Source organism: Labeo rohita, chromosome 19 (assembly GCF_022985175.1).
Source record: "Labeo rohita strain BAU-BD-2019 chromosome 19, IGBB_LRoh.1.0, whole genome shotgun sequence".
Classification (NCBI taxonomy): Eukaryota; Metazoa; Chordata; class Actinopteri; order Cypriniformes; family Cyprinidae; genus Labeo; species Labeo rohita.
In genome coordinates, this window is record NC_066887.1 from 24,749,426 (window position 1) to 24,820,130 (window position 70,705).

Sequence of the window (70,705 nt, forward strand, 5' to 3'; positions counted from 1 at the left end):
AAGAGGGTACAGAGCACGACAGAAAAATGTCTGGTACTGTGAACAGAATAGCATTGTCGGTACTGCATACCGGTGAGTACCGTCCCACTTCAAGCACTGTACATCTAATATGGTTTGATAAGTATTCTTAAACCCCTTGGTGAAAGTTGGTGAAGACCATCGGTGTATACTCATTTACCTTAGCAATTATTCCTCAGCTAACTGTTGAGGATCTGCGTGCATCATTGTCATTGGTCCTGCTTCTTGCAGATTAAGTCAGTGCTCATCAGTTTTGCCGTAATGCCATTAAAAAAAGGCCAGTGCTCATCACAAGATCCTAAGAAGGCATCCCGAGAAAATTCCTCCAAGACAAGGGAGCGGAAAGATTGCTTAGAATGCTTTTTTTGTTTGTTTGTTTTTTGTTTTTTGCTTCTTTCCTCACACGTTTCTATAGCCAGATACCATGGACATACATCAAAGCTGTCAGTGACCTCCAAGGAAGTTCTCCAGTCATTGCAGCCTCAGTTTTCGAGTTTGGAGGGAGATCTCAATTGAACACAGGAGCCTTGACTTTGTTCCAGGAATTTTGTCCAGTTTCATCTGGAGTTGAATACTTATCAAGCCATTTCAGTTTGTATTTAATGTTTTTCTTTGCTACCAGAATCAGAGGTCTTTTTATATGAATATATTGATTAATTAGTTATTTGCAATTCAATTAATTGTAAATTTTGCAATTCAATATATTGTAATTGTGATAAAGATTGATGGCTCTCTGAAGGTACTTTTTCCACTATGTATATCTGGCTGCCAAAATTTTAGTAAGTTTTTTAAAAACACTTGCTCACAAATATCAGGTTTCACATTTGACAGCCAGAAGTACATGATCTCCATTCAAACATACTTCTTTATAAAAAGAACCAAAACTCTCTAGAAATAGCCTGGTTTAATTTGTTAACCCATTGGCAATGCTGTGTTGTTTGGGGCTAATCAAATGTATCAATTATGGATGCCCTTACGAAAAAGAAGTTAATTCAAGTGTGCTATTAGTATACTTCTTTTAAACTAAAAACAGGAAAGTATACTTTCAGTCTACCTTTTATGTACTTCTCAGAAATGTGCTTTATATACTTATCAGAAATATACTTAAAATTACATTTAAGTATACTTGACTTATACTTAGAAAAAGTCTAAATATACAATACTTATACTAAATATACAAATATACTATCAGAGCTATACTTGTGCTCTGAGAATCAGTGTTGTCATTTTTATACACGAGAGATGCTATTACACATCTTCTGTACAGAATTTCCAAAACACAAGTGAAGAAGAAACCAAAACAGATGCTTCCACACTGTCAAAAATGCAAATACATATTTTCCATTTTACGTAACAGTCTCAAATACTAAAAAAATGCTATTTTCTTAAAACTATATAAAAACCCTTGTCAGACCAACAAAATTACCCCAAATGTTGTCCCAACTTGTTAAACACAGTTGTCTGTGCTGTTGAAATTTTAAGGCTTTGTAAGTTTCCAGCATGCATTGCAGCATAAATAAATTATCCAGTTACTGTTATAGGATTATTGTTTTGCTGTTTGCTGACTTCATGTAAACTTTTTTGTTGTCGTTTTGTCATTATTGTTAGTTATTTGTTGTACTGTGATGTAAAGATCTCATCTTTTTAATATTTGCTGATTGCCACCGTTCTTGAGGATTGTGTATCTAGTTTTGAGGCCTAGATTCTTTTCAACTACTTATATCCATTTTCTGTCTTAGTTTTGTAAAATGCTTTATAAACAAAGACAACATTCCCTGCATATTGGACTAAGTTATTTATAATGATTTGTATGTTAGGTATTCATAAAACAAAATATATACAAATGAATACCTAAATAGGGACATAGTAGTATGCTTAAAGTATGATTGAAAGTTCAGAAAAAAGTGAGTATGAGAAAACTTGCAGTATAAAACTACTGAAGTAGTAGTTTACTGAAACTATACTTCAAAGTGTACTAAAATGCATAAAAAGTATTTAATTAGTAAACTATCGGTATGCCTATAAGTTCACTTTTAGTATACTTGCAGTACAAACTGAAAAGTACTGTTTACTACTGTTATACTTAAAGTATACTTAGAGGTATACTTTTATATACTAGAAAGTGGGCCAATTTAGTCCCAAGGAGTATTAAAATAGTACACTTAAAAGTATACTACTAGTACACTGTTATTTGTTTACTTACTACATAAAGTATACTTAAAAATATACTTGAACTTTACTGAAGTATACTTAATAAAATAAACTTGAAGTATACTACTTTTTGGTAAGGGTGAATCTGTTTTTATGATTCTATCAACTTGATTACAGTGATTTACAGTGTATTTGTAAATTAATTTGTGGATATTACTTTCTAGAAAAATCCTAGAATTTTTGAATTCTAGTTTCTTATAATTTTTTGTCTTTAATATTATACCTATTTTTGGATCTACAGTGTAATGAATTGGAAATTCAACCCACCATTTCTAGAGAGCAAATGTGGAACCACCCTTGCACTTTTTTACACAGTATAAAACATATTACAAAAACAACAGTTAAACAATTGTCAAAATGAAACCAACCAGCTGATTCGCCATGTGTGCTTCCAGATGAAAAGCGATGGGATATCTCATCCAGCTGTGGTTTTTCTGATTTAAAACACACACATTTTACAAGTTGCACTTTTATCGCACTGTACCCAAAGAATGCTAATGTCGTGTTTAGATATTGTAGCTTTTGTTAAATTCCCTATCATTGTGTGAATCTTTTTTGTTACCTAATGGTGTTATTGTTTCAGCGGCTGTCTTGCACTCCCTGCTTCCCCCTTCATCTTTGATGGCCGCACTCCTTTTTCTTTGTCCCTGTAATTCCACCACAGGATTGAATCAAGATGGCATAATATTAAATGCCATATGCAAAAAGCCATATTCTACTTCCACAAAGCATATGTACAATTTCTTATTTAAAATTCATAAGCTACCATTTTAATATAAAATGTTTGAATAGATTTTAATTACTGTTACTGTTTTTATTGTTTAATTTTGATGGTTCTCTGGTGTGTGTTTAAATATTTACACCCAATTTGTTAAACTGCAAACCACAATGCACATATACTAAACAAACTGTAACTGAAACAAAAATGCATTATAACATCATTATACAAATAATTGCTAGTACACAAAACATGCAACAGGTAATTAGAATGCTGTTAAAAAATAATGAAAAAATATATAGTTTTTAAAGAATACCATTTCTTCAGCCATTCGTCCTTTTCGTCTTTTATTATATCTGTGAAAAGATGCTAGATTGTTTCAGAACATCACTTGGAATTATTAATGGCAGTGTGTACACATTTCTTCACACTTCACAAGTCCCCAAGCATGTTTTCTTTCACTTCATTTTGGAATAAATATAGGCCTACATATATATTGCTAAATTCTAAGCAATTTTGAGTATTAATGTGTGTGTGTGTGTGTGTATGTGTGTGTGTGTGTGTGCACCTGGTATTCATCACGTTATGGGGACCAAATGTCCCCACAAGGATAGTAATACCGGTAAATTTTGACCTTGTGGGGTTATTTGTGAGGTCCCCATGAGGAAACAGGCTTATAAATCATGCAGAATAAGTTTTTTTGAGAAAGTAAAAGTGTGCACAGTCTCCTGTGAGGGCTAGGTTTAGGTGTAGGGTAGGTGTAGGGCGATAGAAAATACGGTTTGTACAGTATAAAAACCATTACGCCTATGGAATGTCCCCATAAAACATGTAAACCCAACAAGTGTGTGTGTGTGTGTGTGTGTGTGTGTGTTCCCCGAAGGGAAGGAGGGTTGGGGGTACCAAATGTGACATGGATTTATACCAGTATGCGGATTTCTCACCTTCTGAACATGCTGAATAATGATGATAAAGATGTTAGGGAGTTGGCTCGATCCTCCCTGTTTCTGGATCTAAGGAACCCCAGCGGGAAACTTGACAGTCACTCTGTTGGTTTTGGTGTCTGGTCTGATTGGCTGGACCTGAAAGACCTCTGTGTTCGAACTGGAGTATCACTGGAGTGGGTACGGTCAGACACTGAGAATGTGAGAGTTTTAGAGGACATTATCAAAGACCCCCTGACTAAAGTTAGGGCAACGGCCACATATGGTGGTTATGGTTACCCGCTAACATCTGAAAGTGCTCGGCGAACTCTCTTAGAATTACATCAATATTGTGAAAAGCAACACTGGACTGGACTGAAACTTCAGGGAAAACTTGCATGTCTTTCTTCGGCTGATCATTCTGTGTCACATTCATTTCTTAAGAACACTGCACTCAGTGAGGACATTGTTATTTTCACAGTTAAAGCCAGATTACAAGTTCTAACCTACAAGACTCAACCTTTCTATCTGGTTTCCACAACTCAGGTTCCTCATTGTTTGCATCACACTAAAGAGCAGATTACTGAAACATTGCCACATATCTTGAATGGCTGCCATGCTTACAAGGGAATGTACATAGCCCGTCATGATAGAATAGTGAAACTTATAGTGAAGGATATATCAAAGTATCTACCACCTGTAGTAAGACTATACAAGCATTCATGTGTAAAGACATCTATGTTTCAGTGTCTTAACAGTAATTCTGACAGTAATTTTTTCGCATTTGTCTGCTAATACACCAGATGTTGTTGTGATTAATGAGGAGCGTAGAGAAGTGTTCATTCTGGAGGTAGCATGCACTTTTGACTCTAGTATGGAGGAAGCTTTTATGACTAAATTCATTAAATACCAACAACTCCTAAATATTATTACGGAGATAGGTTATCAGGGTCGTTTGTCTGTTTTTATATTTGGCAGCTTAGGACATATACATAGGTTGGTTGTGAGAGGGCTTCAACAACTTGGGATGCCAAAAAAGAGGGCTAAACAGTTGTGTACTTGTCTGCTATCATAGGCAGCTGCCATATATGGCGGAGACGTTGTTATGTATATCCATAACATGGTGATATGCTTAATATTGTGAAGATCTGTTGTATGCTACTGGTCCATGATTTTGTACATGCATCTTACTGCATCTGTAATATTTATGTCCCTGTAAATTATTTTCTTTTAAGTGGATTTAAATAAATTGTTAAAATGTGTGTGTGTGTGTGTGTGTATACACAGTATTACAGAATACAGTAGAGAGAGAGATAGACTGAGTGAGTGTGATAACCTACATCTGACACAGCATTCATTCTTCAGCTCAATCTCATATTAACAATAAAACATTAGCTTGAATGTCCGCTGAGGAAATATCTTTGTCGTACTATCCTTTCATCTGTTAACCCTTTAACTGTCACCCCCAATTTTGAGCATAGACGTGAAAGTGCACTATCCAAACTTAAATTATTATAATTCATGAACAAACATACAATCACTAATATGATTTTAAAGTACCTTTTCCGTGGTAATGCAACGTGTGATTTTAAAATGGCTTTCACAGGATGGATTTTGAAGTTTTAAGCTTTCAGATGACATATAATTTATTATGATCTCTAATCCAGGTCAAAACTCCTGTTATGATGTAGATTTTTGAGGTACACTCTTGTCATAAATTAATCTATTACTGTTCCTACCTAACTTGCAGCAAATAACAGTAAAATATATAATCAAGAGTCTCAGACCTTTCCAGCTATATATAGTTTGTCATGATTAGATTAGGAGTTATTTGTAATATAGTGAAGTAAACTCATCCCCTCAGCGTCCCACTGAGGGGACGGTTGAAAGTTAAAAGATTAAGGGTGATTTCCGATGACATTTGTCAGAGCATTTGCTGGCTGCATCCCACAAGGTGTTTGTTATGACTATGTTGCCTCTCATGTTATCTGGTCATGTGCAGTGTTGGGGAGTAACTAGTTACATGTAACGGAATTACGTAATTTAATTACAAAATAAATGTAATTGTAATTAGTTACAGTTACTGAGAAAAATGTGTAATTTAATTACAGTTACTTTTGAAAAATGCCAGTGATTACAACGTAGATTACATCTGAATTTTTTTACACACCCATCCCCACTTACAGATTTAATTTACTTCTTTCATAAATTGCATTGACTGCTCTAAAATGGGACACCATTGTTTCAGGAGTTTAGAACACAGAACAGGATACATGCTTATCCGATAACTGTTTTATTTTCTATTTGGGTCTATGCATAAACTTTATTTTTTAAGATTTTTCTTTTTTTTTTTTTAAGTTTTTTTCCAGGCATTGTTAGATGCTAGTGTTTTCTGTCATAACTATGCAAACATTTGATTTCAAACCCTGATTGGTTCAAAATCTGATTGGTCAGTCATGACATTCCAAGGTATGTTATTCCCCAATAACAACTGGTAGGAGCTAATAACTCAGACTCATTCGGGGCAACTTAAGTCAGTGCTATATGCTTGATAATTTTTTCTTGCCGGAAGCTTTGTGTTTGCTTAGCTAATAAAATTATCAAACTTAATTGAATATTATGTGGACAATTTCTTAATTCTGTCATCCTGGTATCGTGGACTCGCTCTATTGTTTCATACAAACGCAGCTGCTGCCTTTTTTTTTGTACACTGTAATGGATTATAAGATAACTAACAAACTAGTACTATTTCCTTAATTATTTATGTGGTGAAATGTTGTGTAAGAAAAGTGGTATGACTGCACTGTATCCCTAAAATGTCTAGTTTGAACTTGCCATTTGCTAGCAACTGATTTCTTCATGGAAGCTTTGCGTTCAAATATTTCAACTCAGATCAGTGTTTTGTGTCTAATTATTTTGACACGAAACATCTAAATAATCTATTAAGCAGTTGTGTAATAAGTTGGATAAAGTTGTTGATAATGTAGCCAGTTGTTATCGCAAAATAAAGATGTATGTTATCCCTTACTTATAATTTTAATTCAAGTGATGAAGGATTTTGAAAGTCTGACAGTAATCAGTGTGGAGTGCTACTGTAAAGTTAACTCTGCCTGGTTTAAATGTTTCAAAATGATTAACAGTTGAAAATATTAGAAATTTAGAAAAGTAATCAAAAAGTAATTCAAAGTAATAAGTTACATTACTTTTATAAAGTAATTGAAAAGTTACACTACTTATTACATTTTAAATCAAGTAACTTGTAATCTGTAACCTATTACATTTCCAAAGTAACCTTCCCAACACTGGTCATGTGTCACCCTTGTCTGTGTGCTATATTCTGATTTATTCCTCAGTTGCATGTGTCATGTCCTGATTGGTTCTTTAGTTACTTGTGTCTGCTCTCATTGGTTTGTTTTTTTCATGTGGTTTCCCTGTTTAGTATATAAGTTGTTCTCTCTCTCTTCAAGTTTGCTGATTGTAGCGTGTAGCGTGTTCTGTGTTCCTAGTTTTCTTGTGTCTAGTTTTCTTGCCCTGCCTATTCGCTTCGACTCTGATTGTTTTCTGGTTTTTGTGATTCATCGCCACCTGCCCTGACCTCAGCTCATTTTTCGGATTTCCCTGTGGATTACCTTGGATGGTTCTGTTTGCTGTTGTTGAACCTGCCTGTTTTGACTACGTTTATTAATAAAGTTCTGCACTTGGATCCACATCGCAGTCAATTACTCCAAACGTCACAGTGTTGTTGGAAGTAAAAATAACTTTCTTGTTTACAACCCTGTTTCAGTCTCTTTCAATATAAAAATATTTATTGCGAAATCACTCATAAAAGCATTCTCTTGTCACCATCTAATGGCAGAATAATGTAACTAAAATCACTATCATGAACACACACACTATTATTAATACTACTCTTATTCATATAAAATAATATTTATCAAATAACAATATTTACTAAACAACAAAAGCCATCATAAAAGTTGCTAGGCATTTCAGCCAAAATTATAAAGGCATCGCTCTGATATACAGCATTAAATTTAAATAAAACATAATGTGATGAGATTTTGCCCTCACGCAAAACTTTTAGTTCTGGAACAAATAACAGAAAAATGAGACCAAAAACTGCCTGTTAGATTTACCACAAAACAAATTATATCTTATGTTTAACCATGAAATCAGAGCCAGCGGAAAATTCTAGAAGATCTGGCCAAGGCGAGGCTGCTCTCGGCAGGTTCATGAGCACTGAAAGGCCACTGACACCCTGGAGCTCACGTCTCCAAAAACACTGAAGCAAATAGATGTTATCTTCATTAACAAACCGCATATCTGAAGTTTAAACAAGCATATGCTCACTTTAAAAAAACTCAATTCCATGACACAAACAGTAAAATTTTAAAAATGATTGTGGATTTAGGCATCTGCTCACTTTTTCTTACTCATTGTGAGAAATAACACAAGTGGAGTAAGACAAACGGTGAAACCTTTCCGATATCACTAGACTATCACACTCCTCTCAGCCAGACCAGATGTGAGGACAAGAAAAAAAACTGTTGTGTGTATATATATACATTTATATATCTATTAAAATTCTTCCTAAGTCTTCTGCTGATTAAAAAAAACAAAACTGCTCAATCCAAAATCCACCAAACTGTAGGAATGACCCAGAAATCACTTTCAGAAGCACTTTCACCGTGTTTATTTTGTCAAAAAAAAAGTCTAATAGTAAAGTTCCCTGATTCCTGCAACAGGTAAGATAACAGGTACATATAACCTAATGTTAAACCATTAAATTCCTCTTAGCACATCTATTTTACAATGCTCTCCTACCTTAAAACACATGTCTTTTAAAAATAGCTTTTAAGTCCAAATAATATTTAGGTAATAAAGCCAGGAGTTTTGTGTGACCTACCTGTTCACCGAGTGCATTATTATGAGAGTGTGTGATTAGGAAACCCCGCCTACAGAAAAATAAGGTTTCGTCTTCATACATTTTAAAGAAAACATGCCCAGAATCAACATTACATTCATAAAAAAAAAAAAAAATTAATCATCCAACAGCATTCTGTACATGATATCTATGTTTTCTAGTGACTGGATCATAGAATCATTGAATCCAAGCAATAAATCATATTTTCCCAAAAAAGACTTGAGTACACACAAGAAAAGAAAAGATGATCAGTTGTCTGTATTTTAGTGTACAGTTTTATAATCTATCCAAAAGTGTATTGTTGCCAAGTTGAGTCTTGCAAGGGATACACTGTAAACGGGATTTCTAAGAAGTATGTTTTAGATTGTCATAATGCTTAAGTTTTCTTTTCCCGAGAAATAAAACTCACTCTTTGACTAAAGGAATGTGACACGCCCTGCTAATACACAGATCTTGTGATAAATCACAAGTTAATGTAGGCTATAACTCATGAAGAACTATACCATTTATGTATGATTACTGCATCAGCAACTAATGAACATTCTATATGACTCATAGATTAATCAATAAAGTGTTATTAGTTAAATGCATCATAATGTATTAATTCCCTAATAACAATGTATTAACTAATGATGTAAATTCATATATTAATTACCATAATGGTCAAAGCTATGTACTTCAACTTCCTGTTGTCTGTCAAAGTAAAGTCATAGCATAATGATACCTGTGCAAATCATTAGCTAATGATTAATTAAAGCAGGCAGCTGGAAGTTAAAATGCATGGCTTCGACCCACTGTGGTAATAAACAAATGAATATACACTATATGTATAGGGAATTAATACATTACACATTTAACTAAGAACAATCTATTGATTACTTAATCTATGAATTGCAAAGAATGTTTATTTGTTGCTGATGCAGTAATCATTAATAATCAGTTCTTTATGAGTTATACATTATAACTCATGATTATCTGTGCATTGCATGAAATAATGCATATTGGTAAAGTGTTACCACATTTTTTTCTAAAGACAATATTAGCTCATACAAACGACTTTTTTGACCAGGGACTGTAGGGTTAGGTGCGCGGGGTGTTTTTATGATTAGAGACATTCTGATAGAATAATGTTGATTATTCTATCAGAATTCTAAACAGAATTCTAATCTATTCTAAACAGATTACGTGGCTTGTGGATTTTTTATTTATTAATTTATTATTTTCATGAGAAAGCATATTGAAGATCACAAGTGATTAAATCGTGATATATAAATCAACAAGATGATAAACTTACACAAAAAAAAAACTTACCTTCCATATGATTTTCCATCCTGTTACATGACATTTTAACAATGCAATGTGTAACAGGGTGGATATTTTAAGCTACCAAAACCCAATACCAACTAGAAAAGAACAACAACCCAAAAGATGATGAACATTTACGAAGTTTAATAGATGTATAAACATATGAACAAACACTGTTATGTCCAGTATAAATTCACACAAACTGTTATTTTTGATTCTATTAGAACACATAAAAAATGTATTAGTTTTATCACAGTAAATTGTATAATGTATAGTGAAGTTGAGAAAGTATGAATCTGGACGTGGAATTTGTCTTTTGAGTGCCTTCAAAAATTATTCTTAGGTAGGGTCTACCTATTATAAATTATAAAGTTGAGTAAAATTGTATGTAAAATATGCAATATTGTCTCATGGGAGTATAAAATCAACTAAACAATCCACCTTTTTCTTCCTGTAAAAGTGAAATGCAGCCATCTAGTAAACGATACATTTGCATATAGATAGATAGATAGATAGATAGATAGATAGATAGATAGATAGATAGATACATATACTCTTAAATGTGAACAGAAATACTATAGGGTATATGCAATATTAATTAGTTTAAACCTGTTATCATTTTGCTCTTTATAAATGGTTACTCGTCCATTCTCTCAGACAGTTGTAACAGTCCCTCTGCTGCTTTGCATTTGCTCCGCATGAGTCTCTAAGCCAATTCTTAAACTTCCACTCATCCTTGTTCAGGACCAGAAAACGCCCCAGGACATCTCGTGCTCTTATTATACCCTTGTTCTGTAGTCGTCCGCCCAGCACAGGACCAATTCCAGGAAGCTCATATACAAGTTTATCCCCCATTGGCTCAGAACAGAAATGTCTGTGTTTTTGGGACGTTGTCATTGCAGTGGGTCGACAGTGACATTAGTTGTAAAGTCTGGGAGAAAACTGTAGCTTGTAGCACGTAGACCTTGAGCTTGTTAGACCTGTAAAGATTCATGAGTAAAAAAAGACAAATATATAGATTAATGTTGTAAAGATGAAAGATGAAAAGATAAAGTGGTTAAAGACTTTCTGATTTGTCATATACATTATTGTATAAAATACATTCCCATGCTACTTTAGGATGCATTTAACGCAAAATTTTAGCAACATAAAATTACGTGCATCCTCCGCTGCTGTAAAATGAAACCAAGAGTTTTGTCTTCAAAAATCTGCTGCTTGATAATTCGGTTACGCACTCACCCAGTCTTTTCCCCTGTATACTCAGCACAAAAAATACAAGCCAACACCTGTACAAAGGTGTTTCCTGCCCATGCTGCTTTGCGTTTCTTTCGGTTTGATATAATCCTGACCTGCCTACGTGAACAGACCATATATAGAGTTCCTCTAGAAGATCTGTATGAACTAGCTGTGAGAACCAGTGAAACACAATAAGGCTTTCACAATGAATATACATACATGAAATGGTGATGTGCAAGATAAGACATTTAAATGCACAAGTTTTTTTTTTTTTCAAATTTATTTTTCCAGTTTTGTTTCTTTCAAAGGAAAGAAAAACCTTCTTATTGTAACTCTGGGTTTCTCTTTTATATAATTACATACATAAACATCAACAGTCATTAAGTATAAACAAAGCAACTGCATTGTATAGCTTATAGATATCCATTATAGATGCCATGCTAATGGTTCCTTAATTCAACCAAACATACAATATTCTGTCTAAATTCTGATTTAAAAGTAGCAGTGCATTAGACTACAGTTCAGGACTGTGCAAATCAACAGTCATTCAGGCACAGCATTAATACTGTGAAGAGGACAGAGTGTTTAAGTGTTATCTGTGCACTCTCTGTATTGCTTTGAGGAATAATTTAAACATACAATTGAGGAAACATGTAGGTATCTTCTTTAGTTTCTGAAGGGCAGTACTAGATGAAAAAAGAGATATTTAGGCAAAATTTTTAAAAATGTACACATCTTCATTCTGTTCATAAGTTTTCACCCCCGTCTCTTAATGCATCTTTGTCTTTCTGGAGCATCAGTGACGGTTTGTACCTTCTGTAATAGTTGCATATGAACCCCCTTAGTTGTCCATAGTGTGAAAAGATAGATCTCAAAATCATACACTGTTGGAAAGGGTTCAAATACACAAAAATGCTGAAAAATCCAAAGAATTTGTGGTACCTGAAGGATTTTTTTGAAGAACAGTGGGCTGTTTAACTTTTCAGGACAAACGTGGGTCTCATGAAAACACAGCTGTGGATCATTCAGGTAACAACACAGTATTAAGAATCAATTGTATGTACACTTTTAAACTGTAATTTTTTAAAATTCAACAATTTTCTCACGTTAACTACATGTAAACGTCTTATAGGTGAAATATTTTATTCAGGTCAGTACTAAAAAAATAACATGCATTTTGTATTGGTCCTATAGATCACAGTTTTCACAACTTTCAAACCTGTTTTATGGATTTGTCAGGTGAGCCATTGCTATGCTGTTAAGGAACTGTACAATCTTTTAAATGCACTGTATTTCTATCCTCAGCCCTTTTAATTCCTGTCAAAAATGAAATCAAAAGGACTCTGAAAACTTACATTTTATAGGTAATGCAGTTTTAGATATCATAGGTCTCCATTTGAAATGAAAACATACTCTATGAACTTTCATTTACAAGCAAATTTAATCTAAGCAAATTTTATACTGTAAATTAGTCTTGAAATGCAAGCCGTTGTTTGATTACTACTCTATTTGACAAAATAAATAAATAAATGATAAATAAAACACAGAATTTCTAGAAAAATAAAACTTTATTCATGAGGCCCTATTACATTTTATAGTTTATAGTTATTGTTAGTATTTTATATTTTATATAAAATCTCATTGCCATGCTTTGGGTCTGCACGTCTCCCTCAAAGAATTTGATGACGTACATTGCAGATGCCCTCTTACTCATAGTCTGTCGTCGGCCGATAGAATTGTCATGTTTGCACATGTGCCACAGAAACTAGTCACTCCTAATGGGTTACAGTTGTAACCTGAGGCTTTTCCCTGTGATCTTAAAAGGTGTATTTTCTTGTCCTGGACAAGAACAAAAGCCATTTCTAATTTCTATATTACAGGATGATGTTTGACAGATGCTAATTAAATTCTCAGTGACCAGAGAGAAGGTGAAAGACTAAAGATCAAGTGAAACATTTTTTTTATTATTTTGGGTCACAAGAAAATTAGTATGAAAAACAAGTCAAGATCATTTCGTGAAACATTTTTTTATATTTTATTTATGGGTCACAAAGAAAATTAAGTGTGTAGTCATATAAAAAAATAATTCATGCAAACACTAAAAAAAAACACTTTAAAGACTATAAATAGACATGTATAAATAATATTTAAACATAGTTTCTAAAGTTTCCCAGGATTGAAAAGTGATTATTTGCCATTCAACCAAAATTTGAAATAAGTTTCAGAATTAGGTGGTATGTTCAAAATTGGAACAGAAATCTAGATGAATATCATTACAGCTGATTTAGATGAAACCAATCCCTTCTCTTTACAAATTATTTCTTGTCCATTCTCTCAGACCGTTGTAACAGTCCCTTTGCTGCTTGGCATTTGCCCCACAGGTGTCTTTAAGCCAGGTTCCAAACTTTTCCTGGTTCTGGTTGTAGACCAGGAAACGGCCCTCGATGTCCCGTGCATGCGTAATACCGCTGCTCTGCAGTCGGCCGCCCAGTGCACGACCAATTCCAGGAAGATCGTGTACAGGTTTATTTCCCATTGGCTCCAAACAGAACTGCCTGTGTTTTCGGGAAGTCATTGCAGCTAATTGTAGGTCAACAGTGATATTTGTTGTGAAGTCACAAAACTGGAAAAGAAAAAAACATAAATGAGATCTGTATCTTGTTGGACCTGGGAAAAACTGATTCACTAGGGGTGTAAAGGTTCAGTAGGCCGTTCCTCGGTCTTTAAGTCACTGTTCGGTGAGTTTTCAGGGGAATATGCTACTAAACATAAAGCAGCTAAATTCCTTTCTTTTTATTAGAGCTGTCAGTTTAACACATTAATTAATCAATTAGTTATGAAAAAATAAGGCAAATAAAATATTTTAATGCAGTTAATGCACTGGCCCCGCCCCCAGGCCTGTACATCATCTTACATTTTATACAGTTGACTGATGACATATGATGCAGAGCAACAACTCCATAAATTCAGTTATGCCCTAAAATTGAAGATATTGGGGCAAAAATGCTCCTGTATGATTTTTTGTCATATGATCAGTGATATCACACGAGCTGAGAGTGCAATATCACACAAGTGCTGCTTATGTCCGAATACCACAAGTGCAAATGTGATTTTATACAACAGTTCAGTCAATAAAAGGTAATAGTGTGTTCTATTTTAAACACATTATTGTCTTTTTTTTCTCATTTTAGTTTTGCCATCAAAAATATTACTTAAAGCCACAGCAGAATTGTTGTGCATCTCTGAGCAACACAGTTGCGTTTAGTTTCTGAATGAATTATTTCATGTTTAAAGTAAATAAAAAAGGGTTTTTAGAATCAAAAATGATTCACAGGCCCATTCATAAAGTGAGCCGTTTACTGAATTCCTGAATGAATCAGCCGTTTGAACGAATCAAATGAATGAATGATTCATAAAGACATTTACCGCCACCTGCTGGCAGCTTTAGTTTCTTATTTAGAGTATTATTGTATTATTTCATTTAAAATAAAAATAAAATAAAATAAAATAAAATAAAATAAACAAAAAAGGGGGGAAAAACTTTTTATGGATAATTCACCCAAAAAAATTTCATTATGTCATCATTTACTCAAACCTGAATGACTTGCTTTCTTTTGTGGAACGTACTGTTAAAGAAGGTATTTTGAAGACTGTTGTTAACAAATCTGTTTTGGTTAGCATTGATTTTTACATAAATGATTAATAAATTTTATGATGAATCAAATAAAATATTTCTTTCTAAAGCTACTATTTGTAATGTATACATTCTCATTTAACACAAAAATAGCTTTAAATATTCTTTTTTTGGGTGGGGGGGGGGGGTAATTTTCACAACCAAATGTAATTTGCGATTAATTAGATTATTAATCGACACATCATGCAATCAATTAGATTTTAAAAAATTACTCAACTCACAGCACAAGTGCACAAGTGCAAATGTGATTTTATACAACACTTCAGTCAATAAGAAGTTAATAGTGTGGTGTATTTTAAACACATTATTGTCTGTTTTTGTCTGTCATGGTCATTACCTAAAGCCACAGCACAATTGCTGTGCATCTTTGAGCAACACAGCCGCATTTAGTTTCTGAATGAATCCACATTTTAAACAAATCGGGTGAATTAAATGATTCACAGGCCAGTTTACTGAATTCCTGAATGAATCAGTCGTTTGAATGAATCAAATGAATGAATGATTCATAAAGGCATTTACCGCCACCTGCTGGCAGCTTTAGTGTCTTATTTAGATAGTTATTGTATTATTTCATTAAAAATAAAAATAAAATAAATAAAAAGGGGGAAAAAACTTTTTAGGGATAATTCACCCAAAAAAACTGTAATTATGTCATCATTTTTTCAAACCTGAATGACTTGCTTTCTTTTGTGGAACGATCTGTAAAAGAAGGTACTTTAAAGACTGTTGGTAACAAAGCTGTTTTGGTTACTAGTGATTTTCATTACATAAATTATTAATAGATTTTATGATGAATCAAATAAAATATTTCTTTCTAAAGCTACAATTTTTAATGTATATGTAATACTTTCTCATTTAACACAAAAATAGCTTTAAATAATCTTTTGGAGGGTATTTTCACAGCCAAATGTACATATAATGTAATTAATTAGATTAAAAATTTTAAGCAACTGACAGCCCTACTTTTAATTAAACAATGCACTATAAAAAAGCTTTTTTACAGTGTGGTTTAGTAAACATATTTTGGGTCTGTCTTCAGTTATACTTAGATTTTTCTTACTAATAAAAATCTGTATCAGAGATGTAGACACAAATGGCTAGTCTGAGGTAAATGTAATACTACGTGATGTGATAATTACAAGATTTCTTGTTTTAAAGAAATAGCCTATCACCACATTAAAGAGCATCAAAATGGCATTGTTTCTTATTGGGAGTAACAAAACAAAAGGTTCTTGCAATAATAGACGGGAGGCTTGCTGTAATGTCTTTCATTTCACACATCACCAAGATTGATCTTGGGTTTTAAGAATCGATATCTATTTGTTAAAATGAAGACAGAAAATTGAAGTTTCAAATTAAGTTCCACACATACAGTTAAATCACGCTGTATTTGCACAGTAGCCTACACTGGGTGTTGAACCGAAAGACCCGTAACGAAAAGTTTCTGGACAAATAGGACGTGTACTGTCTCACCCCTAAACATTAAATATGAAATATAATATCCAGTAAATATAAAAATGAATGATATAAAATGAAATAAATACAGATGGAACACTTTTTAATAATGTCATTTACATTATTTTTAAAGTAGCTTATGCTCCAAATATCGTATCCTAATTTTACTAATGTAAAAATATATAATTTGATGAAGCTAATGTTAGATTAAGAAAGCCACTTCACAGTATTCACTAAATCTACAGTGAACTCATTTTGATATCATTTACAAAGCATTTTTCATTAAAAATCTGCTATAAAAACAATTATTCTTACCCAGTCTCTCCCTTTTGTTTTCTGTCTGTGTTGCTTCTACTTTCATGCTTATATATAGTCATAACCCCCACCTTAAACAGACCATGGGGTCTGTCCAGAAGATTTTCTATTATCTAGAAACGAAACTTAGTGATGTGGACTCAAACCCTGCTTTAAAACAAACATGCCACTTTAGGTTTCTCTTTCTTGGGAAATGAAACTTAACCCACCCGAGCAGAAGAAAATAATGTGCCCTGCTTTACATGGAAGCCTAGAGGGTGCATGTAGTTTTATTTTCTTTTACTTTCCACTGTTCAGTTATGATCTCTAAGTGCAGATTACTTCATAGAATATTACAATAAATGGAGCAACTGTAAGAGATCTGCCTATGTGATCGGTGATTAGTTTTCTTCTAGAAGATCTAGCAGTGAGAACCAGTGAAACACAGTAAGGCTGGCACAATGTACACACATACATGTCTTTTCATGCAACTGTACAGGAGTGGTAACAGATAAGAAAATGTTTAAATGCATAGGAGTTCATTGAAATTTATTTCAGCACTTTTGTTTCTGTCCAAGAAAAAAAAAACTACATATTGTAACTCTGGGTTTCTCTTTTATATAAGTACATACATAAACATCAACAGTCATTAGGTATAAACAAAGCAACTGCGTTGTATAGCTTATAGATATCAAACCAGTGGTAAGAATGCCATGCTAAGGGTTCCTCAATTCAACCAGACATACATGAATAAAAATACTCTTTCTAAACTTTGATTTAAAAGCAGCAGTGCATTAGACTACAGTTCTGGACTCTGTAAATCAACAGTCATTCAAGTACAGCAGGCATGGGCAAACTCAGTCCTGGAGGGACCAAGCTCCAACCCTGATAAAACTAGTCTTCTAGAAATCCAAAAAACCTTGATTAGCTTGTTCAGCTGTGTTTGATCAAAGTTGGAGCTAAACTAGGAACCCCAGCCCTCCAGGACTGTGTTTGTCCATGCATGAAGTACAGCATTAATACTGTGAAGAGGACAGAGCGTTTAAGGGTTATCTGTGCACTCTCTGTATTGCTATGTAGAATATTTTGATGTTTCACTGGTTCAACACTTGGTTTGCTTTGACCACAGATTGTTTGAGGTTTAACTTGGGGTTAATTTTAAAACCTGATGCTTTTAAACAAAACCAGAGAGAAGCGAAAGAAAAATGGGTGCTATAAACAGACAAAAGTAATATTTTTTTTTTTATAATCCAGCATTATGCTGTATTATTCAAGCTTTGCAATAAGCCTGCCTGACTAGGAAGGGAAAAACACAAGCCTGAGTAGACCTTAATCAGGTTAGACACCATACTGAATTGAACATGAACGAAAACAAGGCTGTGAGACATAAGACTTATATAGACATATATTAACGTATTTTTTACAACTTTCAAACCTGTTTTTGTCAGAAGTTTTGTCAGCTGAATAACTGGTATGTTGTTAAAGAATAGTACAATCTATTGAACATACTATACTTCTATCCTCACACTGTAGAAAAAAACAAAAAAACTATTTGTTGAGTCAACTTAAAAAAAATTGTTACCCTGCTGCCTTAAAATTTTAAGTTCAGGCAACTCCAATAAGTTTAGTCAACTTGAAATGTTACAACTTAGATACTTGAGTTGACTAAACTAAAAATTTGGTTTGTTAAACCTAAAAGCTGGGCTTGTTACCCAGCTGCCTGCAAATTTTAAGTTGAATCAATTCAAATATATAAGTTGTCACTTTTCAAGTGACTAAACTTTTTTGAGTTGACAGAACTTAAAATTTTAAAGGCAGCAGGTAACAAATTATTTTAAGTTGACTCAAATTGTTGAATCAAAAAATTTTTACAGTGCAGTTCTGTCAAAAATGAAATATATCGCTACCCTGACTAAGGTCTACTGGCTTTAAAACCTAGAAGTTAAACTGGTAAACACTAAAACTATTAAGAAGGTTTAAGAAAATAAATCTGTTTGCTTTTAAACTGTTTCCTTATGCATAGCTCATTAACAATAACTCAACCATTCCCGTCAGATATTGATGCTCATACTCTTAATTAAATGGCATTTGAACAATTTTAAAGCTCATCTCTGATTTTTTTGTTTGAAATGTTGTTGATCAATGTTTTAACCTAAATTAAGACTGTTACAAAATAAGATGGAAGATAAGCTACAACCAAAATAAGTCAGAACACTACTAGCAGTAGCATTTCTATCTCTTTCTATTGTGCATCTTCCATTTTATTTGCTGTAGATAAATGAGTTAGGGCTTATAAAGGACATTTCTTTGAATTAACTCATGACGTAAGAACAACTGGTTGAAATACATGATATATACAGTACATGTTTAGAATCTAGCATGTTAAAGCCAAAGGGCAAAAAGTGCAGGGTTACAAGGTTAGTGGGGAGTTCCAGAGCCTCGGCTATTTTCCTGCACCTCAAAACCCTGAGCTACTCGTTCATCCTTCACTAAAATCACAGTGCATTAAATATAATGGGAGTCTGAAAACTGAAATTTTATAGGTAATGCAGTTTTAGATATCATAGGTCTCTATTTTAAATGAAAACATACTCTATGCACTTTACATTCTAAGCAAATTTATGCTGAAAATTAGTCTTGATGTGCCACGTCTGATCAGCCTGATGAACGGATTTCACAAAGTCTGATATATGGAAAAACTGCAGGACAGAAAAACAAAATCAAATTCAAAACATCAGCCAAATGCAAAGGTTCTGTATACCCGCTACTGCGCAATTTCTTGAAAGCTAATAAATACAATACCGAAGAACCCTCGAAAAAAAAAAAAAAAAAAAAAAAAAAGACCTGTCATGTTAGAGACAGTAGTAACATTTGCACGATGTAGCAAAAATAAAATCCACAATATGTTTTAAACGAAACAGAAAAGATGAGCATTAGGCATGAGCAGGCATATAATTGGTTCACAAATCCAAGATTCAAACTGAAGGAGGATACTTCTGGAAGAAGAGGGTTATTCCGTATCGACCGAGTCCAGGTTGTTGAGTTCTTGCAGGAGTGAAGGAGAAAACAAAATGTGCTTGTACAGCAGATATTATTTTCACAACGGTCAGAGAGTCTCTTGTCAGGAGGATGTGTGTCTGTGTATCAAATAAGCATTCATACCCTACTTGAGTTGCAGAACATCTTAAGTCTGTGATGAGGTGTGAGCAAGTGAGTCATTGAGGGGTTATTTCTCCACTTGAGACTGTTTATTCGTGAGAATGTTTTTTTGTTTTGTTTTTTTTGTCACTGTGAAGCAGTTTCACTGATTTCCAGGCCATGCTGTTGTAGTTGAGCTCTGAGCAGTGCATTGTCATTCTTCAGGTCTTCAATCTGCAGGATAATGGACATTCAAACATATTACTATGTGCCAATTGGGCTTGGTCAGCAAAACCACAGATCTCATAAATCTGCCTTTTAGGATTTAATAAACCTCACATAATCTGTCTTTTATAGACAATAATAATATTCACTTCAGGGTTTATACTTTTAAATGACTTTCAAGCATTTCACAACTATTTCCAGCACTTTAAAGCTCTAAAATGATTTGAATGTTATTTTTAATGGGATGACCAAAATATACTCTGTTGTAAACAAATGCTTATGTAAAATTTAAAAATATATCAAATCACCATTATAACTAGTAGATGGCAGTAGAGAAGCACTTATTGGCTTATTCATTTCTACTTTGTCTTGTATTTTGAAATTATAAAATCACTATTATAAAATATCAAAACATCAAGAAATCATATTTTGTCAGATTTACACTCTTGTGTATGAAGTAAGAGAATCTACATAGTATCCTGAAAAACAGAAACTTTTCTTAAATTTGCAACTAAATCACACAATCACTGAAGTTGGTTAGTTCCATTTAATACTATAGAAGAATAATGGTACATTTAACAAAAGTAGAATATATCAATTTTCTATATAAAAATTAGATTTTGCAAATTACTGTTGTTAATAAAAGTACATTCTGTACGCTTCCTAACTCAAGCTTAGTGCTTTACTGTCAAATTTGTATAAACATGAAATAAAAAGAAATGAACATGTAATATTATTAGTAACAGCATTTATTAATGCATAACAATAGTAGTTTTATGATTAGTTGATCTATATTTTTAATAATCTACATATCTGTAGAACTTGGTGGCACTGATGCCACTGCTCTCAAATGTTACTTTGGAGTCCTACAAGCTATTTAAGATTCAGCATTATATTTAAGTATCTACTTTCTTCCATCAAAGCACAAGATGCAACATGATCTGTGATTTTCACAAAGCGGAATGTCACAAAAGTTGGAGAAATTGGTTTTTACTGTCTGCCATCAGACATAAATATGAATACTGTATGGTAGAATGCACTTCTCAAAGTAATAAACACTAATAATGCACAACAATAACTATACAGTTTAGGGCACTATTTTTTAAGAATATCAGACATTATCACAATTTGTCATCCATGTTTTAATTGAAACTGTAAACCTCTTATACCTTCTGTGTATACTGTAGCACTAAAGTAATTGCCAAAAAAAGATTACATTTTAAGAATATTACACATTAAATATGTAAGCAATCATTTGATTAATACTGTTTTTGACCAAAAAACAAAAACTGAAATGGAGTTTGCGGGAAAATAACATGCATTTTAATAAAGTTTTAAATTGTTATAATTTTATAGTTTTATAAATACAACTAATTAAACATCCTTTTTGATTATTAGCACTTAATTCAACTGTTAAAAATGGAATCCAGAAAAATTCAAATGGAAATACAGAATTTGGGGAAAAAATTAAACCAAATTAAAAAAAAAAAAAAAAAAAAAAAAAAAAAACATAAGCCATATAACCAATGTCATAGGGCCAGCTACAGTGTTACTGCCATTAAAGCAAAAAGGGTGACAAACAAAATACCAATACATTTTTCAGTTTAACTAGCATTTTTATTATATACGCTATCTGCAATTAAAAAAATTTATTTGAGGCAAAAAAAAGCATCTTAACTAGTAATCTGACTTAGAGACCCCACTGTAAATCCTACTTATTTAAAGTCACCAACAAAAATACCTGTTGTCTTAGTAGCTCATTGTCCACTTGTATTCTCTCCACCTCCTTGTAGCTCTCCTGCAGCCTCTGGTTAGTCTGTCGGAGTTCTCTAATGTAGTCGCAGGCTTTAGACAAGATGCCTCCTTTACTCTAGAGATGACAAAAAGCGGTTCATTAACATTAGGAAGTGAACAGAGGTACAACAGATCCAAAAGGAAAAGATCTGGCACTATGCAAGTTACTTACTGCTCCTGTTTTGGTATTGTCCATATTGCAGTCTGGGATGATTTTAGACAGTGTGACAATCCAGTTGTTGATTTTGTCTCTTCTTCTCCTTTCCACTGCAGAAACAACAATAAAACGATTTAGCAACCGTCCAAAATGATTAAAAGTCAGTATGAAATACAAATTGACCCCATTTTCTCTTCCTAATGTATGTTCCTGGTTTTAACTGTGAATGAGTTATCTGTGTGTTATTTATATATTTTTTAAAAACTTTGTCTTTATTAATGTGTAACCAGTGTAACCATTTCTTTCGTAACTCCACACTATAATTCAATCAAATCCTGATGACTAAAATTCCAGTTTTACATTTTCCCCTAGTTTTCTAGTTTCATATTGACTAAAATGCAATTAAACAGAAATTACTAAAACATGAATAAAAAATATTCAGGAAATGCTTAAAGTTCATCATTACTTTTTACGTCGGTTAAATTTGTGATATTGATCATGTAACTGCTTTGTACCGATGTTCTTGCTTTCATTGAAACTGTACACATTCTGAGCTCTAAGACATGCATTAGTTCACCTTCATTGTGCTGCGCTCTCCTTCTCTCATCACGAGGTGCCCGGGGGCCATCAATCTTCCTGCGCAAGTAAGAGAGAGAAAAGAAAAAGAGGAGACTTGTGTTAGCTTGCTCTACTGCACTATTAAACTAGCACCAAATGAATCTGTAAGACAACACAGCTGAAGCTTATTTTAAGACAAACATTTCTCCAGCCTGTTTACTCATATAACAACAGTTCATTATAGAGTCACATATTTTAGTCAGGTCAATTCGATTCTACCCAAAGATTTGCTCAAATCTGGACAAATAGGTAATTAGCCTAAAAGAAACATGTAACCCTTTGATTTTTCCTCATTTCGGTTTTTAGTGGCTACAACCGATCAAACTGATGTCTTCCGAACATGAAGAAAACTCAAACACCAACAAACACAACTACAGTATTTATACAGTATGGAATTAAAGGAATAGCTCATCTAAAAAAAAGAACATTTGCTGAAAATGTACTCACCTTCAGACCATCCAAGGTGTATATGATTTGGTTTATTTGTTGGAACAGATTTGAAGAAATTTTGCATTACATCAATTGCTCAGTGGATCCTCTGCAATAAATGGGTGCCGTCAGAATGAGTTCATCTGATAAAAACATCACAATAATCCACAAGACGTTAAGTGATGGACTGAAGCTGTGCGCATTACTTGTGGATCATCAGCTGTTTGGACTCTCATTCTGACGGCACCCATTTGCTGCAGAGGATTTATTGGTAAGCTAAGCCATACAACGTTAATTATCTCAGAAACTCATCTACTTGTTGGATGGCCTGAGGGTGAGAACTATTCCTTTAAAACCCAGCTGCTCAATGGCGGCGGTATCTAGAGAAGGACAGGCTGGCAGCTGAAAGGGGGTGAGGATGTAAAAGTTCTTCCTCACCAGTCTGATCTGCTGTGTTGAAGAGTCTCACGTTCACCAAGGTCTCTGGGGATGGCAGGCAAGTGGGACAAATTTTTTCGGTTGTTTTTCTGACTGCACTTAAACTGATTGGACAATACTTTGCATATTTATATAAAATCATTGCATTTTTAAATTAATTCCACACTCTCAATTTGAGGCGTTTTGTGGGACAGTTCATCAGAATTTGAATTGAAATTCCACCTTTGTTATTCTGAAATCTGAAATTAATTTAGGGGAACGTGAAGGGATCAAATCATTATGTACAAAGCACTGGGTTTAAAGGACTGGGCTGTGCAGACTGGGAAAAGAGAGGAATGTTAACCCATGATCATACTTACGTAGAGTAAGTGTGTGTGCGAGGGGCGATGGTCCGTGGTGTTCCAGTCTGTAAAACATCTGGTGGACTCATCATCACGTAAAACTGACCTAGGGTAAACAAAAAGAAAATGTTAAAATAATGCTTGAAAAACGCAATATGAATGAACCTGCACCTGCAGCATCTGTTATCAACATATGTATGTGCAAGAAAGTAGATGAACATACTAATGATTTTAGCAGCTATTACACAATAATTATCTTGTTGTGCATTAAAATGCAATGCCAGATGCTAGAAACACCACATTCATGTGATGTGTTGCATTTTTGGGCCACTGACATACTAGAACCAACATTACTTACTAACACTGAGTGTGACCAATTATGCTTAAACTGACAACATGTGTCATAAAACATACAGTCATAAAAACTGTGCATGTTTCCCACTGACAATTTGGAATATCGTGGGGTTTTAATGCTTAAAGGTATAGTTCAACCCAAAATAAAAATTCTGTCATTAATTTCTCACCTTCATGTCTTTCTAAACCTGTAAAACCTTTGTTCATTTTTGGAACACAACTTTTTGATGATATCTGAGAGCTTTCTGACCCTGTATAGACAGCCATGCAAGTACCACCTTCAAGGCCCAGAAAGGTAGTAAGGACATAGTTAAAGTAGTCCATGTGACATCAGTGGTTCAACCATAATGTTATGAAGCTACAAGAATATATTTTTTTTTTTTTACACACTAACAAAACAAAAATAACTTTATTCAACCATTTCCTTTCTTCCATGTTGGCCTTCGATGTGCATTCGCAAGAGTATCATGATACAGGGTTTCTGCAGGTTTTATGAGGGTAAATTTAAGACTTTTTAAAGAACAGTCCAACTAAAGAAAATTTAAGGGGAAAAAAAAAAAAAAAAAAATGGAAGGGAAAACAATACAGCAATATGTTCTCTAAGTATAGTTCGAGTTTTACTTTCACTTTCAAATTAGCAGCAATTCGGCGTCAAGCAGTTGTTGGTTTTTAGTAGGGATGAGCGAGTACAGCATTATCTGTATCTGTATCTGTATCTGTTAACCATATGAATTATCTGTATCTGTATCTGTACTCGGAGTGGGCGGGGCCTAACCCGGAAGTGGGTGGGATTTAACCTGGAAGTGGGTCATGTTGTATTGAAATGGGCGGGGCTTTAACCGGTATGTTATTTTAAGCATGCAATTGATATGGGTTGATCAGAAATTGTTATATTTATTGCTGATTAGAAAACTATTTACATGACAGCATCAGCATTGAGCTTCAGATCAGTGGTTTTGATCATGATAACAAACGAACTATATACAGAATAAGTTTTGCAACAATGAATACAACACATGCGGTTGCAATTACGAAGTAAAATGTAATGAACAAGAGTTTTCATTTCAACATAACTTTCTTTTTTTAACCTTGAGCAGTGTGGTTTTTTTATTTATTTATTTATTTATGTACATAAATAAATTTACATTTATTTATGTACATTATTTAATACAGAAAGAAAGTGTCAGACACTCAGTGCGTGAAGTAAAAAAACTGGTCAGAGCCAGCTGACGGTTTAAAAAAGAAAAATAAATTCTCCGACAGGCAGAGACGCGAGTTGCTTTTACCAAGCACCACGTCTGAACAAACCCCACGTTTACCAAAACTCTACTGGTTAAAAAGTAAGTACTACAAACAAACCAAAGTAAAAAACAAAAGTGATGCTGAAGAAACCCTAAACGTTAACGGAAAAAAACCCGCAAACCTGAGTGACTGAGGGAGAGAACAGAGAGAGAGCGCGCTGTTCTCTTCTCTTCTCAGTGTTCTGTGTGTGTGTGTGAGCAGAGCGGGACACAGCAACACAATAAATCTGTATGTGTTAGTGATGCGCGGATGGCGGTTATATCCGCGGGCGCTGCGGACAATCCGCGGGTCGGGTGGGTCGGGTAATAAAAAATTGCATTCTGATTATTTGCGGGTGGTTCGCGGGTGGATGAGAAAAATCAATAATGACGCAAATATTAACTGTATTTTCTAACATATGTTTTAAATACTCGAGTAGGTTAATATGCAGTGGTGTGTATAACCCGCGTATACCCATTTCTTTATCAGTCGGCTCTGCGCACCCACTTCTAAATCCCCTCTGATGCGCATCATTCAGTAGTGTCCTGCATTAGCCAAAATCATGACAGGCCACCATTTGTAACTAAATCGTATGTGAATAAATGCAAATATTCGCTCAAAACACCCAGCAAAGACGGTAAGGACCCTAGCGCCGGCTTCCTTTGAAATATGTTTTATCATTGCACCTGATGCGCCTGATGCGCCCGCGCCCGCGCCGTCCGCGCCAGCACCACATTTGCTGCCTGTTCATACGCGAGAGCATGTCAAGAGAGGCACGCCGAGTATTAAAATAAAAATTATTATTGATTACTAATTTGAATCAGTACATTATACCGAAAACAATACGTCACGTCCAGATATCAGTTAACGTTATTCTTTTTAGCGTGGATTTGGCTTAAAAGCACGAGTGATTAAGCTTATAAGTGTTCATCACATTCATCATATCATCATGCAAAACTAAGAATTAGAATAATTGTAAATGACGATCGGGTGCGGGTCGGGTGCGGTTATCTAAATCAGAGAAAAATACAGGTGCGGGTGGGTGGCGGGCGGATCATTTATTTGGAGCTGCGGATTCCGGTGACGTTTAAGCTCATCCGCGCATCTCTAGTATGTGTGTAGGGGAGGGGGCCCTGTGACTAGCCTATCACAGAACGCAGACACAGTAAACTACCCAATGAGAATTTTTATTCAATCCGAGCACAGATATTGACTCGTATTACTCGTATGATACTCGTACTCGGCAAAAGTGCTTTATCCGTGCCGGATACTCGTTTCAGCCGAGTATCCGGCTCAACTCTAGTTTTTAGTTTGTTTGAGTTTTCCCTCTTTTTTTCACTTTACTTCAGAAGTAAAAAAAATAAATAAATAAAATGAAACATATGAGGAAACAATCCCTCACGAAAATTAATGCCATGATCATATGAATTTAAGACTTGCTGCTCTGATTTACAATCTTAATTCACGGAAAAGCGATTTAAGACTTTTTACGACTTTAAGACCCGCAGAAACCCTGCGACACATGCGTGTGCTGCTGTTGATGCAGGAGTCAACATTGTGACATCAACGTTTGTCTCTCTTAGTTCATCGTCTACATATTCTAGTTCAAATAGGTAAGGCTGGGCAAAAAATTGCAAGTTATCCTCTCTGTTAAATTCTTCAGACATGTCTACGATGACTATTTCATGAACAGCATGCACCTTCTGCTTGTAAACAAGGCGCAGCATATCCTGGTTCTACGTCGGAACACCGGCTCCTGCGTAAGCAGTACCACACGCATGTGCCGTGATACTCTCGTGAATGCGCACAGAAGAGATTGCTGAATAACCACTGATGTCACATGGACTATTTTAACAATGTCCTTACTACCTTTCTAGGCCTTGAACGTATCAGTTGCGTTGCTGTCTATGCAGGGTCAGAAAGTTCTCAGATTTTATCAAAAATCTCAATTTTCGTTCTGAAGATGAACAAAGGTCTTACAGTTTGGAACAACACGGGGGTGAGTAATTAATGACCAAATTTTCATTTTTGGGTGAACTAACCCTTAAATTTACCATCACAACATGCATGCAATTTCTTCTAAATGCATTGCCAAGTTACTGATTTGCATGGAAACAGGTTATTTCAATGAAATAATTTTTTTTAGTAGTTCTCAGCATTTTGGTGTGCATGTAAACATGCCCAGTGTCAATGGCAAACACTGTTTTTGGACTTTGGCATGTGACACTGACCTCCAGCCTGTGTGAGGGTTGGATCAGACGTGGCCTGCACCGAGACAGCTGTAGCTGTACCGTCACTGACAGTTGCTGCTGGGAAGTAGGCGAAGCGTGTCTCTCCCCCCACTGTTTCCCCCGCTGGACTACCTCCATTACTGAAAGGGTTCTGGATGACAGCCTACAGAGAGATAGATATAGAAATTAAGACACATGCAGGGAAATTTGACACCGCATTAATTTATTGCTTTTCTCCATGCTTCCTTCCAGTGGGTTTCATACACACCTGTGCTACCGCTTGCTGTGCGCCTGCAAAGGTGGCTGCGGACACTACACTGACTGCCGCTCCTCCATCTCCTGCTGCTTCTAAATGGTCCTCTGTTACTTGGACCACGCGATATGTCACCTGTATTAGGACAGAACAAAAAGGTGAACTTTGTAAGAATGTTCTGTATATTTTCTTTAAGTAAATAATTTGACATTTCTGAGTGAGACAGGATAGTCAGCAAAATAAGATTCAACTAGATTTTATCTATCAGGAGTCAAATTATAATAAACAGTGGCCATTACACATAATATAGGTAATACAGATAGTAGGTAAAATAATGCTTATATACACTACCAGTCAAAAGTTTATACAGTAATATTTTTATGTTTTTTAAAGAAGTCTCTTCTGCTTACCAAGTCTGCATTTATTTGATCTAAAGTACAGCAAAAACTGTGAAATTTTGAAATATTTTTACTATTTAAAATAACTGCTTTGTATTTGAATATATTTTAAAAAGTCATTTATTCCTGTGATTTCAAAGCTGAATTTGAGCATCATTACTCCAGTCACATAATCCTTCAGAAATCATTCTGATTTGCTGCTCAAAAAAACATTTATTATTATTACTAATTTGAAAACAGCTAAAAAGAGTTTTTTTCAGATTTCTTTGATGAATAGAAAGTTCAGAAGGGCAGAATTATCTGAAACAGAAATCTTTTGTGACATTATAAATGTCTTTATCACCACTTTTAATCATTACTTTAAAGCTATTTTTTTAATCATTTCTTTAAAGCTAACTGTTTTAAATATTGATAATAAAAAAAAATGTTTCTTGAACAGCAAATCAGCATATTAGAATGATTTCTGAAGGATTATGTGACACTGGAGACACTGAGTAATGATGCTGAAAATGTATCTTTGATAACAGGAATAAAATACATTTAAAAATATATTCAAATAGGAAGCTGTTATTTTAAATAGTAAAATATTTTGTATTTTGGATCAAATAAATCCAGGCTTGGTGCGCAAAAGAGAATTCTTTAAAAAAAAAAAAACTGGTAATGGTAATGTAATGGTAAACTGGTTGACTAGTAATGTATATAATACCAAAATAATACAAATGATAAAATAAAATAAAACAAGTTTTATTTTATAATGATAAATAATACTAAACGCAACAGCATAAGAACGCAATAACATAAACAATACTAAAATATCATTTGCAGACATAAGAGACATTATCCAGACATAAAAGCATTCTCCTAAGGGCCGTTACTGACACACAGTACTCCAGGCCATGTTTTATCACAGAGTGACCGCAGTTCGAACCCTGGAAAGGTCAAAGGTCACACTGACCTGTCCACCAGTGTTCTCTGTCCGGAACTGATACTGAACATTGTGGTCTCCAAAGGCTGCTGCTTGCTGGACACTCGCTATGGTAACCGCTGCCTGCTCCTCCGCCCCAACCCCCTCTCCTGAGAAATGCACCATAAGCAAACAGTGGTATATTGATATATGCACATCACTTAGAGCTGCATGTTTTTACTTACCCTCCTGCAGCTGAACAACCTCCTCAGTTTCCTGTTTCTCGTGACTGCAAGAGAAAAAGCACATGTTTCAGGTCATCCTATGAAACTACTCAAAGGAAACTCTACAGATACAGATCAAAATCACAAGCTTTTAGCACATTCTAGTGATGGAAATTTGGTGGTAATTTCAGCTAAATGTTTAAATCAAAACAGTGGTTCAAAAATAATAATGCTGTTTACTATAACAGTGTTTATTGCAGTTATGTTTCAGTCCTTTAGTCCCTGAATATGTGACTTTGGACCACAAAACCAGTCATAAGTAGTACGGGTATATTTGTAGCAATAGCCAACAATACAACAATAATTTTTCTTCTATGCAAAAAATCATTAGGATATTAAAAATCATGTTCCACAAAGATATTTTGTAAATTTCCCACTGTAAATACATCAAAACTTAATTTTTGATTAGTAATATGCATCTCTAAGAACTTCATTTAGACAACTAAAGTGATTTTTTTGCACCCTCAGATTCCAGATTTTCAAATAGTTGTATTTTGACCAAATATTGTCCTCTCCTAAAAAACCATACATGAATGGAAAGCTTATTCAGTAAACTCAATTAAAAATTTCAACAAACTGGCCAGCCCCTTATGACTGGTTTTGTGGTCCAGGGTCACATATACTTTGCATATATAATAAATAACTACAAAATTTGCGTTTCTGTTTTGAAACCTAATTTTGCGTGTCTTAAACTTTAATAAGATTATTTTAAAATGACGACTTCTTTTTTCAAAATGCTATTAAAACCCCTTTTTATACTTTTTATTCAAACACAGCTCGCGAATCGCGAACCGATTCATTAAAAAGATCCGACTCAAAGAACGATTCGTTTGCGAATCGGACATAACCACTACATTCGGTCGTGTTGCAATTAATTAAAGAGGCGTTTGAACTAATTTAAAATCAATTAAAAACTCAAAACGACTTAAAAACATGTTCTATATATAGATTGACCTAGATCATCAAAATCTGTTATCCTAACTTGGTGAACAAACGGTGAACGCCCCCCTTCTCATCACTAAAAACTGTTCAGTTTTTAAAGTGGCCTGCAAAATTCAAAAACACCAATAACAATCTCTTCTCTGACTTAGATAAATATATATATAGCCAAATAAACACCACGGGATTGAATAAACAAAAGCCTCTGAATGCTTATAAAGCCTCTAGATGAAACGATGGAGGTTGGTTGCAGGTTGAAGGGAATTTAATGCATTAAACTGCTGAAGAGCTTTTGTTCCGACAGCACCAAACACGACATTTCTACTTAAAATATCCGTTAAACTGTCTTTTATATTTCAGAAAACATAAACACTGAAGACTGCTGTTACATTAATATGAACACCGGCTTGGAGTTGTGCTATTTTCAAATACCAAGGATAAACAAAAAAATCACCAAATTAGCAATCGAGCTAATAGTGATATAAATATGTCGACCGAGGATGTTAAAACGCCTGCGATCTGTTGTTTTTCGTGCTACACGTATCTTATGTTTACCTTACTATAATAATGGCATGCACAAAACTTAATAAAAGTCAGAAAATAAAGTTAAAAGATGATTGCTAACTGCCCTCCTATAAAAACAGAGCAGAAAATGGTTGACTGGGGCCTTGAGGATGGCCGTACATAAAGGACGCGCTCTCACCTCGTCGAGGTGTCCAAGCTCTGATCGAGCATATCCATGAAGGCGAACGGATTTTAAAATGCGATATTCAGCGACACTTGAAATACGGGAGATGGAAGCGCTGATCACGGGGACAAACACACGGGTCATGTGAGAAAGACAGTCCAGGACACGTGAGGTGCAGGCTGGGCGAGGAGTTAAAATGGAGACCGCTGTGGAGGAAGACGGAAGGTGTACCGGTTGTTGTTGCGTATGTTACTCACTCCCGCCCTATTGCCTAGACGAGTTCTCGACCTGTTGAGTCGCGTAGTCGCTTATTTTCCGACTTTTTGCTTCTTTGTCAACACTGGGTTTATTAATCGATTTATTTTTAGGCGTTTGGTACTTTTAAACCTCGTTTTCGCCTTATTTCAAAATCGCGCTGTGTTGCTTTGTTATCGCTCTTCACGTATCCATCCGCAAGCGTTCTATTAGCCACCGCATTTTAGCGCTGCCGTTAATAAGATATGGAGTGGACTGCTTATTTTAAACAAAGTGCGGTTAAGGTTAAAATAAAGGAGCAATAAAACATTTTTGGTAGACGAAAATAACAACACGCTTAAAGGTGTGTACGTATTCTGAAACAGCTTGTATTTCGCAGGTAACGTTACGGGGAAGAACAAATAGGACAGAACAAATAGGGGGTCTACATTATTGCGATAGACTTTCAACGCTAAAACTGGATATTGAAGTTCAATTGAGATCTAACTAGCCTATTGCTATTACAACCTCACGAGTTTCATGATGAATGACATGATGTTTGGAAATTGCAATTAATAAATGAGTGAACTTAAAAACTTACCTTGTGTATTCGCCACGATTCAGAACCTGTTCGTGTGTAAACTGAAAACGTATAACGTGTACAAAATATACGATTTTTCTTTGGTCACATCAGCACAAGGAATTACGAATATGACGAGTGGTGATTTTTCTCAGGTGACCCTCATGATCCAATCCGGGTTTTTGGACAAACCACATGACACGAATGCAAGAGTGGTGGATAGGAAATAGACATTTGTTAATCTCTAATGTAAATAGGCTGGCTAATATTTGCATAAATGCTCAGAATTATTTACTTGATATACATGTGTAACATGTTTTCATAAATAAACATTTGAGATTTTGTCAGTAGTAAAAGCGTTGTTTTCCCGATAGTAGTCTACTATGGTTTCCTGAACTTGCACTGCTGTAGCCACGAGGCTGTGCTGTATGGCAAATTGAGCTGTTCAGATCAACAGAAAATGTCCCAGTTGAAATTGAACCTTGTCATAATTACGCATTATACATAGTTTTTTAAGTTAACGTGATTAACAGAAGTCATAAAATGTCCTATTACATGAACAACTTAAGCCACGACATTTAACAACATGGAAAGATGCAGTGTTTGTTGTTCCAGCTCATACACCTCAATGGTTCAATATTTCTTGAATTAAAATGTGGAAAATTGTGATGTAGCCAGCTAATGTAAATCTGATGTATGTGTGAAGACAAATCTCCCAAGTACTTTTCTGCACAAAAGATGCTTTAAACTGTTGATTTATTGTCACTAGAACTCTTCCTTACTTAATTTAAACTGTTTTCTGTTATTCTGATCATTTTCATTCAGCATTCACTAGAAACACCCAAAAATAAGAAAATTAATGGTTTTATTTAAACCGACAGTTGTTGTAAGACAGAATAAAAGTTAGTGTCCAAGTGCTTTTAGAGAATTACTGAAGGGAGTGTTAGATGTGTATATTAATTCTGTATATTGTATATACGTGTTCTTTATTTAATAAATAATTAATATGTGGATTTTTATGCTCCAGCACTCCTTGTGAACCTACAAGTGGGTGTAGAAAATGGATGGATGGGTGTTTTGCAGCATTGATGAGGTATATTTGCTTTGTTGTAAAGCAAATGCCCAAGAATTTCACTGAACGTTGCAAAAGTTTACATACACCTTGCAGAATCTGCAAAATGTTTATTATTTGACCAAAATGAGAGGGATCATACAAAATGTATGTTATTTTTTATTTAGTACTGACCTGAATAAGATATTTCACATAAAAGATGTTTACATATAGTTAGCATTTTTGTGTATCTAAACTCTTTCCAACAATGACTGTATGATTTTGAGATCCATCTTTTCACACTGAGGACAACTGAGGGACTCATATGCAACTATTACAGAAGGTTCAAACGCTCGCTGATGCTTCAGTAGGAAACACAATGCATTATGAGCCAGGGTTGTAAACATTTGAATGGAACAAAGATGAGTATATATTTCTCTTATATATATATATATATTTTTTTTTTTTTTCATTTAGTACTGCCCTTCAGAAGCTAAAGAAGGTACTTATATGTTTCCTAGAGGATGAAATAAGTTAAATTTACCCTGATTTTCAAATTCAAAAGTTTTGAATTTGAAGACTCAAATTTGAGCCGCTCAGTTGTTCTCAGTGTGAAACGATGGTTCTCAAAATCATACGGTCATTGATGGAAAAGGTTCAAGTACACAAAACTGCTGAAAAACCAAGAATTTGTGGGACCTGAAGGATTTTTCTGAAGAACAGCGTTTAACTGTTCAGGACAAACATGGATCTTATGAACAACTATTACTGAATATGTTAAAAAAAAAAAAAAACAAACACAGCTGTGGACCATTTAGGTTACAACACAGTATTAAAAATCAGGCACACATAAGCTTTTGAACAAAGTAATATTTATAAATTCAGCTATTATTTTCTCTTGTGCACTATATGTAAACATCTTTTTATGTGAAATATCTTATTCAGGTCAGTACTAAATAAAATATAACATGTATTTTGTATGATCCTTCTTATTTTGGTAAAATAATTGACATTTAGCAGATTCTGCAAGGTGTATGTAAACTTTTGACCTCAACTGTATGTATGTACAATAATATAATTTATAGGAATATGATTGATTTAACCAGTTTTGTGTAAGTTCACATCAAATGAGTCACATGCATTCCTATGAGTTCTCTGTAAAAGCTAGTACATAAGCATCAACTTTTTTACAGATCATAATTTTATTCAAATGGAATTTTTCCTTGTGTTTGAACTATATTGATTCCGTCATTTTATTTGGGAATGGGAAACACTGAGTTTATTGCACTTTAAACTAATCTATAGGTGTGCCTGGGTATCCACGCTGTGGCCCCTGTCAAAGCAAGCATGCAACTCAGCGTTTTGCATTGACAGCTGCACCAAAGCAATCCTTTGAATATGTGCAGCTACAGAACAGTCTACTCTTCAAACAAAAGAAGGACCATTGACATCATGCATACACATAGTGAAAAGTCGGACGCACCAGGGCCCCTGCCCTAACCAGTTCAAGTGTATTTGTTTCAGGAACAGAGGAGGTAGCATTTAAAAGATTTTGCCACCATCAACAAAAAAGGGCAACAGAGGTTGTCTATTTCTCTTTTGCCTCTTAACATCTCTCTCTCCCTCTCCACTCTCTCACTCCCTCTTTCCCCTGAGGATAAGCAAAGAGGGATTTGCCTCAGCAGCAACAAGGTACGTGATGAAAAACTTGTATCTTTCTATATTTCTGTAATTCTTAATATTCGATTCATTGATTGAACCATCAATGCAGTGTGAATGGAACTGGTAGCTATTTTACTATAATTCTATTACATACATACATGTATTACATACATTACAGAAATGTTTTCTCTCTTAATGACTGTCTAATCTGGAATATCCCAAATATTTCTGATGTTTCAGTGTGATATGCTTCTCAATTTTAATGTATTGAATTATACCGAAAAAGCTGTATTTTTAAGCTTCTAATGTGAAGAAATTTGATAAATGAAATTAATTATGCAACTGTAAAGAAATGTCTCATTGTGAAGACTGAGGAATGTTTTTTTAAAAGTAGATGTTGTTTATAATACAAATTCGTAATGCTATTTTGGAAATGTATTTTTTTTTTTTAAAATGCTCAAATGCATCTGTTTTTAACTGAGTAATTTTGATATATTAATATTTATACATGTAAATATGTTCATATTTAATTTAATATAATGTTTAATCTATTGAATTACAAAAGTTGTAATTTTAAAAGATGTCGGCATGTTTATTTAGCCAATTTTATTTAGCCATACATAGTTTAAAGAGAAAAATGCTTTACTTTTTGCAAAATGTTTTTTTTATATTTTTATATTTTTTTATTTATTAGTTTTACAAGTTTTTACCTTCCTGCATAGTTGTGAAAAGTCTAACATCTGTATTTTTCCCTGTTCCCTGTTTGATGAAATATGATAAATGAAATGATTTATGCAAGTGTAAAGAAATAATTGTGAAGCTTGAGGGATATTTTTAAAGAATAGATATTGCTTACAATACCAAATTCCTAATGCTATTTTGCTAATTATTTTTTTTATTTTTATAATTTTTATAATTCATATTTTTTATTTTAAAACACGCATGTGCAAATGCTTTTGTTTAAACTGAGTAACTGAGTTATTTTGGTACACTAACATTAATAGATACTAATATTTAACATATGCACTGTAAAAAAAAAAAAAAAAAAACAACTTAAAAAAAGTTGTTTCAACTTAAAAAAGTAAGTGTTCATGCTGCCTTAAAATATGTTAAGTTTACTCAACTCAATTATCTATGTTTTCGTGTAGTACAACTTAACATTTCATGATGACTAAACTTAAAATTTTAAGGCAGCACGTACACTTTTTTTTAAGTTGAACCAACTTTTTACAGTGTGTTTAATTTGTTAAAATACAAAATTTGTTTTGAAAGATATGTGAACATTTGCCAAATGTTGGTTTGAAGAGAAACATTGTTTGATTTTTATGTTTCATATATATTTATAGTTGTGGCATTTATAAATGTGTGCACATAGGCATCTGTATGTGTAAAATTAAAACATATCTCCTATCTGTTTAGTGTATATCTCCTTCCTGCTTAGTCGCAGCGTGTGTCAGGATGTACAGCTTTATGGGCGGCGGCCTGTTCTGTGCCATTATTGGGAACATCCTAATAGTGGTTTCCACAGCAACAGATTATTGGATGCAGTATCGCCTCTCAGGCAGCTATGCCCACCAGGGCCTGTGGAGGTACTGCATGGCCAACAAGTGCTACATGCAGACAGCAAGTATAGGTAAGCAAATGTATTCATACAAACTCCAGAAACCCATCTGAATGTGTCTATATTTAAATTAATGTGAAGTTACAAGTCAGATGTAGAGTCTCTAACAACATTATACAAGAAATCTGGCACCTGCATTTGAGCTTCTAGACCATTTTATCCTGTAGATGGCAGTGCTTTATTCTTTTTGCCATGCAGAGCTCCATACTTTTGGTTTGTGTTGTCTGAGCCTTGCACAGTCGTATTCTGAACAGGTACTCCAAAGTTGTACCCCTGGTCTAATAAGATGGCATCTGAGATTACAGGAGCTGTACTCTGGTTCGTTCAAGGTGATTCTGCAGGGACAGTTCTTCAAAGATCAAATGAGAAAAATCAGGCAAACAGTGATAAGAATTGGCTGGGATGAGAAGAGAATGAACATGCCCGTCTCGACTGTTGTTTTATGATCGTTTCTCGTCTGTTTCCCCAGCATACTGGAATGCCACACGAGCATTCATGATCCTGTCGGGAATGGCGTGCTTTGCGGGCATCATGGCAGGCATCCTCTCATTTGCCCATTTTTCTGCCTTTGAGAGATTCAGTCGTTCCTTTGCCGCAGGAATCATGTTTTTCATCTCTAGTGAGTCACAAACACATATACAAAGATCTGTAGAATGTGAAATTTTAGCATAATTAAGTATAAATATAAACTGTTCTCAAAGTCAAAAATATAATTATAATCCATCTCTTTTTTCTCACCCAGCTCTGTTTGTGCTGCTGGCTATGGCGATCTACACTGGCGTAACCTTAAGCTTCCTGGGCAAGCGTTTCGGAGACTGGCGCTTCTCTTGGTCCTACATACTGGGATGGGTGGCCATGCTCATGACCTTCTTTGCAGGTGATAGAAAACCTCACAGACTGCAATTTAAAGCAACTGTTATATCCACCTTACCATTCGACAGAAAGTAAGCCTATGGACAAGACTTCCGGATCATTAGCCGCTATAGGAAAATAACGAGAAGAACGTGATGTAAATGGTAAAACTGAACTACAAACCAGTGTGTTTTACACATAATTAAGATAATACATTAATACAAATAAAACGGTAAGAGACACCAATTCTCAATATCAAGCAGCAAAACGAACTGTTATGTACAGCTGGACGCTGATGAGACCGGAAGCCAGACCTGTAAAATTTACAAATGGTCACCGCCCAGTTTTACAGGAAAAATAAGGTGGATAGTCTTGTGTATTTTGCGACTTTAGAGCCCCCTACAGTTAAGTGAGTGAAATACACTGTCATAATTACAGTAGATATACACGTGGATTCAAGTACTGCTCACTGCAGAGCCGAATGGCCTCCAACTCCCCCTCTCTGGAGCTCCAGCTCCTCCCATCTGGCTCTGCAGCGAGCACCCTCTCCGTGGATTTGCCGCTGCCGATGTAAAGCAATCTGCCTTTTTTCGCGAAATGTTTTACCGGCTCACCAAACTTACGTACTCCCAGCGTGTTAAGAAGGATCATGGAAAATGAACAGAAGCCATTTTGCCTTATTAGAAGTCAATGTAGCATCAAAATGGACTGCAATCTAAAAGTAGTTCAGATGGTAGAATATAATAAAGGGAGTTTTAGTGTTAAACGCTATGAAATGTTCACGTGGTGCAGAATGAAAATAATATGCCTAAGGATGTGGTTGAAAGGACTTTGATTGACCTAATGATAAATTTTGGTCACAAAAAAATGAAACCAGGATGTGCATGACCAAACTCATGTTAAAAAATCACTCTTACAGTCATCTTTATGACAAGCAAAATAAAAATATAAATTCTCCTATTCTCATTATTAACTATATGGACAAACAAAAGGAGATAAGTAAATATAATTGCTTATTCTTTTATTATTTATTTCATTTTTAGTTGATACTCTAAGAAATATTGTCACTTGTTTAAATGTTTATGATTTGATAATTGTCTTTTGCAGGTATATTCTACATGTGTGCCCACAGAATGTATGAATCCAGGAGAGTGGTTGGAAGTCGCTAACCTGAAGAAGGAAAAACTGCAAGCAGCAGAAAGGTTGGGTTCAGAAATCATCAGGACCTTCATCGGACCTTAATGTTAGACCTTAAAATTTTAAACTGCAAAAGTAAACGGACAAATTAATAGCTTAAAGGACTTTTTTACACATGCACATATATTTGTATAATTCTGCACAGATAAATATACCAGTCTTCACAAATGTTTATTTCACTTTTCATAATTTTTTTTCAATAAAATTCCACATCAAATCATTTTCTGTGAAATTTCTGTATTGATATATTGTAGCATTGCAATATATTATGACTTCACATAAACACTTTTTTTTTTAGAGCATCTTTCTATGTTGTTGGAAGTTAGGGCTTTTGCAATATAATTTCACCTTTAGTGTTGGAGCCTCTTTGCAACTGTTTCACCATGTGCCATGAGTATCAGACTTGTTTCACAGTTTCACACCAGCTCGAAAACTTAGTCAGCAAGTCTTGCACATCCTGTGTAAAACAGTTGTGAGAAAGTTGTGAGTTAAAAAAAGATCTAAGAAGGAGATTTTTATATATCAGGAAGTGCACGTATTTTGAGACCCTGGGACCCTGGCTAGTTTTACCAGTTCTTTCTGTTCATTTTATGTTTGCTTTCCCTCTTTTATTCATAGAAATGAAATAGTCGTTCCTTACCTTTTACCAAGTGAGGTGCAAAATGTAGAAGTAGTCTTCTCTAAAAATGCAATTCACTTCCTCTTTTTTTCGAAGAAGGCAATATATTCTATTACAGAACTACATAAAAAAAACCCCAACAACCAACAAACCAACAGATTTCCTCCAAATGTTGTCCCCACTAGTCACAAAGAATTTCATATTAAACAATACTGCTGACAAGGTGTATAGGTGTGTATGATTTTCTTCTTTCGAAAAACTTTGACAAATACAGAGTTATACTAAAAATGTCCTCTTCCAAGCTTTATAATAGCAGTAAATAGCTGTTGAGATTTTAAAGTCCAATAAAAAATGCATTGATTTACTTTCCAAAGGCCTTTATTCACCAATGTGGAGTACTTTTAATGATGGATGGACACACTTACATTGGTCTTCAAAATCTTAAACCCCACTTACTGCCATTAAAGCTTGAAAAGCCAGGGCATTTCAACTCAGATTGTACTGATCTAAAAAAAAAAAAAAAAAGAACGTTTTAAACACCTAGGATGGCTTGAGGGTGAGTAAATCATGGGGTAATTTTCATTTGTGGGTGAACTATCCCTTTAAAGGTCCATGAGCTCCCCACATACACTGCAGCGTAAATGAATCATGTGGTTACTGTTATGAGATGATTGATTTTCTGATCAAAAGTTATGTTCTCGTTTTGTCATTATTAGTTGTGTTGTGTAATATGAAGAGCTGTTCACAGTTGTTGATTGCCACTGGTTTTCATGGTGAATATTGAGGTCTATACGTAGTCTTTAAATAGTTTCATAATCAAACAAATTTAATTTGATAAGACAATAGTTGGGAAAATGCTATATATTTCAATACATTTTTTACTTTTCTTTATTGATTTTTAACAATTCGTAGGCAATCAAGTACAGCTCCTATCTATATATATCAGGAAATGCTTATGTTTTCAAAGTTGTTTGACAAATAACAATAATGGTTAAGTACATTAAATATGTTTATGTGGCTCTGGCTTCATCTTCCAGATGTGATGTCTTTTTAATTGAAACTGCAGAGGATACAATGCACACAGGAAAGAAACATTTTCATGCTATCAATTTCATTTAAAACTTGCTTATGAAAAGTTATCTTAAATATTAGTATCACACTTCAGTCTTTGGAATAGAATTACAGCTTTCTTCTCTACTGACTTGCCGTGAGAGACTTTGGCCTTCCTCCGTTAGCGCCCTGCGAAAAATCACAGACAAACTTTGGTCGCAGCGTCGGTTAACATCCAGTCCCATGCAGAAATACAGCACGGGGTTCACGCAGCTGTTGAAATAGGCCAAGTTTGAAGCCATAGCCCATCCTTCTTTTACAGCTTTGTTGTCTTCATTCACCAACTTGACCAGCCCTAGAAAATGGTACGGGGCCCAACATAAGAAAAAAGCACAGACCAATACAGCAAGAACCCGAAGAGGCCTTGATTTTCCAGAGAGCCGCGTTCTGCGTATCCCAACAGCAGCTAGTATGTAACAGATAAGGATGACCAAGAAGGGCAGCAAAAATCCACAGATGAAACGAATGCAGTAGTAGACGTACTTTGATGAAATGTCACCTGCTTGTGCTGCTTCATCCTCCTGAAAATGCAATTATAAATACACAATTACATATTTGCTACATATTTAATTACATTATAACCTGCAAAGTGATTCATGCAGTAACCTTTAGTGAGCATTGGCTCAAGTTGTGCTTGTCAGGAAAAACTTGTCGGTACGCAAAGTACGGTGAGCTGAACATCACCGCCACAATCCAAACTCCCACACTGACCACACGAGCAGCACATAACGTTCGTCGTTTTCTGGTCAACACTGGCCGGCAAACGCAGAGCGCTCGATCCATACTGATGACAGCCAGAAGAAAAACACTGCAGAACATGTTGGCATACTTGAAGAAACCATTGAACTTGCACAGAAAGACTCCAAATGTCCAGTAGTTATAGAAAATGTTTTTGATGAGAGAAATGACTCGTGTCAGGCAGAAGATCAGGTCTGCTACAGCGAGATTGACCAGCCAAACATTTGTGACGGTGGGTTTCATGCGGAAGCCGGCCACCCAGATGACCAAAGAGTTCCCAATGGTCCCAAAGAAAACAATGAAGGAGAGCGAGACAATGTTGACCTTATGCACAATGTCTTCAGTCAAAGTTGTGTTGGAGTTCATTCTACAACCAAAAATTAATACATAAACGGATTAATGTTCCTTCAGTTTTTTCTAATAACAATAGATCTGTTTGTTCACAACAGGGAAGACCAATTTGCCTTGGGTTCCCACAGGAATTTCTAAAATGCTCAAAAAGATTATATTTATAATTTTGCATGTAGAGGTTGCACTATAATTTCAACTCAGACAAAAGAAAACCCCCATTGTGACTGTTACACCACAAGTGTATTCAAAATGTGGTTTGCTGAACTCTCAAAAATGCAAGATAAACATATGGTTTATAGTTATAGGTTTTGAATTATTCTCTGAAATCATGGATGCAAATTTCAGAAATCATTGCAGAAATATCTTTAATTGCAATGTTTTACAGTATTAATAATCAGGTGATCAGTTGATGTGGGTGTTCTTACCTGTTTTCTCAGAATAGAAAGACTGCTGCTGTAATCCTTTGTGAAAGAGTCAACGGGAGCTTTGTATGACTACAATGTCATTTTGCTATGCTGATGAATAAACCAGTGGCTGGTTCATTGGCTGACAAATAAGGAGCAAACCAGAAGGGGGAGGAGACAAAAATAAAGATATATATATACATATGTATGACTCCTCCACCTTCCTGTTTGTCCCTTTATGGAGTATTCAAAGGTTGGAAGATGTATTAAAGGCATGTCTAGTTTAATGTTGTCTATATGTCTATAAAAACATATAGAAGTTGCTATAGAGATGTTGGAGAAGGTTAATCTACTTTTCACTCTCCCTTTCCAACATGCACAAAGAATAGAGGGTTTGCACTTACGTCACGTTTTGGTCAGTTACCTGAATGCGCAGATATATTGGCGATACGTGGATATAGACAACAGCATGGACTGAACCGTTAATGTACTACTGAATATGTTATTCTGCTAATTTATGCTGTCTAAACCATGGAAAAAAATGTGTGGAAGATGCTAAATCATATAGAGAAGGACTTAGTAAGCAGGAAAGGGTGCAGTATTTTGACAAACTGAAGTTAATATGTGGAAAAGATACATACAAGCAGTATTAATTAAGATATTAGCCTAATATTCCACCAGAAATGATAAAAACAAACACGAATGTTGTCAAGTTTGCCCTGGAAATTCTAGTTCAGTTTGGCCAACCACAAGTGCCTTTTGTTCCTCAGACAGTTTTTTGCACTCTTCTCCTTGATTTGTTATAACGTTTGGCAGTCTATAGTACTCCAAATGTTTTTTCCTGGTCATGGTCCAAAACATGATAATAATTGACCATTTTCAGCAGCAATAATCAGTAAAAATATGTGAGTTTTGTTCAGTTCAGTGGCATTGTTTACATTTAGTGCTGCCAATATGGCCAACTGATGACGCGTTGTGAAAAAACTGTATTTGTGCGTCAAATTAAGTGATAAAATGCAGTTTCAAATGTTGTACAAAATAAACATACTCATCTTTGCACCAATGAAATGTGCAACACTACCAGATTTTCATACCATCTACCAACTTTCGAGATCAAGTGTGAATTTAGTGTGCGTTAAGGGCACTGCGCTTTGGTGTTTTTAAGACCTCGGACAGCCTTGCACACTTACTTCTGTTCTAGGGTGTTCTAGAGTGTTCACATTTCATTGTGCTGACACTTAGTGGTGTGGTGTAAAATTTCATCTGTTCTGGACATATTATTTTTTAGTGACGTGAGTGGTTAAACAAATACACAAATTAGTTTTTTAAAAATATTTCACATCAAAATCGTGTCATATTCTATGAAATGATACTGATCTTCCCTTCCATAGTATCTTTTATTCAAATATCATAAAATCATCTTTTGTAGGTTTTTCAGTCCACTATTTTAAAAAGACATGTGAATTGGGGAAAAAATGTTTTTGCTTAAAAGGATAAATTGCAACAAAAGTTTTTGCATAGCCATGCATTTATTGCACTGGTAAATATAACAGAAGAAATACAGATCAAACCTAGCCAGATGCATAGTTAGATTCCCTTTTCATTGTTAAATATTTATAAATTGGCGTTATGATAGACCTGAAAAATAAGGAAGAAAAGGAGAGAAAAAACTCTTAGACTTTAGTGACACACTTCGTATCTATAGTCTTTGGAATGGAAATACAGCTTTCTTCTCTATTGCCCTGCTGGGAGTGATTATGGCCATCTTCCATAAGTGCTTTATGAAAAATCCCAGACAAACTTTGGTTGCAGCGTTGACTAATGTTGAGTCCCATGCAGAAATACAGCACCGGGTTCATGCAGCTGTTGAAATAGGCTAAGTTTGAAGCCATAGCCCATCCTACATTTACTGCCTTGTTGTCTTCATTCACCAACTTGACCAGCCCAAGAATGTGGTAGGGAGCCCAACATAAGAAAAAGGCACAGACCAAAACAGCAAGAATACGAAGAGACCTCGATTTTCCAGAGAGTCGCGTCCTGCGTATCCCAACAGCAGCTAGTATGTAACAGATAAGGATGACCAGGAAGGGCAACACGAATCCACAGACGAAACGAATGCAGTAGTAGACGTACTTTCCTGAAGTGCCACCTTTTTCTGCTGCTCCTTTGTGCTGCAAATGAAATGATAAAGTTTGTCATTCAACATGATGACATCATTATATAGACATGCATATATGTGCATAGTTATATATTTGTGCAGTCATTCTGACCTTGAATGAACATTGGCTCAATTTGTCGTCATCGAGGTAGACCTGCCGGTAAACAAAGTACGGTGTACTAAAAATCACTGCCACGAACCAAACTCCAACACTGACCACACGAGCGGCACATATCGTTCGTCTTTCTCTGGTCAACACTGGACACCAGACACAGAGCATTCGATCTACACTGATGACAGCCAGAAGAAAAACACTGCAGAACATGTTAGCATACTTGAAGAAACCAGTGAACTTGCAGAGAAAAACTCCAAAAGGCCAGTGGTCATAAAAAATGGTTTTGATGAGAGATGTGATTCGTGTCAGACAGAAAATCAGGTCTGCTACAGCGAGATTGACCAGCCAAACATTTGTGACGGTGGGCTTCAAGCGGAAGCCAGCCACCCAGATGACCACAGAGTTCCCAGCGGTGCCGAGGAAAACAACGATGGTAAGGAAGACAATGCTGAGCTTATTCTTAGTGGCTTCAATTTCCACTGTAGTGTTTGCATGGTGGTTTGAGACCACAGAGTGGGTGTGGAGGAGTAGAGTTGTATTGGACATCATTCCACAAATAAGACAGATAAATCAACAACAGATAATGTCTTGATGTCAGTTTCTAAGCAAACGTGAGTGGTTAATTCGCCATGGGTTTCCTCAGAAAATTCTCAGAATTTTTTTTTTTTTATCATTTTGCAAGATGATGCAATCACGATTTGTATCAGACAGTATAAAATCATGTTGCACTCTAATGTGTTTCAAGAGCACTTGTTATTCCACAAATGTATTCCAATCATGGTTACTTAAAAGTTAAAAATTACTCTACGAATGCACAGGCACAAACATGTAGCATTTCATAAATCAGAATTACGTTATCCCAAGGCATATTTCGTTCAGATGTTTTCTGTATTAAAAAAGTACAAGTTGTGGAGTAAAATAAAAATACAAAATTAACTTTTTCCAAATTATCAACATTTCAGAAAGCATTATCGATAATCAGGTGATAAATGTTCTTACCTACACAATTCAGTGTTTTCATCAGACCAAACCACCAATCTTAAGGGGGAAAAACGGTGGATGATCCTATATGAATCAGAGTATGACTAATAAAATTTTCCATTGCTGAGTGGTAAATAAGTGGCTTGTTCACTGACGTCAGTTGTTGTAGCTCTCTTCTCCCCATTTAAGTGTAATTTATAATCATCTACACTGCACACAAAGAGGAGAAAAGCAGGAAGAGGGAGGATACATCTTTGCTTGTTCACGTAAACACAAATGCTTTAAGTAAAGTGTGGCTTTGGGCACATTCATTTATTATTCATGTATTTATATTATATGTGCAAGTATGCAAGTATGGTACTTAGACAAATACACAACCAAAATGTGGACTCTGGAGTCTTGTGATTTAACAGGCCTGTAGGATCTGTACAGACAAAAACCAAAATGGTTTATAATTACAGTTAATTTAAAGGGCACCTATTATGCAAAATCGACTTTTATATGGTGTTGGACATAAATGTGTGTTGGAGGTGTGTGAACACAACCACCCTACAATAATAAATCCCAACTACTCCTTATTTTTAAATCCCCATTAAACCAAATCAGCCTCATTTGCCATGCCATTTTGATTCTCTAAGCAATGTGACATCACATTGTGGCCGCTAACTAACAGTCCGACATTGCCATAGTTTCCGCTCTCAGCGAATTGATTTTGGTTGCACGCTGTCCTCTATTTTCTCTTCGCTCAGGCAGCTATAAGGTCAACAATGTCTCATAAGCAGTCCTGGTGTTCTGTGCTTAGACGTAAGACTGAACATAAATCTTCATTTTGCAGTGGATTACTTTTATTTTTCAAGGTAATGTGCTTCAAAATCTACCTAAATTCTGGACATTTATGTCTGTGCAAATCGTTCACTCCAGACTGTCTTTATAGCGCTTACTTAGCTTACTGGTTGTAGGTGTGCAAAGCAGAGATGTATACACTATATACTCTTCTGAAGATGGGGCAGGAATATGCAGCTTATTTGCATTTAAAGGGATACACACCAAAGTAGATCTTTTTTAGACACGCCCCAAAAATGACACTATAATTAATTAGAATTAATGATCTAGTTTGAGCTGAAACTTCACAGACACATTCTGGGGACACCCAAGACCAATATTACATCTTGTAAAAAGGGGCATAATAGGTGTCGTTTAAGTTTAAAAGCTAATGTTCAGCTAAACGCTTCATATAAATACAGCCTTTAAAAGTGGACATCAGATGCCCATTTTACACAAGTTGGTATGATTCTTTAGGGTCTTCATGAAATGTCTGCAACATACTTTGGTTAAAATTCCTCAATGGTAGTGTAAAACGATACAATTTTTGCCTTGTCAAAAACAGCCCTGTTCACAGCAAGCCGTTTTGGTGCATGTCTCTTTAAATGATAATGAGATTTGCCATCCCCGCCCCTCTCTTCCATTTTTTGTGTATTCGGTGCCACATTTTCATCAAATACAAAACTAATCCACCGCATCCTCAGTGGCTCTGATTTTGAGAGAAAATAGACTCTTATGTTCACTTTTACATCCAACTACAAAACACCTGCATTGTTCATAAGACCTTATTGCCGCTACAGCTGCTCGAGTGCAGAGAAAATGGCGGACAGTATACAACTGGCTGAAGGTGTTAATATGCTAATACAGGACAGTCACTCAGTGGTTGTGGGCGGGGCCTGAGCAGTATGACATTATACTTCTCAGAAAATCAAAACAGCTTCATAATTGGATTTTTTTAAGGTTATTTTGACAAAAGATATGTACCAGTGGTATTATTTACAATATTAGCCTAATATTTCACCTACCTGACTGGAAATGATAAGAACAAACATGAATGTTGTCAAGATTCTTGCCCTAGAAATCCTGGTTCAGTTTGGCAAACCACAAATGCCTTTTGTTCCTCAGACGTTTTTTTTTTGCACTCTTCTTCTTGATTTGTTGTAACTTATGGCAGTCTATAGTACACTGTAAAAAAATTGTACCAAAAAGTGGTTTCAACATAAAATAATTTGTTACCCCGCTGACTTAAAATTTTTAGTTTAGTCAACTTGAAATTTTAAGTTACTTAAAGGGGTCATCAGATGCCCAATTTCTTCAAGCTGATATGATTCTTTAGGCTCTTAATGAAAAGTCTATAATATACTTTGGTTTAAAATTCTCAATGGTAGTGTAAAATAACACCCTTTTTACCTTGTCAAAATGAAGTCTGCAGAAATCAACCCATTCTGATGGATTGTTCCTTTAAATGCAAATGAGCTCTGTTCGCCCCGCCCCTCTCTTCTCTCTGTGGAGTGACGAGCTGTGCTCTGAGAGATTGTTTACTTTAGTCGCATTTAGCCGCAAAACTTGCTAACTAGCATGTTATTAGGAAAGGTGATTGCAGAGATTAAAAAAAAAAAAAAACTTATACTCACTTCTGCTGTAAGTGAAGCTGGATCACGAATGATTTGCGCAAACATAGATGCATTTATGTAGATCGGGAGGTGCATTCCCTTCACAAACAAACGTAATCCACTGCATCTTCAGTGGATCTCAGATGTTGGGAGTAAATGACGATCACTATGTTCATTATTACATCCAGCAACACAACACCTCAATCGCTTAACTTACATCCCTGCTCCGGCATCGAAACAATGGAGGTCAACTGTTACAGCTAATTTAGGGCAGGTCTGAGGTAAGACGCTCATGTCAATCAACTATCGTGGGAGCGGTGACGCCACACCGACAGGCATCTGAGAATGGCTCGATTTGAAAAAGGGGATATTATTTTTACAGATTAATTAAAAACCACTGCATGGATTTTTAGAATTATAGGGTAGATTTGTACATACACTGCCAACACACATTAATGTACAAACAACATGTAAGTGAACTTTGCATCCGATGACCCCTTTAATGTTAATTTAAGTTACAACTGGAATATTTTAGTTAACTAAACTAAAAATTTTAAGTCAGCGGGGTAACAAACTATTTTAAGTTGAAACAACTTTTACTCCAATTTTTCCCTGGTCTGGCCGATTAGTACAGCCTAAAACATGACAATAATTGACCATTTCAGCAGCAGTAATCAGCAACATAAGTTTCTTTTGGTTCAGTGACATTGTTTATGTTCAGTGCTGCCAATATGATGATGTTGTGAAAACTATGTAGCAGGGTCTACTTTTTAAACAAATACTCTTTTTGTGATGCACCTGTCATATGTACGTTTGTAAAAAGTGATAGTTATTCTCAACGTCACTTCTGGGAAATGTAGTATTTATTACGCAAATGTCTTTTAGAGGGGAGTTTTTTGTTCAGTTTGTTATTTTGCAATACTGCTCAAGCTTTAAAGTTGCAGTGTCATTGCAGATGTTAGCTGATTTATTTAAGTGTGCTCAGTAATGACATTAAGAACTAACTAAACGGGGTTTGATTCACCATTTTATCACAGAAGACTTTAGAATTTGAACTATTTAACTACTGGAATTCTTTATCAGATATTAATGAACTGTAATTGCACCAGACACCTTTTTCATACACTGTGTATTTATTGTAAAAGGCAAATATTACAGGAATAAAAATGAATAATAAAAAAATGAACTTGGATTAACCACAGTCGCAATTCTGGTTAGCTCTCCATATTAGGCCACAAATAATTTCTGCTTTCTCTTCCTGCCTATGCCATCCTGTTAATTAGCAAATGAACATGCATCAAACATAACCAATCACAAAAATATACAATTATTGCATTAAAAAAAAGAAAAAAAAAGGCTCCTACTGATACAAGCTAGCCAGAAGACCTGACACTGATGTGCATTCACCTTTTTATTTTGTTAGATGTTTATCTAGATGTTAGATATTACTATCTTAAACTTTAGTGACAAACTCAGTATCTACAATCCTTGGAATGGAATTAGAGCTTTCTTCTCTGGTGCCTTGATGTATGAGACTTTGGCCTTCCTCCATAAGCGCTCTGTGAAAAATCCCAGACAAACTTTGGTTGCAGCGTCGACTAAAATCCAGACCCATACAGAAATACAGCACCGGGTTCATGCAGCTGTTGAAATAGGCTAAGTTTGAAGCCTTACCCCATCCTTCTTTTACTGCTTTGTTGTGTTTATTCACCAACTTCATCAGCCCAAGAATGTGGTAGGGAGCCCAACATAAGAAAAAGGCACAGACCAATACAGCAAGAACCCGAAGAGGCCTCGATTTTCCAGAGAATCGTGTTCTGCGTATCCCAACAGCAGCTAGTATGTAACAGACGAGGATGACCAGGAAGGGCAGCAAAAATCCACAGATAAAACGAGCGCAGTAGTAGAAGTACTTTGATGATATGTGACCTTCTTCCTCCTGGAAATAAAATTATGAATACATGATATTAAATATAATCTTTATGCAATCTAATGAAAGGTAGCAAATGCAGGAATTTGTAAAGCTGTTCTGACCTTGTATGAGCAATGGGTCAAATTGTACTTGTCAACGTAGCTCTGTCGGAACACAAAGTACGGTGAACTGAACATCACCGCTACAATCCAGACTCCCACACTGAGCATACGAGCGAGACATAATGTCCGTCGTTTTCTGGTCAACACTGGACAGCAAATGCAGAGCGCTCGATCAACACTGATGATAGCCAGAAGAAAAACACTGCAGAACATGTTGGCGTACTTGAAGAAACCATCTAACTTGCAGAGAAAATCTCCAAAATGCCAGTCATCATAGAAAATGCTTTTGATGATAGAAGTGATTCGTGTCAGACAGAAGATCAGGTCTGCTACAGCGAGATTGACCAGCCAAACATTTGTGACAGTGGGTTTCATGCGGAAGCCGGCCACCCAGATGACCAAAGAGTTCCCGGTGGTGCCGAGGAGAACTAAACTTACATAGAAGACAATGTCCAGTGTTGTTCTTTCATAGGACGTTGAGATTTTGGAGTTGGAGTTAAAGGAATGGGTTGTATTTGAAGTCATTCTACAAGCAAAACAGATAAATTCTTAAAAGGTGCTTTTTTGTTTTTTTCATCTGTAGGTCTACAGCAACTTTCATATGCTTACGCACTCAACTTGGATCTGTCCACACAATCTGTACACTATAAGCATGTGGTTACCATAGTCTCACAAGCTTCACCTCACAGTTAGATAAGCGTGATGAGAGTTGTCTGGCAACCAAGAGTGTACAGGGTATTAAACTGATAGGGTTTACTTGGAAGTCATAATAGGGACACTGATTTCAGCAACAGATTTAGAATTTTCCAGCTTGGTTGACATTTCTGCTCCCATTACATTTAGGAATTCATTCACCCTTTAATCAATGCATTTTATTCATATTTTATTTAAAATTCAGTGTATTCTAAAAAATTATTTATCATTATCTTATTGTAAATTGTCTTTCAAAACAGTGAACTAAATCTGGTGAGGAAATGCTGTGTTCTTACCTGCTGTGTCAGTAAGCGTTTTTGCAATAATCAGCCCAAGCTATCGGTCTCAGAATAAACAGCATTGCAAAGTCCTTTGTCAGTGTGTTCAGCATAGATTGTTTGAGTGTTAAATAGTCACTGTACCATCAGTGTGCAAATAAATATACAAGCATCTTTGACGTTACTTGCAGCTGTTAATTTTTTTTTTTTTTAACTGCTTTTGCCTAGTCATTTTATAGTATGTTCTTTAGCAACAAGGGAAGACAGGCAGGAAGAGGGAGGAGGCATGCAAGTTTTGTCTACAAACTCTCCAGATTTCTGAGTACAGATAACTCACAGTGCCATTTAAATTGTTGAAGTGTGTGCTATATATTTAACAGCATAAACAGTGTATCTCTTTGGCACAATATGTATGGTAGGAATTTATTAGTAGCCTATATTTAATAGCAGAGTTCAGTATGAATATATCTAGTATACACTGTCTGGCACTTATCTATGTACACTTTAGATACCAATATGTAAAGTACTAACATGTTACTAACTGTGCTGCCACAGTGCCAGGTTTGTTTGTTTTGAGCTTGTGGATTCAATAAAGCTGTAGAAAAATAGCAAGCCAACACAAATTTAGTTAACAAGCGTAATCATACATCTTATTTATCTTACTTATCTAAATTGCCTAAAACAGGGCTATCGAAACTTGGTCCTGGAGGGCCACTGTCCTGCTGAGTTTAACTCCAACCCCAGTTAAACACACCTAAACTAGTAGTTCACTTCCAAAACAAAAATGTACAGATAATGTACTCACCCCATTGTCATCCAAGATGTTCATGTCTTTCTTTCCCAGCCGAGAAATAAAGGTCTTATCTAGTGAAACGATCAGTCTTTTTTAAAAAAAAAAACATGAATGTTTACATACTTTTTAACCTAAAATGCTTGTCTTGTCTAGCTCTGCCATGTGCATACGTACTCTGTGCAGTCCCGTTCAAGACAGTTAGGGTAGGTCGAAAAACTCTCATCTCATTTTCTTCTCCAATTTCAAAATCATATACATCACAGTTTTATCTTTTTTGTAAACGGCATTTGACCTTCTTTGCATGTTCCCTTTTAAACACTGAGTTGGTACTTCTGCAGCGATGTAGGACGATTTTGAAGTTGGAGGAGAAAATGAGATGGGAGTTTTTTGACCTACACTAACTGTATTGAACTGAGGAGCATTTAAGGTTAAAAAGTATATAAGTTATTTTTTTTTTAGAAAATGATCGATCGTTTCGCTAGATAAGACCCTTATTCTTCAGCTGGGGTTGTTTAGAGCCCTCTGAAGCAAAAGTCTGTAAATTTTTGTTCTGGAAGTGAACTACTCCTTTAAAAGACATACAACAAACTTCCAGAGACAAGTCAGAGCTAAACTCTGCAGGACAGAGAGACCAAGTCTGGACATTCCTTGCCTCAAACGTCAGAGTTTCAGCTGAGTTTTCGTATTGTTTTTATACTTGCTTAAGTTAATGACTGAAACGTAGTTTGACCAAGCGTGCAAGCATTGTAGGGAAGCGCTGAGCACAACCTAACACTTTTTGAACTTCTCAAGTTGTGTAAATCCACGTGGGGTTCAGAGTATAATTTTTTGTCCACGTTAATTTCAGACTTGTCTAGTACAAATATGTCGCTTTGTTTCATAATTACAGTGTGTACGTTTTTCGTTATTTACCTCAAAAGAAAGCAAGTGAAAAGTGACGACATGGGGCACGTTGCAACATGACCATATGACAGCTTAAAATGTTATCTGATCGAATGAAAAAATTACACAAAATACTAAAATATTTTGTCAATAAAATAAATGATTAGCTTTTTTGAATTTAAAAAAAAACGTTTTTTAAGAATAACAAATACTCAATTTTTTTGTCTCACAATGAACACATCACACCCATGCGTGCGTAGGCCCTGATCGCAATACACATTTCAAAACAATATGCGCAAATAGATGACACACATTCAGACATTCAGAAAAACACTTCCCTCCTTCCAAACACAGCTCTTACAGAACACAAGACACATAAACAAGCCAAAATGCTTCACATTTCATGAAACAATAATTTCTCCAACATTAAATGTCGATTGTCAGTCTTCACCTGTTTCTTGTGGTTTCTTATTAAAATCCATAAAAGTAAATAGTGAAAATTAAATCACTAATGTCATAGAATAGCATAGTTTAATAACAGGCAGGGCAGATTGTAGCGCAGTGTTACAATATTCATCTGCGCGACTGGAATATAAAACTGGTTAATGTCTTCTGCTGGTTTGCCAAGCATTAATAAACAATCTACACTGATAAATAACAAATTGGCGATTAAAATAATAGCAGATTTGTCTAATTTTCTCTGTATAGTGTTGCTATGGCAACTAGTAAATACCATACATTTCGTTATACTAGGGTGTGTGGAAACATTTAAAGGGGTCATTGGATGCTAAGTTCACTTTTACATATTGTTTGAACATTAATGTGTGTTGGCAGTGTATGTAAATCTAAACCAAATCTACCCTATAATGATAAAAATCTATGCAGTGGTTTTTAATTAATCTGTAAAATAATATTCCATTTACTTTTTTAAATCGAGCCATTCTCAAATGCCTGTCCTTGTGGCGTCACACCGACAGAGGCTGCTCCCACGATTGTTGATGGACATGAGCATTTTACCTCAGATCAGCTGTAACAGTCCGCCCTCTTTGTTTCGATGCCGGAGCAGGGATGTAAGTTAGACAAGAATATCTCAGATTGAGTGATTGAGGTGTTGTGATGCTGGATGTAATAATGAACATAGTGGTCGTCATTTACTCTCGGCATCTGAGCCGCTGAAGATGCAGTAGATTATGCTTGTTTGTGAAGGGAATGCGCCTCCCGATCTACATTTATCTGTCTATGTTTGCGCGAATCATTCGTGATCCAGCTTAACTTACAGTTAAGTTTTTTTTATGAATTTTTGCAATCGCCTTTCCTAATAATGTGCTAGTTAGCATGTTTTGCGGCAAAACGTGGCTAAAGTAAACAGGCTGGTCTCTCCACAGAGAGAAGAGAGGGGTGGGACGAGCAGAGCTCATTTGCATTTAAAGCAGCCTCGACCAGAATGAGATGATTTTTGCAGAGCTGATTTTGGCAAGGTAAAAAGGGTGTTGTTTTACACAACCATTGAGAATTTTTAACCAAAGTATATTATAGACTTTTCATTAAGACCCTAAAGAATCATATCAACTTGTGGAAAATGGGCATCCAATGACCCCTTTAAACCACGTGTGTTACAATTACCCCCGCATTAGTTTGTGCCCCGCGCACCCCTACATACCTGACCAATCGTGGTATGCGAGAAGGTGGGATCTACAGAGAATGGTCAATGCAATGCAAATACTTATACATAATGTATGAGCTCGTTAATAGAAAAACAAAGCCAAAGTCCGGACATTTTAGGCAATTTAGAAATCTTGGCCAGGAAATAGAGGACGTATGGTCACCCTAAGTAAAGAAATAAATAACAAATAATAAATAAATAAATCTACATAACAATACATAATAGTCCTATGTAATAACAGAATGTAAATCATTCAAAACTTATGACAAAATAATGAGCGATGTCTGTCAGAAACATGAAAATAATTTGTTGTTTTTATTTTGTTGTTTACTATATTTGCATATTTGTTTACTATATTTGTCTTTGTGGAGTTGGTTATTTGGTTAGTCGGGACCTTTGAAATAACCAGAATCATTTGGCGAAATGATCTGGACATGTAATGCAGTCAAGACCTGCCTGGAACTACTTTAGCCGTGCGTTTCCTTGAAAATAATTGTGTTTCCCTGAAAATTGTGTTTGTTCACCTTATTTTTCAAAGTGGAACTAAAATGTTTTCTGGTAATGTGTTAGACTTCTGGTTCATAAGCTGCCATTTTGAAATAATGAGAAGAATAATAAGAGCAGTAAACTGTAAAACTGTTTGCACTACAAACCATAAAGAGTGGTAAAGTGGTACCAGTTGATACATCCTTTATAGCTCACTAAGTGTATACACAGTTCAGTCACAGGAAATAAAATGCACGTGTGTGTTTGTGTACTGGTAAAACCTACGTTGTGAAGACCAAATGTCCCCACAAGTACAGTAATTCCAGTAAATTCTAACCTTATGGGAACCTTTTTTAGGTCCCCATGAGGAAACAAGCTTATAATTCATACACAATAATTAAAAAAATAAAAATGCAGGAAGTTTCAAGTGATGCATAGGTTTAGGGGTAGGGTTATAGAATATACAGGTATGTATATTGTTGTTTTTTCTGTTATGTTTACATTTGTACTGTTTGCCATATCTTTAATGTTAACAGGAGCTATTTGTTCCTGTTTTGTTTAACTGAATCTGAATTAAATGTAGTAAATAAATCTGAATTTGAAAAAATTGCACAACTGTAATTTTGTGATTTATTACATGTGCTATAAATGGTTAGCCAGAGCATTAAGAATGGGTGTCTTTTGGAAAATATATACTACTTTTGGCTTTTATTAATTCATGGTATTTTAGTATACAAGCAAAAGAAATATCATGTGAAAAGTCACTGTGATTCATTCATCTTTTTTTTTTTTTTTTTTTTTTTTTTTTTTACTAAATAGAACCAACTCAAAAGAGTCATTAATTACTTTAAATTCGTATTGAATTCTATGTTCTATGTCTTTATTTCCTGTGCAGTTTAAATGAGTAAAGAGTCCTGGAGCAGAAATAAAGTCAAAGGCCATTAATAAATACATAATGAATGACATACATCACGTTTTTGTTTCTAAAATCTTATTTTGCAACCTACCGTCAGGACCTGTCCTGTTTAATTCAAGTGCATTAATGGTAAGTAAATTTATAAAGCAATTCACTTTTATCAAACAAATTTCAGTGTAACTTACTAAATTAAATATAGATGATAATTCTGTCATCTTTACTCACATGTTGTTTCAAACCTGTATTGCTTGTTTTTTTTTCTGTGGAGCACAAAAAGGTGAACTTTGAAAGAATGTTCCAGTTTGCTGTTTCCGTTTAACTGCTTTCAATAAAGCCTAATAATTTTCAAGCTTTAAAAGGAATGACAAATTAGTCCATATGACTCTTGCATGGTAGCTTTAGGTGAGAAAAACCTATGCTTCTTTATCTGTCTGGGTGCTGCTCAGTTCCTTATTATCTGTGCTGTGCATTCTTGTTTCTCTTTCTTGCATCCTAGCTCCCCCCTCTTAGGATGCAAAAAAGGAAACAAAGACAGTAATTGTATTTTTAAAGTAAAATATTCTCGCTCACTCAAGTGATTTAAAAATGTAGTCTTTTTGCAGGTACTTGAGTGTGTTTTACAGATCTGATGTCATGATCTTGAAAGCTTGAAGCTTGAAAATGACTGAATTTCATTGTATGGAAAAGACTGATCAAGACATATGATGTAAGTGCTTTAATAGAGTCTGTATCATAGAATAGTAACTTGTTGTTCTGTTTTTTATTTGGTAGAAGGTCCTGGCACAACTTTTGTTAAATGTAATACAACCTACGTTAGTGGAACTGTTGTTACTACAGTCATGGTTGCTACAATTTTACTCTAGTACTATTACTACAATGTTACTATAGCAGAACCATAGTATGAAAACCATGGTTTTTAAAACAAAAAAAAAACATGGTAACTACAGTTATGGTTACTACAGTCTTACTATAGTAAAACCATGGTTAATTTTTGTAAGGTTTGTGTTCATAATTAAGATACTACATTAAAATAATATGATAAAACACCAGTTTGCAATATCAAGCAGCAAAACGAGCTGTTTTGTACACCTAAGAACAGCTGGAAGCGGATGAGACCGAAAGCCAGACACATTAAATTTACACATGGCTGCGCCACTCTTGCATAAGACAAAATAGTAGCTGTGTCCCAAACTGGAGTGCGCGGACTCTGAAGTGTGTAATTTAAGTGTGAATGCGTTACAGTGGCGCGACGAAGGCTGTCTCAAACTGAAGTGCGTGGACTCCGAAGTGCGAATTTGAAGGGCGATTGCGTCACAGCGTCACAACGTAAGCTGTCCCAATTCAGAATGCACCCTCCGAAGTGCGCATTCCAAGGCCGAATACGTCACTGCGGCGCGACGAATGCTGCCGTAAATCGAAAGCGACTTCAAATGCGGTCTCCGATTCCCAGGAAAATGAAGTGTACATCTGATGGATGGAAATGGAAGTGTTTCCATTTTCTGTTGTTGTAGGACTATTTCAGAGAAAGTGAGCCTGCTGGGGAAAGACTTAAAAAAGTACAAAGTAAGCAAGTTAATAGACTATTTTTTTTTCCTCGCTGAAATTCATTGTGCTGTTGTTGTTAACAGGCATGGTTTATTTGCTCTGATTTAGGATTGCAAGTGTCACAAATTTTTAATATCTTTTTTTTTTGTCACTTTGTCAGTGAAACAACGTAATTTCTGTAGTTTATTTTTGTGATGTAAGTTAAGAATGAAATTGTAACGGCTCCTGAAGGTTTTCTTCTGATTAAAAGAATCACGCTTCAACTGATGTCTTAACGTTTATTATTTTCTTGCAAAGAGCAAGCATCGGCGTCATCGCCATCTTGATACTTCGACACCACTTGAACAACGTAACACCCTTTGGATATCATTAACATCTTTACATCTTTACGTCATGACACCGTGAAAAACTGAAACAAATAAATAACATTCAGATACATGAGTGTGTTCCTGCTTCTGAACCAACATCAATACACACATTGCGTTATTATAAATTAACAGATGAAATCTAAAGAATAAACAACATACCGTGTGCGCCTTCTAATCAGAAATACAGGAGACATTAATGTATGTATTACCTCTAACAAATAATCATGCAGCTCTCAGCGTGTGTACACTTCTTGTGAATCTGATACCAATGTGTCCAGCTAGATCATGTGACAAATTCAACTAACGTTGCACATTTCACCTGTAGGTGTCACTATTAACCCAGTTTCATAATACTCAAATACAATTTTCAAATAAACACTGACAATAAATTGTACACCATTTGTGTACTAAATACCTTTTTACAAAATAAATGACTGAAATAATTAAAAGAAAATACAACGTTTTCTGTGACAGCTACAGAAATGAATAATTTTTGTACATTTTGTATTGTATATTCACGTGTTAATAAAAGAGAACTAATTCCGTACAATTTGTAAATTACAAGATGTAAATTTCTGTAAAGCAGCTTATAATTTTTTCACAACACTCTTCTATACGTTTATTTTATTTTTTGTCCTGTAAATATATATATATATATATATATATATATATATTTTTTTTTTTTTTTTTTTTTTTTTTTCACATTAAAACAAAATTGTTCTATACGTTACTGAAAATACTTTTTACAACTATTTACAACATAGCTTAGTTTTAACATTAGAAAAACAACATCAATTTTAAGTCCAGCCCTGCCTCCATGTGTTTTGGGGTCTTGGGGTCGTGGAGGTGAATCTCTTGGTGGCGAATGGCCACCAACTCCTCAGCAACTCGGTGGACAATTCGATGGACAGTGGAACGAGGCATGTCAAACACTCTGCTGCCGCTGAACATTGAGATGAACAATGCATATAATTTGTTTTTATTTATTAACAGTTTTATTTTTATGGGTACTTAACTGCCTAAAATCAGGGTTTCTAAATATGTTCACCATCAAGACAATAAACTATTATAAAATCACACCTTGGTAACATATCAGTCAGTATTTGAACTGCTATATATTTCTGTGTGTATGGTTTTGTATTTTTTTCATATGTATCTTTACATTATTCAAGTCGGTTCAAACGCAATGAATGCATTTAAAATTGTAATCAGGCAACGATGCAGCAAAACAATATAATTTACCCGGCCATGCTCTTGGCCAAGGCTGAGGTACATCCCCACCATCTCCTCCAGTAAAACATAAAATATAAAAACAAATATGACCAATGCTGGCTCCATTACTTAAACGTCTAAACCTGTCAGGATGGCAGCGCCCCTCTCGCACCGTTGCTATGCGACAGGAGCGGTAATCAGGAACACCTGGTGGCGCAATTAGGAAATCCTGCGAAGGTGGAGCGTCTCATGCACTTCGAAGTGCGTGCACTCCACTTTGGGACACAGCTAATGAGTGACATGTCAGTCAGTATTTAGTAGAGGTGGCCCTCTAGTGGTGGAGCTGCACAACATTTTGTGTTGTGCCATTTATTTAAACGAGCACTTGTTTCTCCGCTGTCTATTATGGTGGTGTATCATCAAATTCCTAAGGTTACGGAAAATTTGACAACTTTGCGTATTGCATTAGATGACCCGTTTTATCAAGGTTTTATCAAACCCCATAAACATTGCTACATATTTTACAGCTTGCTTGCTTCATTTGTTTATCTATCATGGTTCTAGCTTTCAGTGTGTTTTTTATAAAGGTTAAATACATTACACACCGTGGGAGCCTATGTTGTGTGTGGGCATGTTTGTGTCTTTATTCAAGTGAGAACAATGACTAATGTAGCAAGTGATACTTTCCAGGTTTCATTTATTCCAGGACGTAAAGAACAGAAATAGCCAGTGTTTGTGGATGTGTCCGTGTGTGAGAGCGTGTGTTTGTTGTTTGTTGCGAAATCTGACCTCAGCTTTCAGTTCCTCATGCTTATCATCCGTGGTAGAGATGGTGTCTAAGAGATTTGTGGGAAAAAAAAGTCTAAAAAATATGTGCCATTTTTCAATTTAAATACATAAATCCCATGTTCTTCAGAAAGAAGCAAGGATTTTAGATTATTTTTTTTTACCTGTTAATTAACAAAACTATCAGGACATAAAAAGTACCCTGATTTTTACTTATAAATTTATACTGGATACTGTTGGATACTTTATACTGCTGACTGGATTCAACAAACTTAACCATTCTGTCATGTTACCAGGGAGATTTTAATAAAAAAAATATTAAACAAATATTTTACTTTAAAAAAAGGTTTATTATAACTACAAACCAACAAACTAGCTAGCAGCTGCTGAGTAACAGGTAAGTTTAGGCTAAATAAACCTGCAATTCTTGTAACATGTTTTATTTATGTATTTATTTTAATGAGATATTATTGCACTGAAATGCTTGAAATGCACTGAAATTTCTTCTTTTTTTTCTTCTAAATATTTTCTTTATTTTTGTTCAGTGTTTATTGCTTGTATTTTTTGTTTTGTTTTGTTTTGTTTTGTTTTGTGGGGTGGTTCACCAAATGCAAGTGCAAAGACAAAAACGAAAACACAACACTTTCACAGAAGGCTGTACTCGTGTGCATAAAAGATAGCCAGGAATAAACTGGCATTAATATATAACAGCAAAACCTCGTTGTCATGCAGGGTCTTTTTATTTTCTGCGGCTTATTTCTACATCCATCCAAGTTGAAGAAGTCTTTATAGCAGCTATTCAAACTTTTTTTTTTTTATCAGGTTTATAAGTAATTATTTTAAAAGTATGTTTTTTGAGATATGAATGAGGATATTAAAGGTCACCAATTACAAAAAAAAAAAAAAAATTGTAAACTTACAAGAAAGGAAGGGGGTGAGTGGTGCACAACCTAAAGCGCGGTTAGTTGTAACACATGTGGTTTAAATATTTCCACACACGCTAGCATAACCAATTTGGCGTTTATAGTTGCCACAGCAACACTACACAGAGAAAACGTGCGCCAAAATTCAAAAGCCTTTTGAAGATGTCGCTAAATATTTATTTTACCATAGTAAAAGTAAATTTCTTGCTGAAGTAAGTTTTTCATCTCAGTTTTAAGTATTAATTCAAAATGAGACAAATCTGCTATTATTTTAATCTCTAATCTGTTGTTTATCAGACAGTTGTTTATTAATGTTTGGCAAACCAGCAGAAGACACGAAGCAGTTTTATATTCCAGTCGTGCTGATGGGGAAAGTTGTAACACTGCGTTACAATCGGCCCCGCTATATTAAACTGCTATATTAAACTATGACATTAGCGATGTAATTTTCACTATTTACTTTTATGGATTTTAAAAAGAAACCACAAGAAACAGGTGAATAAAGACTGACAATCGACGTTTAATGTTGAGAAATTATTATTTCAAGAAATGTAAAGCATTTCGGCTCGTTTATGTGTCTCGTGTTCTGTGAGAGCTGTGTGTGGAGGGAGGGAAGTGTTTTTCTTAATGTCTGAATGTGGTTCATCTATTTGCGTACATTGTTTTTAACTACACTGTATAGCTGTTTTGCGATCAGAGCCGTCCCACGCATGGTTGCAACGTGTTCATTGTGAACCTCAAAAATTAGACATCTTTTAATTCTTAAAAAACGCCATTATTTTATTTGAAAAGAAAAATAATCATTTTATTTTATTGACAAAATATTTTAGTTTGTCGTGTATATTTTTTTCATTAGATCAGACAACATTTTAAGCTGTCATATGGTCATGTTACAATGTTCCCCATATACGGGGCATGTTGTCATTTTTCACTTCCTTTCTTTTGAGGTAAATAACAAAAAACGTACATGCTTTAACCCTTTAACTGTCACTCCTATTTTTGAACACAGTCATAAAAATGCACTATCCAGACTTAATTTTTTATAATTCATGAATGAAAACATTTTGTAATATGATTTTGATGTACATTTTCCATGGTGATGCAATGTCTGATTTTAAAATGCCTTTCAAATGATGAATTTTGAAATTTTAAGTTGTGAGCTGATATATAATTTCTTATGATATCTAAAGCGTGATAGGGAAAAAGGCAAAGAAGAAAGTCTTTTGTGACAAAGGTCAGAATTCATGTTATGATGTAGATTTTTTAAGTGGCACACTTGACATATATTAATCTATTACTTTTCCTACATCATTTCTAACAAAAAAAATATGGTAAAATATCTATTTAGGAGTCTTAGACCTTTACAATGATGTATAGTTTGTCATGATTAGATTAGTGTTTATTTGTAATATGGTAAAGTGAACTTAGGCGTCCCACAGGGTGGACGGTGACAGTTAATGAAACAAAGCGACATATTTGTACTAGACAAGTCTGAACCCCACGTGGATTTACACAAACTGAGTGATTTAAAAAGTGTTGTGCCCCACGCTCCCCTACAAATAAGGAAGGCCAAAGGGAAATATTATGCAAGGAACATACAGCAGCAAGAAAAAAAAAGCATAAACAGAAGTTCTTGCTTCCTGTCTGCATTTCTGTGAGGGAATTTCTGATGATGGTTGTATTTCAGTCTCACAACGCAGTGCTGTTTCAGACTAAAATGCTTCTGAAGAAGTGTGAAATGAACGAATTTAGTCAAACTTGTGTAATCAAGCCAATTAATATAACTGCTGCTCCTCAGTAACATGTAAAAGCTCCAGAGAGTAATAAACACGAAATACTAAATGCTATATTTAACACACAAAAGCCAATGTTACTAAAAACCAGTAGTCCCGAAAACAAGGTCTAGATTTTGCATAAAGAACAGACGTTTGATATACACACAGAAAAAAAATGGTGCTTCAGTGGTTCTTCAGCGGTTCTTTGGTGTGATTGTGGTGCTATATAGCACCGTTAGTGTTTAAAGAACCGGTCAAGCCCCTGTCTGGTTCTTCAGCGGTTCTTCAGTGGTTCTTTGGGGTCGTTAAGGTGCTATATAGCACCACTGCTATACAAAGAACCTGTTAAGCCTCTGAATAAGGATCTCTAACTCTCTCTTAAACTCTTCAGTTGGGGAAAGGATTAAAAACAACATTAACATACAGTGTATTTCCTGAAGATCTTTTTGCCCCTAAGGCCCCCATAAGGAAATATTTCCCACATAAGACCTTTTGACCTTAGAAAAGCATAAAAGTGATTCAAGACATTTTGCCATTGTAGTAAATATATTTACTATTATTGTAGTAATACAAGCCCCTGTGATTGTTTCTATTGAGCACCATTTTTGTTGAAGTAATAAAATGCTATATGGTACATCTGATGGTTCTACTTAGAACATTTGACAAAGGTGCCATATAGCACCTTTTAAAATAGGTGCTATATAGCACTAAAAGTGGTTCCCCTATGATTATGAGTCAAAGAACCACTTTTAATGCTATATAGCACCATTTGTTTTTTAGAGTGTACCTTTTTAACAGTCCAGGTCATATTTTCTCACCTCTCATAATTGGTTCATGGTTTTTGAGACTGATAAATCTCATGCACACAGTCCATGTTGCTATCTTCTTAACATACTAAGCCACATTTTATTTTATTGTTTATAGCTTTGATTTCCCTGTTTCCCTTGCTAAACAGGCCAGTGACCTATTTTCGGGCCCTACCCACAGACTGAAAACCACTGCTTCAAAACTACCCATCATACTACAAAACAATGATAAAAGACATCAACATATCACTATCAACAACATCAAGTGGCCTATACAGTGAATACAGGCGCTTTAGAAGAAAATGGGAAATTAGATTCATGTGAACATAACATAACTATTTTCATCAATGTGATACTTTTCACTTCTACACTTCCTCTTCACCACTCATAAAAACAAAACTATGACCACATCTTAAACTACTTTCTTACAATCCATTTCTGCATGTGTTAAAGTCAGTCTGCTGATTAACCTTTTCTGAGCCACCAAGTAATCTGGAAACTGGCTGACATCTTTAAAATGGTTCTGCCACTCAAAAAGCATAACTTTCTGGTATTTACAAGACAAATGGACTAACATCAGACTCATTAAGGCAGGAAGGAAAAGGAAAATAGTATAGAAAAAACCTTCAAATAAAAACACTCAAGAATATAAACCCTATAAGGTTTCAAAACCCACAGTAATCTTATCCACAAATATAAATAAATAAATAACACACAGAAGAAGCAGGAGCTTAAAGGTGGAAAACTTTATATAACACAGGCCGGAAAAGGAACAAGTTTAGTTTCGTATTCATCAGAAAAAAAGAAGCCATAAGACAATGTTTTTTTTTTGTGTGTGTGTTTTTTTTATGTGCGGTAGTTCGGGTTTTGTACAAAATGCCATAAGAAGCACATTTAATTTCTAAACCAACCAATAATTATTTAATTCTTTCAAAAATGCAGCTAATTGAAATTGCCCCAAAAACAGAGGCAAACTAAAATATAAACACTCTAAAAAATGCTGGTTAAATACAACCTATTGCTGGGTGAAATACAGATATGCTTTGACCCAGCTTTTGGGTTAAACGTTTAACCCAGCCTTCTAGTTTTATTTAACTCAGATATTGTTTAAAAATCACTATGTGGCTGGCTTAAAATGAACCCAAAATAGGTTGTCAATTAAAATCAGACACATAATTACTAGAGCAAAGTGCTTTGTGTCAGATTGCATATTAAAACTATAACAAGTTATGCTGCATTTAGATTTAAAAATGTTTAATGCACAAGAAACAATAAATAATTTTAATGCTATTTGAGCGTAGAAAACAACTTAAAGGAGTAGTTCACTTCCAGAACAAAAATTTACAGATAATGTTTTCACCCCATTGTCATCCAAGATGTTCATGTCTTTCTTTCCTCAGTCGCAAAAAAATTATGTTTTTTGAGGAAAACATTTCAGGATTACTCTCCATATAGTTGACGTCTATGGTGCCTCTGAGTTTAAGTTTCCAAAATGCAGTTTAAATGCAGCTTCAAAGGGCTCTAAATGATCCTAGAAGAAGGGTCTTATCTAGCAAAAAAAAAGTTTATTTTCTAAAAAAAACAATTTATATACTTTTTAACCTCAAACGCTCGTCTTGTCTAGCTCTGCGTGAACTCTGTGTATTCCGGTTCATGACAATTAGGGCAGGTCGAAAAAGTCCCATCTCATTTTCTCCTCTCAAAATTGTCCTACATCGCTGCAGAAGTACCGACCTAGTGTTTACAAAGTGAACATGAAAAGAAGGTCAAACACTCTTTACAAAAAAAAAGTTAAAACAGCGATATACAATGATTTTGAAGGTAAGAATGGGAGTTTTTCGACATACCCTAAACTGTCTCAAACCAGAATACACAGAGTTCACGCAGAGCTAGACAAGATGAGCTTTTGAGGTTTAGTATATAAATTGTACATTTTTTTTTTTAGAAAATAACCAATTGTTTTGCTCGGCTGGGGTCATGTAGTGTCCTTTGAAGCTGCATTTAAACTGCATTTTGGAAGTTCAACCTCAGGGGAACCATATATAAATAGAAATAGAAAAATTATTTGGAGAGAAATCCTGAAGTGTTTTCTTTAAAAAACATAATTTCTTTACGACTGAAGAAAGAAAGACATCTTGGAAGACAAGGGGGTGAGTACATTATCTGTGCATTTTGTTCTGGAAGTGAACTACTCCTTTTAATGGGATTGTTCATGTCAAATTGTGTTGCTATTTAAAATGTGTTATTTAAAAGCAGTTTTTAAGAACTCAAGATTTCCCCTGAGGGGAATGCCCAAAATATCTGTTCAGAAGCATTGCAGATGTAGCCGCAGAGTGAACAGACTTTCCTAGAAATGGACTTAAGTTAAAAAAAAGAAAGAATATTTTTAGAATATCTTGATCAGAAAAGAGGAACAAAGGCCTATGGTTTTGGCACTCTTAGTATGAAGTGAATTACTCTACTTTAAATCAAGAGACTTTCTCTGGAAACCTGACCACAGTTTATTGGCTTTGGAGAAAGGAAATGTAGTAGCTGCTAAACAGTGGTTTACATGTTAATACTAAGAAGCAGACTTGCGAAAACCACTATTTATAATTCTAAAGTTTGTCATGTACAAAAGCATGTATCAGTTTGTTCTGCATAAATGTCAAAATCCCACTCACAAATATATACATGTTGATTTTTTTTTTGTTGAAAAAGCATGGCAGCTGGTATGAGCTGGTTTAAACTTGAACCAGCTGCCTTATATGTAAAAAAATATTATCAAGATTATTTTAGAGAAAGTCTCCCAGCAAGCACAGAATGTCATTATAACGTCAGGTTGACGTTGGAATTTTGGTTGAGAATGAAAATCAGGTTGACGTGAGTATTTGACACCAATTTGCCATTAAATTAATGTTGGATTTTGGTTACACAACCTAAAAACAACATATATTAACATCAGCTGACGATGGTATTAGACATCAAATTAACAATGAAATTAAACTTGAATTGACACTGAATTTTGCTCACTAGACGTTGCAACCACAATTTAACCAAATATCAATGTCTTACGAAGTTGTTTGCCTGCTGGGCTGGTAGTATAAAGGTCAGCAAAAAAATACAGATTTTTCACATTTGGATTTCATTATTGTTTACATATCAGCCTCCCTGTAAAACTTCCCCACTGATTGCCACTGCTAAAAAAAACTAAAATTAGATTACAATAAAACTCCTTTAAACTTTAGTCATGCCCTCAGGTCTGTCTCGAACGATCCCTGCAGTCTTTCGAATGGAATTACAGCTTTCTTCTGCAGTGCCGTCCTGTGACTGTGAAGTGTGGCCTTCTTCCATAAGTGCTCTGCGATAAATCCCTGATATGCTTTGTCTGAAACGTTGCCTAACATCCAGTCCCATGCAGAAGTACAGCACCGGGTTCACGCAGCTGTTGAAATACGCGAAGCCTTTAGCAATAGGCAGACCTACTTTAACAGCTTGGCTCTTCTTGTCTACCATCTTGGCGAGCAGTAGGCAGTGGTAGGGGCCCCAACAAATGAAAAAGGCACAGACCAGGCCAGCGAGAATCCTGAGAGGCCTAGATTTACCAGAGAATCTTGTTCTGCGTATCCCAATGCCAGCTAGAATGTAGCAGCAAAGGATCACCAGGAAGGGCAACAGGAATCCACATAAGAAGCGAATGCTGTATAAGGCGTTCTTTGCCGAATTGTCATTTTTTGATGCTTCTTTTACCTGCGAAAAGTTTCAGATCAGATTTTTGAATGATGACAAACTATTTCACATTTACTATGCTAAAAGAAAGTGCATGTTTAAAGGGACAGTTCGCACAAAAAATAGAACTGTCATTATTAACTCATTTGATGTGATACGTTCACACTGTCAATGTTCAGGGTTGACAAATGCATTTAGCCTACTTATATAGGTCTGAGCCTCGAAATGACTGAACTGTTGCTTAAAGGGATAGTTAACCCAAAAATGTAAATTCTGTCATTAATAACTCCCCTATGTCGTTCAAAACCCGTAAGACCTTTGTTCATCTTCGGAACACAAATTAAGATATTTTTGATGAAATCCAAGAGCTTTCTGACCCTGCAAAGACAGCAATGCAACTGACACATTAAAGGCCCAGAAAGGTAATAAGGACATTGTTATAACAGTCCATGGGACATCAGTGGTTCAACCATAATTTTATGAGGCTTCGGAAATAAGAGAAGAAATAGTTGAATGAAGTCATTTTTGTTGTTTTCTGGACTCTGCATTGTTTAGAGCATTTTGAAGCTGCATTTAAATGGTATTTTGGAAGTTCAAAATTCGGGGGCACCACAGAAGTCAATTATATGAAGTCAAATCCTGTTTTCTCTGTTGTTTCTGTTTTCTCAGATGTTGTCCTCAAAAAACAATTTCTTTACGACTGATAAAAGAAAGACATGAACATCTTGGATGACAAGGGGTGAGTACATTATCTGTACATTTTGTTCTAGAAGTTAATCAGAAAAGAGGAACAAAAGTCTATAGTTTTGGCACTCTTAGGATGAAGTGAAGTGAAATGGGACTGTTCATGTCAAATTGTGTTGCTGACTTAAAATTTGTTATTTAAAAGCAGTTTTTAAGATTTCAGGATTTCCCCTGGTAGGACATTAATGCCTGAAATATCTGTTCAGAAGCATTGCAAATATAGCCGCAGAGTGAACAGACTTTCATTGAAAGGGACTATTTTAATGATGTCTTTACTACCTTTCTGGGCCTTAAAGGTGTCAGTTGTGTTGCTGTCTATGCAAGGTCATAAAGCTTCCATCAAAAAAATCTTAATTTGTGTTCTGGAGATGAACAAGGGTCTTTACACGTCACTTTCAAAATATCAGTAAAATCTGTGACATCCTTACCAGAAATGACCTCTAAACGGCTACTCCTACTGTTGTGTTTGTAAACGGGTTAAACGCGGTCCATGTTTTTGTTGATGGTTTCATTTTTGTGACAAACGTGTTGCAAACTTAGCAACTTTGTTGCTAGATTTAACAGCTACCCTAGCTTTTTTTTTTTTTCCCAAAAAACACCTAGCAACAAATTTAAAAATGTATTTATTAACTTTTAGCAACTATCTATTTATCTATCTATCTATCTATCTATCTATCAAAATGCAATGTGTAATTTAAAATACAGATAATTCCACAGTACACTTTATCCTATTTTTATGGACTTTAGAGTGTAGCATTTAAACTACTAATACACTGCTTAAAACTATAATTGTTAATGATGTGTAGTTTTTTGAAAATATTTTACTGACTAATTTCAATGTGTATTCAACGCAATGACACAGTTTTGCTACTGAACTATACACCTGTTTTCTAAACGCAGAAGTCTTTATATTTCCAGGCTCTGGTGTTTCTAGTCAGATGAATGTATTTTACAAGCCAACAATATAATGTTAAACCTATGAAAATAGTTTAAAAAAGCACATGGCTCTCTAGTTTCAGCACAGTTTTGCAATGACTGTCTTTTGCAATAACTCAGCTGCCATAGTTTAATCTGCCATAGTCTGAATCTTACCATATTCCGCTGTGTGAAAGTATGAGGATGAGTAAACAATGACAAAATTTTTATTTTGGGTTATATTATTTCTTTAAGTCTCACATTTTCCCCCTGTTTTGTCTGCTTAGAATGTATGTAATATATGTATAGAATTAAATTATTCACCTTATTGTTTAATCTAGTATTATAAATTATGCAAATATAATTATTTGACAATTATTGGAAATAATTTATAAATTCAGACAGAATTCCAAAGTTGGTCTTACCTCCAGTGAGCACTTGCTTAAGTTGTTGTCACCAAGGTGGACTTGCCGGTAAACAAAGTATGGTGAACTAAAGATCACCGCCACAATCCAAACTCCCACACTGACCACCCGAGCTGCACATAACGTCCGTCGTTCTCTGGTGAACACTGGACGCCAAACGCAGAGTGCTCGATCCACACTGATAACAGCCAGAAGAAAAACACTGCAGAACATGTTGGCATACTTGAAGAAACCATTGAACTTGCAAAGAAAAACTCCAAAAGGCCAGTAGTCATAGAAAAGTTTTTTGACAAGCGAAGTTACACGAGTCAAGCAGAAGATCAGGTCTGCTATGGCGAGATTGACCAGCCAAACGTTAGTGACGTTGGGCTTCAGATGCGTACCAGCCACCCAGATGACCACAGAGTTTCCAGTGATGCCGAAGATAATGGTAATGGTGTAGAGGACAATGGTAAAATTATCCATAAGGGCATCAATGTCCACTGTAGTTTTCTCATGGTGGTTTGAGATGTCTGACTGGGAGTGCATGAGAAGAGTTGCATTGGAGGCCATTCTGAGAGACAAATAAAGACAGATTAAGCATCTTAACTGACTTACAGATGGAATGATTAGCAAGGACAAAGTCACTGGTTCACTTCCCAAGAAATGTGTGTACACGGTAAATGATATCTGTAATATATAATGTGAGTATGTTTGAATAATTCCCAAGAACTACAACATAAGAAGTGAGTAAATATAATTAAAAGAATATGAGCAACTACAAGTATTGCCTTTTATTCACCCAAGACCTTTTCCTTGTGTATTTATGGGGTGGTAATTAAAATAATATTTAAATGCCATTGAAAGTATAGTTTAAATATTTACAGTTGAAGTCAAAAGTTTACATACACCTCGCAGAATCTGCAAAATGTTCATTATTTTACCAGAATAAGAGGGAGCATGCAAAATGCATGTTGTTTTTTATTTAGTACTGACCTGAATGAGATATTTCACATTAAACATTTACAAATAGTCCACAAAAGAAAACAATAGTTGAATTTATAAAAATGACCCTGTTAAAAAGTTTACATACGCTAAGTTCATACTGTGTCGTTACCTGAATGATCCACAGCTGTGTTTTTTTGTTTAGTGATAGTTGTTCACGAGTCAGAAGAATCCTTTAGGTCCTACAAATTCTTTGGCTTTTCAGCATCTTTGTGTATTTAAACCCTTTACAACAATGACTGTATGATTTTCAGATCCATCTTTTCACACTGACTCACATGCAACTATTACAGAAGGATCAAACGCTCACTGATTCTCCAGAAAAAAAAAATGATGCATTAAGAGCCTTAAGAGAAATTTTGAATTTGAAGATCAGGATAAATTTAACTTATTTTGTCTTCTAGAAAACAGAAGTATCTTCTGTAGCTTCTGAAGGGCAGTGCTAAATGAAAAATATATGATATTTAGGCGAAATAAGAAAAATGTACACATCTTCATTATGTTCAAAAGTTTACACCCCTGACTCTTAATGCACTGTAAATGCATTGCATTTGAAAAACCAAAGAATTTGTGGGACCTGAAGGATTTTTCTGAAGAACGGCAGTTTAACTGTTCAGGACAAACAAGGGACACATGAACAACTATCACTAAACAAAACAGCTGTGTATTATTCAGGTAACAACACAGTATTAAGAATCAAGTGTATGTAAACTTTTGAACAGGGTAATTTTTCTAAATTCAACTACTGTTTTCTCGTGTGAACTATATGTAAACATCTTTTATGTAAAATATCTTATTTAGGTTAGTACTAAATAAAGAATAACATGCATAACATGCAATCCCTCCTATTTTGGTCAAATAATCAACATTTTGGAAATTCTGCAAGGTGTATGTATATGTAAACTTTTGACTTCAACTGTATATATATTTTAAATATAGCCATATTAGGCTCTCACATGACAAAAGCCATCCAGCTCTTACTCAGAGTCTGTTTCAAAATATCTGTCTGGAAAAAGGGGGAAAAAAACTGAACCTTTCACCTTCAGCAAAATACAGGAAGTGGAAGGAAATCAGTGTTTTAGATGGCACACAGCCAGAGAGTCTGAAACATCTTCATGCACCTAATTCATGCATTCATGAAAAAGCATCACATTTCATAAAACTTGCAATCTTTATGTGTTCCAATTAATGTTAGCTAAGAGAAAACATCTTTCTGGTACACTGCCATTTAGTAAACAATTTATCGTAAGTGTCATTGCATGTTCATACTTGAGCAACACCATAAATATGAGTTGTCTGGCAACTAAGAGGTTTCAGCATATAAAACTGATTTAAAAGCAAAGATAATATGAGCTATATATTTTGAATTGCTCTGCTGAATCAAGAGGTCACAAGATCTCAATGTAGTATT

General features: G+C 35.1%; 7 protein-coding genes and 1 long non-coding RNA gene across 13 annotated transcripts in view; 1 reads left to right on the forward strand and 7 right to left on the reverse strand.

Moving 5' to 3' along the window:
* LOC127181322 (uncharacterized) overlaps positions 1-4,081 on the reverse strand; it is a 5,741-nt gene extending 1,660 nt beyond the window's left edge. The window contains exons 1-4 of the long non-coding RNA XR_007829762.1: positions 3,892-4,081; positions 3,264-3,303; positions 2,792-2,876; positions 1-2,663 (exon numbers count right to left, since the gene is read on the reverse strand). The exon at positions 1-2,663 is cut by the window's left edge and continues 1,660 nt beyond it. This is a non-coding gene — a long non-coding RNA (uncharacterized LOC127181322). The remainder of the gene's footprint in view (positions 2,664-2,791; positions 2,877-3,263; positions 3,304-3,891) is intronic.
* Positions 4,082-10,677: 6,596 nt separating this feature from the next.
* Positions 10,678-11,395, reverse strand: si:dkey-211g8.4 (barrier-to-autointegration factor). Its single transcript, XM_051135996.1, has 2 exons — positions 11,339-11,395; positions 10,678-11,079 (listed from the first exon to the last, which is right to left on the reverse strand). Exon 2 carries the CDS (start codon positions 10,994-10,996, stop codon positions 10,727-10,729), a length of 270 nt encoding a protein of 89 aa, XP_050991953.1. The 5' UTR covers positions 10,997-11,079; positions 11,339-11,395; the 3' UTR covers positions 10,678-10,726.
* Positions 11,396-17,970: 6,575 nt separating this feature from the next.
* On the reverse strand, positions 17,971-31,813 carry usf2 (upstream transcription factor 2, c-fos interacting). Of its 2 annotated transcripts, XM_051135988.1 has the most exons (11): positions 31,266-31,813; positions 29,585-29,628; positions 29,391-29,509; positions 28,053-28,172; positions 27,785-27,947; positions 23,937-24,024; positions 23,578-23,622; positions 22,670-22,728; positions 22,108-22,202; positions 21,883-22,011; positions 17,971-20,150 (listed from the first exon to the last, which is right to left on the reverse strand). In XM_051135988.1, the coding sequence occupies exons 1-11, from the start codon at positions 31,301-31,303 to the stop codon at positions 20,064-20,066; spliced, it is 987 nt and encodes a 328-aa protein (XP_050991945.1). In that variant the 5' UTR covers positions 31,304-31,813; the 3' UTR covers positions 17,971-20,063. The 2 variants fall into 2 exon arrangements, with proteins under 2 accessions (XP_050991945.1, XP_050991946.1); XM_051135989.1 differs by lacking the exon at positions 23,578-23,622 and having other exon boundaries at positions 31,266-31,811.
* Positions 31,814-32,078: 265 nt separating this feature from the next.
* lim2.4 (lens intrinsic membrane protein 2.4) lies at positions 32,079-38,649 on the forward strand. Of its 2 annotated transcripts, XM_051135994.1 has the most exons (7): positions 32,079-33,157; positions 34,421-34,807; positions 36,197-36,410; positions 36,653-36,727; positions 36,868-37,017; positions 37,141-37,275; positions 38,358-38,649. In XM_051135994.1, exons 3-7 carry the CDS (start codon positions 36,236-36,238, stop codon positions 38,417-38,419), a joined length of 597 nt encoding a protein of 198 aa, XP_050991951.1. In that variant the 5' UTR covers positions 32,079-33,157; positions 34,421-34,807; positions 36,197-36,235; the 3' UTR covers positions 38,420-38,649. The 2 variants fall into 2 exon arrangements, with proteins under 2 accessions (XP_050991951.1, XP_050991952.1); XM_051135995.1 differs by lacking the exons at positions 32,079-33,157; positions 36,653-36,727 and having other exon boundaries at positions 34,433-34,807.
* Positions 38,650-40,031: 1,382 nt separating this feature from the next.
* On the reverse strand, positions 40,032-41,773 carry LOC127181317 (C3a anaphylatoxin chemotactic receptor-like). The gene is made up of 3 exons (XM_051135991.1): positions 41,691-41,773; positions 40,783-41,281; positions 40,032-40,697 (listed from the first exon to the last, which is right to left on the reverse strand). The coding sequence occupies exons 2-3, from the start codon at positions 41,278-41,280 to the stop codon at positions 40,221-40,223; spliced, it is 975 nt and encodes a 324-aa protein (XP_050991948.1). The 5' UTR covers position 41,281; positions 41,691-41,773; the 3' UTR covers positions 40,032-40,220.
* A 1,569-nt stretch (positions 41,774-43,342) lies between these two features.
* LOC127181545 (C3a anaphylatoxin chemotactic receptor-like) lies at positions 43,343-44,491 on the reverse strand. Its single transcript, XM_051136323.1, has 2 exons — positions 43,940-44,491; positions 43,343-43,840 (listed from the first exon to the last, which is right to left on the reverse strand). The coding sequence occupies exons 1-2, from the start codon at positions 44,489-44,491 to the stop codon at positions 43,343-43,345; spliced, it is 1,050 nt and encodes a 349-aa protein (XP_050992280.1).
* A 4,004-nt stretch (positions 44,492-48,495) lies between these two features.
* LOC127181314 (formyl peptide receptor-related sequence 4-like) lies at positions 48,496-64,416 on the reverse strand. 4 transcript variants are annotated; one of them, XM_051135986.1, is made up of 4 exons: positions 63,879-64,416; positions 49,393-49,918; positions 49,033-49,297; positions 48,496-48,917 (listed from the first exon to the last, which is right to left on the reverse strand). In XM_051135986.1, the coding sequence occupies exons 1-4, from the start codon at positions 63,887-63,889 to the stop codon at positions 48,838-48,840; spliced, it is 882 nt and encodes a 293-aa protein (XP_050991943.1). In that variant the 5' UTR covers positions 63,890-64,416; the 3' UTR covers positions 48,496-48,837. The 4 variants fall into 4 exon arrangements, with proteins under 4 accessions (XP_050991943.1, XP_050991940.1, XP_050991941.1 ...); XM_051135983.1 differs by having other exon boundaries at positions 48,496-49,297; positions 63,879-63,943; XM_051135984.1 differs by lacking the exon at positions 63,879-64,416 and adding an exon at positions 51,169-51,330 and having other exon boundaries at positions 48,496-49,297.
* A 273-nt stretch (positions 64,417-64,689) lies between these two features.
* LOC127181312 (C3a anaphylatoxin chemotactic receptor) overlaps positions 64,690-70,705 on the reverse strand; it is a 6,618-nt gene continuing 602 nt past the window's right edge. The window contains exons 2-3 of the mRNA XM_051135982.1: positions 68,311-68,863; positions 64,690-66,247 (exon numbers count right to left, since the gene is read on the reverse strand). Of these exons, the coding sequence (XP_050991939.1) occupies positions 65,735-66,247; positions 68,311-68,862 (1,065 nt within the window). The 5' untranslated portion in view covers position 68,863 and the 3' untranslated portion in view covers positions 64,690-65,734. The remainder of the gene's footprint in view (positions 66,248-68,310; positions 68,864-70,705) is intronic.

What these genes read in the sequence shown, in the direction of transcription:
- si:dkey-211g8.4 (XM_051135996.1), bottom strand. Translation starts at nt 10,996, where the DNA reads ATGACAACGTCCCAAAAACACAGACATTTCTGTTCTGAGCCAATGGGG.
- usf2 (XM_051135988.1), bottom strand. Translation starts at nt 31,303, where the DNA reads ATGGATATGCTCGATCAGAGCTTGGACACCTCGACGAG. An exon ending in CACAGCAAGCGGTAGCACAG is followed by an intron (nt 27,948 to 28,052) that starts GTGTGTATGAAA and finishes ATCTCTCTGTAG; the next exon opens with GCTGTCATCCAGAACCCTTT. An exon ending in AACCCTCACACAGGCTGGAG is followed by an intron (nt 24,025 to 27,784) that starts GTCAGTGTCACA and finishes TGTTTACCCTAG; the next exon opens with GTCAGTTTTACGTGATGATG.
- lim2.4 (XM_051135994.1), top strand. Translation starts at nt 36,236, where the DNA reads ATGTACAGCTTTATGGGCGGCGGCCTGTTCTGTGCCATTATTGGGAAC. An exon ending in TGTACTCTGGTTCGTTCAAG is followed by an intron (nt 36,728 to 36,867) that starts GTGATTCTGCAG and finishes CTGTTTCCCCAG; the next exon opens with CATACTGGAATGCCACACGA. An exon ending in AATCATGTTTTTCATCTCTA is followed by an intron (nt 37,018 to 37,140) that starts GTGAGTCACAAA and finishes TTTCTCACCCAG; the next exon opens with CTCTGTTTGTGCTGCTGGCT.
- LOC127181317 (XM_051135991.1), bottom strand. Translation starts at nt 41,280, where the DNA reads ATGAACTCCAACACAACTTTGACTGAAGACATTGTGCATAAGGTCAAC. An exon ending in TGAGCCAATGCTCACTAAAG is followed by an intron (nt 40,698 to 40,782) that starts GTTACTGCATGA and finishes TTGCATTTTCAG; the next exon opens with GAGGATGAAGCAGCACAAGC.
- LOC127181545 (XM_051136323.1), bottom strand. Translation starts at nt 44,491, where the DNA reads ATGATGTCCAATACAACTCTACTCCTCCACACCCACTCTGTGGTCTCA. An exon ending in TGAGCCAATGTTCATTCAAG is followed by an intron (nt 43,841 to 43,939) that starts GTCAGAATGACT and finishes TTTCATTTGCAG; the next exon opens with CACAAAGGAGCAGCAGAAAA.
- LOC127181314 (XM_051135983.1), bottom strand. An exon ending in TGACCCATTGCTCATACAAG is followed by an intron (nt 49,298 to 49,392) that starts GTCAGAACAGCT and finishes TTTTATTTCCAG; the next exon opens with GAGGAAGAAGGTCACATATC.